The 72,089-nt window shown below is 37.0% G+C and overlaps 4 protein-coding genes and 3 long non-coding RNA genes across 7 annotated transcripts; 5 read left to right on the top strand and 2 right to left on the bottom strand.

The window, feature by feature from the left end:
* Positions 1-1,873: 1,873 nt before the first annotated feature.
* LOC123662883 lies at positions 1,874-2,565 on the bottom strand. Its single transcript, XR_006744560.1, has 3 exons — positions 2,480-2,565; positions 2,338-2,391; positions 1,874-1,902 (listed from the first exon to the last, which is right to left on the bottom strand). It is a non-coding gene; the product is annotated as an uncharacterized LOC123662883 (long non-coding RNA).
* Positions 2,566-30,530: 27,965 nt separating this feature from the next.
* LOC123662581 lies at positions 30,531-31,052 on the bottom strand. Its single transcript, XR_006744510.1, has 2 exons — positions 30,894-31,052; positions 30,531-30,805 (listed from the first exon to the last, which is right to left on the bottom strand). It is a non-coding gene; the product is annotated as an uncharacterized LOC123662581 (long non-coding RNA).
* A 3,748-nt stretch (positions 31,053-34,800) lies between these two features.
* Positions 34,801-36,084, top strand: LOC123663069. The gene has a single exon (XM_045597808.1). The coding sequence runs from the start codon at positions 34,801-34,803 to the stop codon at positions 36,082-36,084; it is 1,284 nt and encodes a 427-aa protein (XP_045453764.1).
* A 5,718-nt stretch (positions 36,085-41,802) lies between these two features.
* LOC123662582 lies at positions 41,803-42,630 on the top strand. Its single transcript, XR_006744511.1, has 2 exons — positions 41,803-41,937; positions 42,025-42,630. It is a non-coding gene; the product is annotated as an uncharacterized LOC123662582 (long non-coding RNA).
* Positions 42,631-46,326: 3,696 nt separating this feature from the next.
* On the top strand, positions 46,327-46,794 carry LOC123663068. The gene has a single exon (XM_045597807.1). It carries the CDS (start codon positions 46,327-46,329, stop codon positions 46,792-46,794), a length of 468 nt encoding a protein of 155 aa, XP_045453763.1.
* A 16,831-nt stretch (positions 46,795-63,625) lies between these two features.
* On the top strand, positions 63,626-64,855 carry LOC123663067 (tigger transposable element-derived protein 4-like). The gene has a single exon (XM_045597806.1). The coding sequence runs from the start codon at positions 63,626-63,628 to the stop codon at positions 64,853-64,855; it is 1,230 nt and encodes a 409-aa protein (XP_045453762.1).
* Positions 64,856-67,309: 2,454 nt separating this feature from the next.
* LOC123663066 (piggyBac transposable element-derived protein 4-like) lies at positions 67,310-68,323 on the top strand. The gene has a single exon (XM_045597805.1). It carries the CDS (start codon positions 67,310-67,312, stop codon positions 68,321-68,323), a length of 1,014 nt encoding a protein of 337 aa, XP_045453761.1.
* Positions 68,324-72,089: the final 3,766 nt, after the last annotated feature.

The raw sequence follows: 72,089 nt of genomic DNA, 5'->3' as shown, positions 1-72,089 counted from the left end.
AAGGTGGAGCACCTTTGCCTAGAAGATGCCTATTCACTCTTGATTTGAAGATACTGAATCTCACGAGGTGAGTTACTGTCAAGGCTTCAAGCAATATATATTGTTTTGAACTGAATAATATTGCTTTGAACATTGATAGTAACCAACCTGTTAGGGTTATAGCAGTCATATTAAACTTTAATTAATTATTTAATATTTAGAATAGTATGTAACTAGGTTTGATTTGCTTAAATAAAAATATGATTACAGCTGTTAAATGCTATTTATTTATTTTTTCTAGAATTTCAGTTTCTAATTTTAATTTCTTTGACAACAGCATGTGTTCTTTTTGGCGAAGTCATATGTCTTGATATATTCGCCTCCTCTCCAAAATAGAATTCTGATATTTTTGTTTAAAATAGGCTGCTTTATAATTCTTTCCCCTTGTCTTGTTCTAGTTATCAGACACCACAGATTGGCCTTGAGTTTCTGAAAAACATGTCAAATATTAAAGTAACAGGTACAAACACTAATTAATTATTACAAATCATCTTATTATTCTTTGGTAATGTCACCTTTTATAGTCTTTATATTATGATCTGAAATAAAGAAAAACATTTAATCCTTTCCAGTCTGGCTTCCGACTGGGCCACAGCACTGTGACGGCACTTGCAAAGGTATTTGACGACATTCGATTTGGAATGGACAATAAACAAGTCACCATATTGGCATTACTAGACTTTAGCAACGCATTTAATACCGTTGATCACGACATCCTTTTAGCTGTGCTAGAATCTATAAATATATCCAGCAATGTTGTAGAGTGGTTTCATTCCTATCTGTTTGGACGTCAACAGCGTATCGCTGTCGGAGATCGTTATTCCTCATATTGCCGTCTCAGTGCTGGTGTTCCCCAAGGTAGTGTGCTCTCCCCACTTTTGTTCTCTATCTTCATAAATACTGTCACCGAACTCCTTACTGTTTCCTTTCACCTTTATGCTGATGACCTGCAGATTTATTTGACAACGCCAGTTGAGAACATTGCAAAAGCCGTAGAGACATTAAACGCTAACCTGAACACTATTATAAACTGGAGTCAGTCTTTTGGTCTGTCAGTCAATGCCAGCAAGTCACAGCTCTCAATCATTGGGACATCTAAGCAGTTGTCTAAAATTACTTTTAGTAACATACCGAACGTTACATTCAACGGGACCATTTTAGGCTATTCCAACGTCGTTAAGGATCTAGGTGTCATTGTTGATAGTTCTCTCTCGTGGCGTCCTCACGTCGCTGAGGTAAGCAAAAGAATTTTTGCTAATTTTTGCTGCACAAGCCCTTAAATTCAATAAGCTCCTTTCTGGTGGGTTGTCTGGAAGAGATCACTATCTAGTGATAAGACCGCCCGTTGCATGCGACGTAATTATTAATTTTTTTTTCCCTTTAAGCTTTATACTTATGTAATTGTTATATGTTACTGTGTGCAATAAAGTTATTTATTATTATTATTATTACTTTTAGTGAGTTACTTTAAGTATGTATAATACATATAATTAAACGTCAAAATAAGTTACCTTTTGGTTTTTCATTTACTTTCTTAAAATTGTTGTCAACATCAATAACTTCACAAACAACTATCTGATTTGGACTGGAAATGGCTCATCCGCTTTATTAGCCCTCTCCTCGACAGATTTCTCGGGTGTAAAGTCATCTGAATAATAATATAATAATTGTAGTTAGGTATTTCAATGTCGAATCTTCAGATTGCATACTCATAATCTTATAATAACCCTTAAAATATGATGCTGCAGAATCGAAAGGGCTGTGAAGAGGTTCCACCTGATCCTTTATTAGTTCCAAAACTTTTAAATCTTTGTTGTGGAGATTGGGGATGAAGCACCCTCCACCAGTTTTTTTACGTGCAATCTGAAAGTCATTAATTTTATTGAAATAAAATATAACATGAGGACTAAATAGTTATTATATACGCTTAAGCCTGTAATATTCCACTGCTGGGCATAGGCCACTTTCTCCGTGTAGGAGAAGCATCAGGGCCTAATCGACCATGCGGCTCCAATGCGGGTTGGCAGATATATTCCCTACCATGAGTAATGATTGCTATCAGGTGTATATGATAACAATCGGGACAGACAGCTTAACATTCTCTCCGAGGCATGGTGAGGAGACCCTCAAGGACTGCACAAACACCCAGACCACGGCAAACGTCTGTATGGCCAACACAAATGTTTATCATGTGCAGGGATCGAACCCGCAACAGCCACAAACCAGTGCTGTAACCGTTTGGCAACGCATCGTAGTTATTATATAATACTAGCTATTAAATATATGAATAATACAAACTTTGTCAGCTTTATCCAGGAACTTCAGTGTTTCCAAATCCGATATGTTTTCTTTCTAATAAAAAAACAAGTTATTAATACTTATAATATTAGAATAAACAATTAATTCATCAAGTATAGATTTATTAAACAAATAAACCTACGTCTGATTTGTCCAGAGATTCAAGAACTGCTTTCGCTTTCTCTTCCTCTAGCTTATGCAGGTAGTCAGCTTTCTAAAAAATATAATTTCAAATTACTATGTATAAAAATATTTTCATTAAAATTTTAATCCTTATACAAATAATATAGAGTATTTATAGTATGTATGTTATTGTATGTATTTAATTCGTAAACTATGAAACTATTGAACAGATTTTAATAAATCTTTCACCATTAGAAAGCTACTTTATCCTGAAGTAATATAGTCTATATATTATTAGGTATGTAATATCAAATTTGATACGGCCAGCAGGCCTATTGCGTATCTCAACTGACAGTTCATAGTGAAGATCACTTGACATAATGCTCAACGATTAACTGTCAAACAGCTAGTTTCGTATTGGCTAACGACAGTGACCAACTGGGATGACGTCATAAGCACCGAGGCTCGTTGATAGTCACCGTAACATCAGATCGGCTAGCAGCAAATTTTTAAGGTAACAATAATTACATTTGATGTAGCCAGAGCTTTTCTAGCGTTTTGCTTCATATTCTCGTACAAATGCTTCAGCTGCTCCGTTGTTCTTATACCAGTAGTAGATGAAGCATTATAGCTCTTGACTAATTGAGCTCACGCGTCTGCTTTTTTTTTGAAAATTGCTGTGCCAGTGGCTTTTGATTCAATGATGTTATTGTACCTGAAATAAGCTATTACAAGGATTCTGTGAAGCAAAACTTATTGCTAAGGAACCAAGCATAGTATACTTACCGTTTAGCCAAAAACATCAAATTTTCTTTTTCTGCCTCTGTATAGTTTGGGCCCCTTTTCCGTGGAATTCTATCGTTCGTTTGATTAGAATTATACATGTTGACATGCCTTGAAGTCCACACTCAAAAAAACCGGTTTAATTTACCAAAAGAAAATACCTTTTTTTCTACTTCGACAGTTCTGTTTCTGTTATTTGACTTTTTTCAGACACACGCGGAGACAACTACGTATTAATTGAAAATTAGCTTTTAAGCTCTGTGACATAAAACTCATTTTTCTGATTATATTAGTATTCAGTGGCGCCAATTTAAATTAGCAAAAACGCAGATAATAAAAAATATCGTTCATTTACTTCATTCAAGGTGAACAATTTTAAACCTTAATAATCTGTCTTCAGATTAAGTATATTTTTTAATGAGGAAACACTTAATCATCATTTAAAAGATGTGAAAATAATTACGAACAATAGCTTTAAAGGAGGCGGGCGAACGTCCATAGAAAGTTGGGCCTGAACGTTACATTGATGATTTTAGTGTTATTCTATAGAAACTATAGTCCTTTATCAAATACAGAACATTTTGCATAAATCTTTCATGGGAGAAAAAAGTTACAAGATGACTTTGTTTAGTAAAAAAAATAACCTCAAATCGTTATAGTCACTTGTGTTATTTAAAGTACAATTACACGATTATGGACACCTACGGTTTAATGATAAAGCATGTTTATTACAATTGAACCTATGTGTTTGTTATTTTTCATTTGTCAATAATAAAGGGGAGAGTTAAAAAAAAAATGGTTAATTATTTTAACATTTATTTATTCATCATCATAAATTATTAGAACGTTATCTAAAAATTGTGCAGGTGGTATTAGATTTTCTTGATGTCTTGCCCAGCCTAGGTACCATATTACGGACATTACATGGCAACAGCAACCTACTGTTCGTCTCCTTACAACACAATTACAATAATAAGCTCGGGTGGCGTCCCTTGCTCTGCGAGAATTGTCAACTAATATGTAAAAAAACGTCGTTATGTTGTTGTTGTGCTGTTGTTGTTAAACGTAGCGAAAGTCGTGAAAGAAAACCAAAAGATCAAACGAAATGCACAAAACACAAAAATATTCACTGCCGCAAGCTGAGAACAAAACGAGTGAATGGCTTTGACACTTGACTTACACCTGACTTAATGTTTTTACGCCTTCGATTGCCACCTTAAAAAATAAAGTTAGTCGTTTTTTTATACTTAGAATCTCTTTTTTTTTGATAAAACCGTTATACCCATTGCAAATCATGATAGCATTGCATACTCTTATTATGCAACATAAGTGCATAAAAAAAAAACCTTAAAATTAAAGACAAATAAAACGAATCGGTAATCCAATAATTCGTTTTTCTCAGCTAGCAACATTTGAAGTGTCTATAGGACAGAAAAATATACTAGGGCACAGGAAAACAAAAGTGTTTCAATTTATTAATCATTTTACTATCCCATGGTAAAATAACGAATTGTTTCGCCATTGGGAATGAAAAAACTTGAAACGAATATTCATAAATATTTCAATGATGTAACAGACCGTAAAGTTCAGGCCCATTTTCGCCCGTCGCCTTTAATCTTGAGATTAGCTAATCTTAAGATTAATTTCTACTTAGTTAACGGAAAATTAGCGAAGGTTTCGTGCAACTTGGCGATAAAGGCGTAACGTTTACTGAAAAAAATAAAATAAAAAATCTATATTAGTGGAAACATTTATTTTTTTTATAAAAATATTATTGTATCGTTTTTGATACAGTATGCGTTAGCTTTACAAATTAATCATGATTTTACAAAGTTGAAGAATTGTGAAAATGGGTGAAACAATCCTTGGATTTCTTACTACATAAGTGAACATTGCACTTAGAACATTTAATTATACTTAATAAATTACATGATGGCATCATACATCGACCACGTGTTTCTGTTCTCATGATGTTATGATCCATTTCGTCGAGTCTAACTTCAAGGGGTGGCAAAACTTGGCAAGGTTTCCCTTTTCGCATTTTAAGTGGGGGTTGATCTTCCCTAATTGCACTGGTGCTTGGGCGCCCTCTGTTGTTAGCGGGACTATATTTGCAAAGAGTTTCTGCCAACTCTGATCGAAAGTCTGCAAGGGTCATGATTTTTTTGTGGTTTCCTTTTTTTTTCTTCAACTTTTTTATATAACACCCACGAATTTATTACAGTCAAATCAAGCAGGTGATAGAAGATTCTCATGTACCACTTTCTGCTCTTCATTCGAATCCTATTTCTTCCTAAATAGGAATCCATGAGGTCTACACCACCCATGTGCATGTTATATTCCCTGATTAGCTTTGGGCACGTGATAAGAATCCTCTTTTTTTCTTTTTTATCGAATCGTTCGATATTCCCTACGGGACATGCTCCAACGTATGTCGACGCTAACACAACTTGCTTATTGTCCTTCCAACTTACTGTTGTCATGTCAATGCCTTCAAAATTTATAACATACTCTTCATAAAACCCTCTTGGAATTGAACTCTTCATAACATTCTGCTTAGTTGGTAACTTGCAAGTTTTTCCCAGTCGGTTTCTTTGAATAGTGCCTAGAGAATGTATACCTTGCTTAGCAAACAACATCAATGGCAAAGATGTGTAGTAATTGTCAAAATAGACAATATGATTTCTTTGCCTGGGTACCACACTCAGCAAATTCATAACTTTTTGTCCCACAACTCCCAGGTTTTGATTGTTTGAGGATCCTTCATTAGCTTCTTTCCCAGAGTAGATTATGAATCTATAAGCAAAACCGCCCAAATTGCATAAAACAAACAATTTAAAACCCATTTGTGGGGTTTTTTGGGGAGATATTGTTTAAGAAAATGCCCAACTTTGGTGGCGCACATCTGTTCATCTATGGATAATCGCTACTCGGTGGTCACGCTAGAGAACTTTTCATTTAAATGGGTGATTATTGGACGTAACTTATGAAGCCTGTCATGCTGCGCGTGGTCTACTGGCAGATGATCATCATTATTATTGAAGTGCAGTAACTTTCGCATTTTCTCAAATTTATTTACTGGCATTGCCTCTTTGATGGGACTGAAGCCAAATTTATTAGATCAATACGACCTTGTGCTTGTGTGATAATGATAAACAGACATAAATATTAAAATACCAAATTATTTGCGAAGTTCACCCACTGTGAATATTTCAGGACTGTCAGGTTGTTTCTGGATAGCATAGCGTGCTGATTCAGTAACAATGTTTTCCATAAACGGATTCGTGAAAAAGTAGGTAAAAAACTGATACGGACTTTGCAGTTCCATTAAAGATGAAGGTAACTCTTCAGACCCACCAAATTTGATGTTATTCTCGTCAAATAGAAAAGACTGTTTTCTCCACAGTAAATTCCTCATATTCATGAGAGATTCAGTCGGTTGTGCTACCACTCGCTCCAACGACTGTGCGCCTTACACAAGCTGCTCATCCTGAATCAATGGAGGGTCCAGAAAATCTTCTAAATTGTCCTGTCCCGTAAGAACGTCTTCATCGTCCTCTAATTCAGTTGCTAAGGATCCTAGAGATGGGTAATAAGGAATATCTTCTCCATCTGACTCTAAACCATCTTCCGAAATGTCACCATTCTCCAACCTCTTAAGCATATCCTCTATTTGTTTCTCTGAAAAGCAAAAATAAGCATTCAGCTATATCTTAACAACGTAAGCGTATAGTTTAGTGTATCTAAAAGCAAGCAAAATCATAAGCAAAACCGTTATGAACAAACAATTGAATTGGGTTTAGGCGGAAATCAAATGCATGCTGTATCGTTTTTGATACAAATATAAAATGCGATATTTGCTCACGTAAACACATAAAAATCATGCAATTTTAAATGTTTTCAAGTAAATGAAGGACTTACCATCCATTTTGTGTTTTTTTTTTTTTTATGGGCAATAAGGCAAAGAAACGTGTAAACATTCAGCCTATGCTGTACTTCAAATAAAAAACCGGTAACGATTAGAATACGATGTATCAATATCGATACAAGATGCATTTAAGGTTTAATGCCTTCTTCAGAGAACACATGTCCAAAATATTTTACTTCTTTAAGTTTATATTGAAATTTATTTTTAACCGACTTCCAAAAAAGGAGGAGGTTCTCAATTCGACTGTATTTTTTTTATGTATGTTACATCAGAACTTTTGAACGGGTGGACCGATTTCGACAAATTTTGTTTTAATCGAAAGGTGGTGTGTGTCAATTGGTCCCATTTAAATTTATTTGAGATCTAACAACTACTTTTCGAGTTATATCTAATAATGTGTTTTTACTTGACGCTTTTTTCGTCGACCTACGTTGTATTATACCGCATAACTTTCTACTAGATGTACCGATTTTGATAATTCTTTTTTTGTTGGAAAGAGGATATCCCTAGTTTGGTACCATGATAAGGAAACCAGGATCTGATGATGGGATCCTAGAGAAATCGAGGGAAACTCTCGAAAATCCGCAATAACTTTTAATTGAGTGTACCGATTTTGATAATTTTTGATTTAATCGAAAGCTGATGTTTATCATGTGGTCACATACAAATTTTATCGAGATCTGATAACTGCTTTTTGAGTAATCTTTGATAACGCGTAGTTACTTGACTATTTTTTCGTCGATCTATGTTGTATTACTCTTCGATGTAATTGAAGTCGGTTTTTTTTCGTTTGCGAACAAACACAATTTTATTATTAAAGTTTACGTTACATTTTCTAGCACGTTCAAAAACCTGAGCCAAAATGGCATCATTTTCTGCTTCTGACTTAGAGGCAATTAACAAATCATCATAATAAACTATCACACCTGGCATATCACCAAATGCTTTCCTATGGCGTTGAAAAACTTTCGGTGCTACTGATACTCTGAATGGTAATCTTAAAAACTTAAATGTTCCTAAAGGTGTACTAAAAGTGCATAAATTCGATGAGGAATCATTTATCTTTATATTATAAAAACCATCGGACAAGTCTAAAACTGAGAACACTGACTGATTTTGTAATAATTTCCTCATATGTAGGTGTCAAATAATGTTCTTTTACATGTACTTTATCAAGGTCTTTAGGATCTAAACATATTCGTAATGAATTATCTTTTTTTTCTATTATTACCAAAATTACTAACAAACTTTTTAGGATGACCTTTTTTAATGATTTGGTAATCTTCCAGAGTTCTCAGGTTGTCTTCTAAACGAGATCTTAGAGCCTGAGGGACAGGTCGAGGTGGCTTCACCACTGGCAATGTGCCAGTTTGTATATGCAGCTCCAAGGCTTCCTCAAATTGACCCACTCCCTGAAAAAAGTCAATATTTTTGCTTATTAACATGTTTTTATTTTAGTTATCAGGTGAAATGATGCTCTTAATATTAGAGATGTGCCGACTACCACTTTGAGCGACTAGCCGACTAGTCGGCTGTAAAGAGGCCGACTAGTCGGCTAGGCCGATCTCGGTTTCGGGGATTTCCGTACGACTTCATTCTCAGCTTTTTCGCGCGCTAGTTGCAACCGCCGCCCGCGAGCAGTTCGAAACCTGTTATTGCGTGTTTTGTTTACTTCGCTAAAGTCGCTTATAAGTTCGCTAATAAAATAAGCTCATCTTTGCTTACGTGCGGGTCATAGTGCTGTTTAGTGTAAAAAATAACGTGTTTTGTGAATAATGTGAATATACTATTGCGTGAATATTGTTGTTGCTCATTGAAGAAAAAGAAATCGAAATTCAACATGTCCAAACGCAAATCCCGCATATGGATGTTTTGTGACGAGGTGAACAATGATTTTCGTAAAATTAAGTGTAACCAATGTCAAACAATTATTTCTCGTGGTGGGCAAGGGAAAGCGGCAAACACTTCAAGCATGTATAACCATATAAAATACCGACATCCAACGCTGGTACCTCAACTAGGTTCTATGATCAAAAGTGTAGGTACAGAGTATTCCTGCGAGTCGCAAACCCAAGCCAAAGAAATACCTACAAGTACTGCATCAACTTCAATGTCATCGGAGGTTAGTTTGCCACAGAAAAGCCAACAAAGTATTGAAGATAGTTTTTCTAATATACTACAATGGTCTCGTGAAGATTCAAGGTCGAGAAACATTAATATTGTAATTGGTGAAATGATTGCACTTGATAACCAACCGTTATCAACTGTAGAAAATATTGGTTTTAAAAATTTGATGCGTAAAGTTAAACCTAAATATATACCAGGCAGAAAGTATTTTACAGAAAACATTATTCCTCAACTTTACGAAAACACAAGATCTGAAATACTGAGAGGAGTGACTAGTGCAACTGCAATTTCAGTTACTACTGACATGTGGACAAACATAAACAACAAAGAAAGTTTTTTGAGTTTTACAGCTCACTGGTTGGACGATAGTTTCAAGTATCATCAAGCAGTATTGCAAATGAAATATTTTCCTGAAACACACACCGCCAATAATATTAACAACTGCTTCGAAGAAATTCCAACTTTGTGGAATATAGATTCGACCAAAATTCTCGCCATTGTACGAGATAACGGCAGAAATGTGACGAAGGCAATTGACGATTCCATTTTTAAGGGAGTTTCTTATTTCATTCATACTCTTCAACTAGCTATCAACGCCGCTTTGAAACAAGATACCATGACAAAAATTCTTTTAAAAGCGAGACGAATTGTGACACACTTTAATCATTCTAATCAAGCTCAATCAAAACTTCGAGAATTGCAACAAGAATTAAATTTATCACATCACTTGTTGTTCTTCAGTATCTGAAGTAATATCTCATCTGAAAACCTCACAAAAGTCTACTTCCTGAAAAACATGTTCTTTGTCTAAATATATGTAAATCAGTTTTTTACAAAAAATTCCTCTACTCTCCTTCTAAGAGACTTCGAATGATGCGCGAACAAACAGACAAAATTACAATTTTATAAATTTAGTATAGATTAATAACTTGAACTATCCAAATACAAATTGAACAGGTTCGTTGGTTGGTTTATTCACATTCGGTACTTATTCTAAACTACATACTTCAAGTACAAGATTGAACTCTAAATCGTGATTCATAATGTATTCACATAGTAGTATCGATCCATAGATATTATTTTTTTGGTTTCTATTTTTAATTGACTCAGTTTATATTTTTGCGTAGCGAAACATTCTATATCTATGCAAATAACAGTCTGCTGGATAGACCTTGCAAACGCATTTGGTTCTGTGCAGCATGAACTGATGATCTTTACCCTGATATGGTATAACTTTCCTACTGTACTTATAGACATAATCAAATCTTATTATTCACAATTACAATTTGCTATAGCAGCAAACAAGGAACAGAACCATTGCATAATAATACAGGTAATCTAGTAAACTGCTAAGCTTACTGCCGTATCTAGACCCCGGTGATGGGTTGCTTAGAGAGATTAAATAATTCCTATCTTAGTCACTGAGCTAAACACCTCGTAACTACCCAGTCATGGCAAACTCACTAAGCTTATTATATGAAACGCTCATTGCACCACGCTTCACGGTAGACCAAGCCTGACTTTGTCTTATATACGAGAAAACTATTGGGTTATCAGTGGGCTTAGAATCGTAAAAAGAGAACTTCGAAAGTGTGTCAAATGTCGACGTTTTAAGGCAGAGAAGATAACGCAGAAACAAAAATATACAGAACAGGGCTGTGGCAAACGTCTCCACGACCTCAGTTCCTGTGGCAACAGATACGAACGAAGACCAGGAGGCCCCTGCACCCCTTTTTTTTTAGGTATGTGATGATGAGTGCGTGGTCGCCCGACGCCAGTACACGCGCTGCAGGAGGCGCATCTTCAGAACGCCCCCCGCTTCGCAGGACAGGACACGGCACGAGGAGGAGGGCGAGCGGCTTTACACCCTCTACACGTCAGCCAAAGCCAGCCTCCGTCGTGCCATCGGCGAGTCGCAGGCCGCGGCCAGGGAGGAAATGCTGGACGGACTGAACAGCGACCCGTGGGGGATGCCCTACAAGCGGGTACGCAACAAGGTCCGTCCCTGGGCTCCTCCACTCACGGAGACCCTGGACGCCGAAGTGGTCCGTGAGATGGTCGCGGCCCTGTTCCCGACGGCGCCGGCCGAGCACGAGCCGCCGTCGATGGCACCGCGAGGAGAAGATGAATGTGATGTCGGAGAGTCCGAACTCGACGAAGCAGTCGCGCGGCTTCGACGAAAGAACGTCGCTCCAGGCCCGGACGGGATTCCGGAGAGGACGTGGGCGGTGGCGCTGAACCACCTGGCGCCGCGAGTCCGAGGACTATTTTCTGCCTGTCTGGCTCAAGCCATAATTCCACAGCGGTGGAAGACAGGCAGGTTAGTCCTCCTCAGGAAGGAAGGCCGGCCGGCGGAGTCACCGTCGGCGTGCCGCCCCATCGTCCTCCTCGACGAGCTCGCCAAGCTCTTCGAGCGCATCGTGGCCGCGCGTCTGGTGGCGCACCTCGGGCGTCGAGGACCCGACCTCTCGGACGTGCAGTTCGGCTTACGCAGTGGCCGTTCTACCGTGGATGCCGTGCTGTGCGTCCGAGCCCAGGTGCAGGAAGCGGTGGCCCAGGGTGACGTCGTCGTGGTGGTGTCTATTGACATCGCCAACGCTTTCAACACGTTGCCCTGAGGCTGCATCAGGGAAGCACTCCGCTACCACGGGGTGCCGACCTACTTGCGTCGCGTGGTCGGTGCCTATCTCTCCGACAGGTGGGTGGTCTTCCCCGAAGGGGATGGTCGTCTCGTAAGGAAGGAAGTCGTGTGCAGTGTTCCGCAGGGTTCGATGCTCGGTCCACTCCTGTGGAACATCGGGTACGACTGGGTGTTGCGTGGCTCGCTGCTGCGCGGCGTCAGCGTCGTCTGCTACGCCGTAGACACGCTGGTGCTGGCCCGCCGACCGACGTATTGGGAGGCGGCAGTGCTGGCGACTGCTGGCGTCGCGCAGGTCGTGGCGCGAATCCGGCGTCTCGACCTCATCGTTGCGCTGGACAAGGCGGAAGGGATCGTCTTCCAAGGCCCGAGGAGGGCGCCTCCCCACGACGCCCATCTTATCGTGGGAGGCACTCGCATCGGCCTGTCGGGCACAATGACGTACCTGGGTCTCGTGCTCGACGGCCGGTGAAAGTTCCGGACGCACTTCGCGCGGCTCGTCCCGCGCTTGCTGAAGGTGCCTCGCTCTCATGGCTTTTGCCGAATATCGGCGGTCCCGGTGTGAGCTGCCGCCGGCTCTACACAGGCGTCGTGAGAGCGATGGCGATGTACGGTGCCCCCGTCTGGACCGCGTAAACATCGCCTGCTGCGGCGCGCGCAGAGGGTGATAGTGATCAGGGTCGTACGCGGGTACCGTAAGATCTCGGGCGAGGCAGCGTGCGTACTGGCTGGAGTCCGGTCCTGGGGACCTGGACGCGGTCGCTCTGGCGTCGTCATACCTGCGGCGTCGGACTCAGGCGTCCGGGAACCTCAGTCCAGCACCACGTCAGGAACTACACTTTAGGCGAGAGCGGGATGCCGCGATCGCGTCCGAGTGCAGGGCACCGGACGATCGACGCGGTTCGGCCGGTTCTTCGGCAGTGGTTGGATAGACGACATGGCGTCCTAACCTTCCGCGCCACGCAGGTTCTCTCGGGGCACGGTTGCTTCGGGAGTACCTGTGTTTGTGAATTGAAGTTCCTGTGAACTCGTAAGTGTTATTATTTTTACTTTTTAGACATGGAAGATCTAAGCAAACCATGCACCAATGCAAGGGGACCGAATAAATAATTTAAGGGCTTGGGAAGAACTAGTCCAATAACTAAACAGCGATGGCACTGGCAATTCCAAAACATTGGATAAATGGAAGAAGGTAAATTACCTAGTAATTAGTTAAAACTTTTAGTTATGCTTAAGCTAACCTATTTCTGTTAATATTTGGTTGTGTTGTGGGCTGTGAAATTCTATGTTTACTGCATAAAATCTTTGCTTTATTTGATTTAAGGCTTGGAGCGACTTCAAGTATAACACCAAAAAAATGCTGCTCGCCTGCATAGGTCTGTAGTTGGCACCGGTTGACCGGCAAATTTAGCGAAGTTGTCGGACTTAGAGCAACAACTACTTCGCTTAATTGGTCTGCAAGTGGTAACAGCGATGCCCAAATAAATTTGACTATAAACTCGACAAGGACACCACAGCGAGACCAGACAAGTCGAAGGATCTGGGTGTTTTATTCGACCGACGGCCTACGTTTCATGAGCACATCACTCACATCATTGGTACTGTAGTCCGAGCAAAATTAGAGGCAAGTGCTTGTGTCTAGAATTCACACGAGAGTACATATGCGTTCATGTTGGAAAAACTACAGAAAGCTTTCCTAAGATATCTGTACAAGCATTTGTTGGGTACTCTTACATGTACCCGACAAAATTGCGTCTGGGTATTCTGGGATATAAATCAAGAGAAGTAAGATGGTGAGACCAATTAGTAATGACGTGCAAAAAATGAGAATATAAGGACGCAGAGACCTAAGTGAAGAGTTGTAAGGGTTGTAAATTGGTTGGTTTGCCAAATCCACCTGCACCTATGAAGCGTCGCGAACTGCCGGAAGTACCTTGGGTGCTTGCTTGCACCGCTTGGTAATGGGCACAGCCCATTTAAAAATTTAAAAATGACTAAAGTAGACTTAAGGAGAGACTGTATTTTGCACAGCTGTTCATCTCTGTTGTCTGTCGTCTGTGTTGATCGCACGACAGCTCTGCGAGCAGTATGTTCTAACACACAAAAATTAATAATTGTGGAATACACAGAGGTTCTAAACTTTTGTAATATAACAATTAGGTACTACTTTAGTACCTGTAAATATAATAATTAAATTTTATGCAAATGACACTGCGAGCAACAAAATAAATAAGTAATAAAAAGTAATTATGTAAGTGTAACAATTTGATAGAACTATAAATGAAATAAGTAAATAACAACAACAATGACTATAGACACAAACACAAAGCAAATAACTATGAAATTAATATTCCATTATTCGATTATTTCCCGATTATTTATACTTGTCTAATGTTTCCAGTGTTATAGAATTGTAACATTTGTAAAAAAATAAAAAAAATAAAACTTGATATTTTTGCATTATTATAAAAGACATTTTCTACGTAATATTGCAAAATGCTGAAAGTCATTCTATTGTTGTCTCTCAGAATACATTAATCCTCTTTAAATACGGGAAGAGTACTTGATTTAAAAAAAAAAGCTTGTTACAAAATAGATGATAGAGATGCTGAGCTAGAGCAAGCTGATGTTTATCATGTGGTCACATATAAATTTTATCGAGATCTGATAACCACTTTTTGAGTAATCTTTGATAACGCGTAGTTACTTGACTATTTTTTCGTCGATCTACGTACGTTGTTTTACTCGTCGATGTAATTGAAGTCGGTTTTTTTCGTTTGCGAGCAAACACAATTATTTATTTAAACATCCACTTAATATTTTTTATTATTATGTCGTTAAGATCGAAAAATATTATTCATATTTTATCATAATGTAATTCGTAATTAAATATGATTTCTAAAAAACACGATTTACTAAAAAAAAAATACCGAGCTAAGCTCGGTCACACATACTTATAAATTACTTGTATATTGTTGAGATTAAAGAAAAATGAGATTATTATATAATTTAAATAAATCGGTGGTAGTTGTACTATTAGAAATGATAATCACATAAAAATTTAATTTCTGAAATGACGATACGAAAGTGCTTTCGAAGCCTTTAAATAAAGCTATTATGATTTAATTTGATTTGCTATTCTTTCTTCAAATTAACGCGTGTGAAGCCGCGGGGCAAAACTAGTTAGAGATATTACTCAAAAATTACTCCTCAGACTCTTAAAATATGTGATCTCTATCATCTAGAATATGTGAGCTGTGATGGGCACGGCAAGCGGTGACTATCTTTTTGTGGTAGTGGATTATTTTAGCAGTCATAAACAGGTGAAAATCATTAAAATTATTACCAGCACTGTTACTATTAGACTATTAAAAGAAATATTTAGCCGATTAGGCTTTCATCATTTACAGCTGACAATGGACGACAGTTTGTTAGTGACGACTTCAAAACATTTTGCAAAGATTGTAACATACTGTTATTTAATACAATTCCCTACTGGCCTCAGAAAAATGGTGAGTGAGGTAGAAAGGCAAAATCATGACATACTAAAAAACCCAGTTTGAAAAACTCAAAAAGAAAAGACCTCCAAGAATGTATAAGTGAATAATACCTCATGATGTGTAATTCGACACCTCATTCTGTGACTATTCTATTATTGTGAATTATTCTTCAAAAGACTAAACAGAGATAAGATTCCAACTATTCAAGACATAAGTAATAAAGTTGATGACACAAAGATAAGGGATAAGGACAAAGAACAAAAAGAAAAAGGAAAAAAATGGTGATAAGATGAGGAGTGCTCGGGATCCAGATTTAAATGTAGGAGACAAGATGTACGTAAAAGAAATTAACAAAACAAATAAGCTTATTTTGAATTATAATCCAATACCACATGTTATGGAAAATACAAAGAACGGAGATATAACAATCAGGAATGAAGAAACTGGACTAATTTTACAGAACATAGTCCATTTTAAAAAAGTAGAAGGGCAATGGAAAGCTGTAGATGAAGATCAAGAAAGTGAAGTTGTTGAACCTCGAGTAAATGGAAGACAGTAAATCACTGAAGTTTTAAACGATTTAACTGTGATTAATAAATCATTCAACTATATGTATACTTACTAAGTTCATATTAAAGTTTTTGATAAGGAAGAGATGAAGTGTTTCTATATTGCTAGATAGCTATATACACTGACTACTATTCGGTAGAAGACGGAACTTAAAACAACAGCAGTTTTCCTTTTATTTAGATAAATTATATAGACTTAACGTAATAAATATTATTTTGTTTACATTCCCCTATATTAAGGGTAACTGCAATGAAAATAAAAGAAGACATAAATTAAATCTTTTGTTATATAATAATATTGGAAATCATGTGACATTGAATAGTAATATTCAAAAGTAATTTAAATTAATTGACATTAATTCAGTATTCAAAAATGACTTCTTTTGGATGAGACAGGATAGATTTATTCTATCTAATTATTTTTATAAGCAGATAGCATATCATTTACTTTGTGACATTAATATTAATTTACCAGCTGCTTCTATTGAGCAGTCAAATACATTGACATATTCTAGTAGTACGTTTAGTACTATTTTTAGTAATAATAATTTAAATTAAATAACCAGACAACAGAGGCAAAAGTCTCTTGCTATCAATTAAATCTAAAGAGTCATATATTAAGCGATTAATATTTATGTAACAAGCATTGTTTAATATTGGTGCATCTAAACATACAGGACCTTTTTGGTAAAGAACTTGAACTAGAATTTTCTTAAATAAATATAATATTAATATAATTTGTATTACTAAACACTGGCTTAAAGAATATCAGGTTGTTTTTAACTTTGATAAACACCTAGTTGCTAGTTCGTTCTGTAGGAAGACAGCCATACATGGTGGCTCATTAATCATATTAAATAAAAATCTAAAATTTAAGGTACGTAGAGATATTATAAGCATTTCCATTGAATGAACTATAGAGATAGCCTGTATCGAGCTAGCGCAATGTATAATAGTCAGTATCTATAGACCACCCAGTGCATGTTACGAAAAATTTGAAGCAGTATTAGAAGGATTATTAACAAAGCTAACTGTTAAACGTAACAAAGACATTATAGTGTGTGCCGACTTTAACCCTTAGCCAGGCCTGGCGCCTATTTTTCTTTTATATAGGAATTATGATAGATTAAAGGGTAATAAAAAAACTAATTTCTTGATTTTTTTTTATTCTTGCAAATTCCTTTAAAAAACCCATGTGGTTTGTATATGTCCACTGCCTATGTAAATAATCATTATGTGGTTTTCATCTGGCCACTGCCTGACAAGGTATGTTCATAACAAATAAAGGTGAAAACTCACTATTGTAATTTTGTTAATTATTTATTTTTTATTAAAAATTTGTATTCAAATTCAAATAAGACATTTTTACCAATAATTATAAATAAAAAGTAATTCACAAAATTATTGAAAACTTGAAATTGTTGAACAATTTAGAAACATAAATCAAAATATTTCTATTTAGAAATTTAAAAAAATATCAGAGCATTTTCATCTTTATGGTTCCTACATTTCACCATAACGATGAAAATTTGCAAAACATGGTGCAGGGCATAGCGGTACTTGACACAAATTGCACATTATTTTAGATCTTTGGGGCTTTTCTCTAGTGCTGCAGTAGCGGCAGCGTCTTCTTGTACCTTCACAAGGCATATGAATACCTACTCTGTTCAGTCTCAACTCGTCCGATACTCCAAAGCCACCTTTTTTATTTTTGTATATTGGGGGTGCTCTAACTCGAGTTGTGAAATTGTCAATCAGGCTCCTTGATAAGCTCAGTCTGAAATCTCGGTGGCTGCTGCTCGTCTTTTTGTGAGTTAAGCTGTAAACAATGTATGCATTAATGCATGCAGCTTCCAGCATAAACCAGAAGAGACGTATCCAATTTTTCTTTGTAGACTTCCTACCGATGGAATATGAAGATCGGTAGTGGTCAAACCTGTCCACGCCGCCCATATACCTGGTGTACTGTTCTATTGCTAGTGGACAGGTCATCGATGCTTTTTGACCATCCTTCTGTGTTCGCTGTATGGTCACTACTGCTTTTGGATCATAAGCGGTTGTACATACATACACATCTTTAGTGTCTTTCCATTTTATCACGGAAACCGGATCAGAATGCTGAAACATGAATTCACCCACTTTTAATTTGTTTTCCTTTTTATCTCCCTTATTAGGTAAAAGGCGAGGTGGCAAGACTTTCCTATTTAGCCTTACAGTGCCGACAGAAAATATGTTTTTGAAATACAGCATCTCCAATAAAGGTAAACTGGTAAAAAAATTGTCAAAAACTATTAACGTATTAGGACCAACTTCTCTACATAATTTCATGACGACTTTATATCCAAGACCACCGTCACCATCTTCAGCAGTTTCACTTTTGCCGCAATATACATCAAACTGGCACAAATACCCAGACTCCGAGTCGCACCGAGCCCATACTTTGTACCCTCTCTTAATGGGCTTTTGAGGCATATATTGCTTCATAACGCTTTTTCCTTTAAATTTAACCATACTCTCGTCTATTGCCTGTGTATGAGATCCAATGCAGTTATTTTGAAAGCTGTTGTTCAAGATATTCATTACAGGTCGAATTTTTGCTAGTTTATCATATCCTGGTTGAGTACGGGGTATTTCAGTGGACTTGTCATTTATATGTAAATTCTCTGTCAGTTTTTTAAACCGTTTGCAAGTCATTACCGCACTGATTATTGGGTTGTGATAGAAGGGGTCTGAAGACCAATAAAGTTCTAATTCTGATAGAGGATGCAAGCCCATCATTATAACTAAACCCAAATACGCTCTTATTTCTGTGGCATCTGTTGGAGACCAGTGAAGAGAGTGCATAAATGAGGCATATGAATTAGTATTTTCTGCTATTATAGTAAAAATTTCATTATCAAACATATTTAGGAAGTAGTCTATAGGAAGACTTCTATTATTATAAAGTTTGGTCGATTTCAACTTCCGTGAAAAATCATGAGCAGGAAATCTTGTTGTATTATTAGACCAGTTTCTGTCTTTGTTTATTAGTTCTTGCAATAAGGCACTTTGGTCTGCTGTTGAAGACGAGGACTGGTGAACAGTCTCTGAACGTGAGAGCCGAGGAGCTTCTGTTGAAGGCGAGGGCTGGTAGGCTGATGTTGAAGGTGAGGGCTGGTGGACTGCTGCTGAAGGTAATGGGTGCTGAGCTGCTGCTGGAGGTGAGGCCTGGTGAACTGTCTCTGAAGGTGAGGGTTTGTGAGCTGCTGCTGGACATGAGGACTGTTGAGCCGCTGCTGGAGATGAGACTTGTTGAGCTGCTGGTGGTGGTGAATGCTGAGCAACTGTTGCTGAAGACAAGGGCTGATGAGCTGCTGCAAAAGATTTAGGTTGCTGGGATACTTCTGGAGACACGAGCTGACAGGCGACTGCTGAAGGCAACGCTTCCACTAATACAGCTGGAGATGAGGATTCGCAAGTAAGTCTTAGCTTCTTAGCTGGTGGTGCAGCTGGCGGAAAGGGCTTAGGCGAAGGTGAGTCATCTTTTTGTAGGATTTCCAAAAGATCAGAGTTAGTTATATTTTCTATGCTATCCAATGCTTGATTGATATCATAAGGCGGGTATAACGGAAAAGAACCCGACAACTCTTCGTCTTCAGACCCTTCATCTTCTGATGACGCGTAAATTTCTGCCAAAGCTTGTTCTATGTCTTTTTCGCGAAGATTTTTCTTCTGAAAAGATAAACAGTAAGTACTAAGAATATTTTCCATACAATAAAAATTGTTTATTTCTTTGAATATTAGTAAACCTTATTTTGTATAAAACCTTATTATGTGTAACACCTTTATTTTGTATGGTGGATACTTGCGAGACAGTGGCTTCATACAAACCACATTGCACAAGATGAGAGATTTTTAGATGGGCAGAGGTCATATACAGACCACAAACTTTCGAAGTGAATATTTCGTATTAAAACAAAGGAGAATGCGACTTTTGGGCCAAAATGTAATGAGTCGAGATATTGTTTAAAAAATTGGTCATATTTTTTTATTTTAAAATATAAAATATCACCTCAATTCTGAATCTAGAAGCGGAGAAATTTGAGAAAGATGGTTTTCATCAAATTATTTGGGTATCGATTCCACTATAATCGATTACAGAATTCAAAAAGAAAATGTTTGCACTAGTTAATTAACTCAAGATATTTAGATGCATAATTAAAGCTGTAAACAATAACGTGTATTTAAATAAAGTTACATTAATATCGAAAATATCAATTAATATTTGATAAACCAAAATGATTATCGATTTCGTATCGATTTAAAATAAATCATATTTTTAATGACAGCTTACTAACAGTAATACTGTGTCCGTCACTCGTTTAGTGTTTACTGTTTTCCGATGCATTCTGAGTCCATTCCTGATATTTATTTATGGTTTCAAGTGTATATCAATATTTGTAATGAGTTTTCAAACAGTCTTTACTAAATATAACAAACATTAATGCTACAAGAACTTAGTGATCGGGTTTTTTATAGACATTGTAACATAACCTCACTTTTACAAAAAGTCTAATAACTCCACTCTCAGATAGCCAAAATAAAGATAATTTTCAGCGAGGGATCAATAAGCCTAAATGCATTAATTTATACCATTTTCATTTCATTACATTTTGGCCCAAGAATGTATGGAATCGCATCATTCTCCTTTCTTGCATAACTGAAACATACTACACATAATTCAATCTATGTTCTATTATAAAAATGACACAAATATTACTTACCGGATTTATTTTTGGCATTATCACAATTTTCCATTCGCTAATTCACAAAAATCCACCGTTTTTGCAAGAACTCGACTTTGACAGCTCAAATGTCAAAAAAATTGCTTCGATACACGCACTTTTTTTTCCGTTCGGAAATCAACTATGCCATAGAAACATGTAAATGACATTTTGTGGTCTCTACTAGGCATCAGCCCTTCAAAAAAAATATATTTTTAATGTGGTCGCTATATGATCACTGCCTCTCTAAGGGTTAATATCAATTTATTGGATGATATTTTACTCAGTAAAAGATTTTTATCGATGTTCAAATGTTGTGATCTTACTAACCTCTTCCTGGAACCTATTCGAATAACTAACTCTACAGCCACATGCATTGATAACATATTTACAGATGGAACTCCACCCTTCTCAGCTATAATAAATTACATTCTGATCACTGTGGCCAATTAATCGGCTTCAATTATAATACGGATAAGCAGGTTGGTAAGAGGAAAGTGATTGTTCCAGTGAATGTTAAACGTATGGAGAGATTTAGAAAAACTTTAAAAAATCAAATAGATAAGCCATCAATAGGTGATAATATTTGCAGTAAACGTATGTCACTGAGGCCACTTTTCTCTTTATCTTACGTCAACGATATGAACAACTTAGTCATTAACAGCACGCGTTACCAGTTCGCGGATGATATATGTCTTGTAATTGCTAACAGAAATCCCGATGCCGCTGTAAACAAGGTTGAAATTATGCCTACACTTCATTAATTTAAATTGGAAATTATGAAAATTTGGCCAAAAATGAAGTACCTATTTTTTAAATCATCATCATCATCATTTCAGCCTATGGCAGTCCACTGTTGGACATAGGCCTCCAAAAGTTCGCGCCAAAAACAGCGTGAGCTCATGTGTGTTGCCCATAGTCATCACGCTGGGCAGGCGGGTTGGTGACCGCAGGGCTGGCTTTGTCGCACCGAAAACGTTGCTGTCCGTCTTCGGCCTGTGTATATCAAAGCCAGCAGTTGGGTGGTTATTCCGCCATCAGTCGGCTTTTTAAGTTCCAAGGTGGTAGTGGAACTGTGTTATCCCTTAGTCGCCTCTTACGACACCCACGGAAAGAGAGAGGGTGGCTATATTCTTTACTAACGTTGCCACAGCAGCAAAAGTCAAGTGGTTTAGGAGTAAAACCCATCAGAGCCATCTTATTCAAGAGAATATCATTGTCAACCAAGTCGAAGGCCTTCTGAAGTCAAAATACCCTGCTTCAACTTGGAGCCTTAAATCAAGTTGAGAACATACATAGTCACTATACCTTATAAAACATAGCTTGATCTCTGCGACATTTGTTAAACTGACATTCCTAGGGTTGTTATGATACAGAAAAAAATATCGATAGTAATTTTCGGCGTTTCTTACTTATCGATGCCATAATTATAATGGGTACTTAATAAAATGAAACAAATATTTTAAAACATACTGTATGTTACACCTGAATTGCTGCTGCTGATTATGGTAGATAAAAGATATAAAAATAAATGTTAAAATAAAAATATATTTGCTAATAATTAATTGCTATTATGAGCTCACGAACGCGCTGTACGATGATGATATGTGAACGTGAACTGATGTATTTAGCTAATGAATCGTGCAACTAACGTAAACTGCTGATCGGGCGATAGGTATGTACGGCTGAACCGTACATGCTCCCGGGCGAGAAGATGAGTGAGGTATGGATGATGTGAGCTAAACTAAAACAAGGATGAAACCGACATAAAATCTTAACGGCTAATTTACAAAATGGACCCGACAATTTTTAGTTAGCGAGTACGTCTAAAATTACATTTTAATAAAACAGGCGAAGTGCTTTTATCAACCGATCGATTAGTCTGATTTGAAATGTCTTGACCGAGAACACTGACACTGTAATCACTTTGCTCTGCTTTTTCACTCACACTTGTACACTTTAGATTTTCCGAACACACACAATGTACAGTAGTGTCCTGCTGATCACTGCTCGGAGGCGGGCGCGCGGCTCGTGCGCGTCTGCAGGTCGCGCGCACCCACGCGCCGCCCGCAACCGCCAGCCCTGCGGCCGCCAGGCAGTAGATGGCGACGTAGTGATGGACGTCATGATAGCTCAGGCTATTGGATTCATTTTCTAGGCTGTCCGAAGCCGACTTTAGCCGCTTTATATTGTTTTCGATGTTATCGATATCTTGTCCGAAACTGTCCGATATATTCATTGTGTGGATAGGGATGGATATATTGATGATGCTATTGACGGGTGCGATCTCTGGTGCAAAGATTACCGGCTCGGTATTTAACTCATTAGTCAATAATTTATGAGGCGTTATCACTAGCGTATTTCCCCGAATGATGCAGTCGGTACCGAGAATTATAATATTAATTCCCGTCACCTGTTCGACGGTAACTCGATCTCGACATATGAAACGAAAAGTACATTGCCCGCAACAATTAATTAGATATGTGTTTAACTTAGTAAGCTTTTTCCATGTAGTTTGACACGCGCTAGTTATGATTTCACAGCTGTTCGTTTGTTTACTTTTTATACAAAGGTTCTCGTCCGTCTGTCTCTCGTAGACGGGCGTTTGAATTTGGCAAAGATAATTTGATAAAATATTATCGTTGTATTCTATACAGTTCTTAAAGTCATTCTCAGTTACCGGTATGAAGGTATCTTTCTTTAAATTTATTGCTATGTGATCAGATATTGGAAGAAGATTAACCATAGTACGTGATGAGTTAGCGATTTGGTGATAGAGAGGTATGGCATTGTAGATTTCGTAGTCGTCTCTACTTGTAAGAGGTATATGGATCTCAAAAATGAAATATTGTTTCGTCATTCTAGCTTTGACCTTTAAAATCCTGTATAGGTTGGATAAATTATTTCGGAGGTTATCTAACGGTAATGACAAATCCTTTGTTATCTGGCTGGATATGATACTTAGCTCGTTTTCCATCTGAATAGGTGACAAAAGATGCACATTAAAATGTTGAAGGTTAGTAATGGTATCCAGAAGAGTATCTTGAATATTACGCAAATTTGCCAGGACATTGTTTGCTATGATGCTGGACATGATGAAGTCATTAGTATTTTCTATGTCCGACATTTTAATCTTAATATCATATGACTCCTTTTCTAAGTTGTTAAGGTGTTGATTAAAAGTCTTGTACTGCCTTTCCATTGTGGATTCTATCCTTTTTAAAACGTTATTTTCCGCTTCTATAATCGATGTTTGATTTTTAAAGAGCTGTGCTAGATGGTTTTGATTGACTCGAATTAAATTAATGTCCTTTTCGTACTGAGCCGCAAAACGCTCGTCTAAGACGCCGAACAATGTATTCGCGATGTAACCGACACCATTGACAAGGCCTCGGCGCTTGCGCTTCCGATTATCGAAGTGCTGACTTAGTAATATGCGGTCGTTGTACTTGAGCTCGTTGATTTCGTGGATCAGCTGTTGTAATATTATGTTACAATGTATACTTTTAGTCGAGTTTTTACATAAACTTTGCAAGTGATTAATATAATTGTTAAGTATCCTTGTGCCGTACAGATAAGGTTCCATATCGTAGTATGCCACTAACTTCCATTGATCTTGTATTACGTGCATATTTCCGATTTTTTCAAAATAAATATATTTGCTATCGCTCAATCTCGTGATGTTGTAGTTGGCTTGCACTGTTGAAGACATAAATAACATAAAGATCATCAGAATCGATAAAAAATGGCTGTAGAATGTTTTCTTTAATGTTTTTTGTTTGTTGTTACGCGATGATATTTCGTTTGTAGTTACGATTATTTCGCTGCTTTTATTATCGCTGCTATTTGACGGTTCGATGTTGACGGGTAGAATAGACAGCTTTAGGACGGGTCTTTTGATAACTGAGCCATTTCTTGTTTTGACTGAGACTACTCGCACCAAGTTGTCGTTACCAGGATGTAATTGGATCACTCGGCCTAGAGCCCACTTACCAGGCGGTAAATTAGCGTCATGTATCAATACTATGTCGTCGATATTAATGTTTTCTCGCGACTCACGCCATTTGCTTCGAGCTGCTAGTTGAACTAAATATTCACTACGCCACCTTTTCCAAATATCGCCGAATATTTTTTGCGTAAGTTGCCATCTTGTTCTGCCGTCTGTTTCAGTCTCTATAACTGAAAGAATGGGTCCGCTGGACAAGAAGTGAGCTGGTGTTAAATAATCAATGTCATTTGGGTCTTCTGACATCGCGCACAGTGGTCTAGAGTTGAGACAGGCTTCGAGCTGCGCTAACAACGTAGAGAATTCCTCATAAGTGAGCTTTTGGTCACCAACCACTCTACGAAGGTGATGCTTTAAGCTTTTCACTGCCGCTTCCCACAGTCCACCGGCACTAGGCCACGAGGGGGCATTAAAATGCCAGTCGATTTTCATTTCGCTGATCTCTGTGAAAAACTCATTTGATAGGGTCGATTTCAAGTCGAAGTGTTCTTTGGCTAAGACTTTATTAGCTCCGATGAAATTGGTCCCATTATCGCTGTATAAATGACGCGGGGTACCTTTTCTTGCTGCTAATCGACGTAGAGCTGCTAAAAACGCCCATGATGATAAATCGGAGACCAATTCAAGGTGTACAGCTTTTGTGACCATACAGATGAACACGGCAACGTATCCTTTAGTGGTTTTAATACCTCTTCCTCTATTCGCTTTAATATCTATGAATCCCGTATAGTCAACCCCGGTATGAAAAAATGGGCGCGTCGAATTTGTCCTTGCTTCAGGCAGGTCACCCATTAGTTGTTCGTTTTTATCTGGATTGTGACGCTTGCATATAACACAAAGACGTAAACGATTCCTCACTACTTTGTTTCCGCTTATGATCCAATACTGCTGTCTAAGCCACGACTGAGTAAGGCGGGCACCTCCGTGAAATGTAGATTTGTGAGCTAGATCGATCAGGAGATTAGTAAGATGACTTCTGTGTGGAATGATGTAGGGATGCTTCATATCGTAAGGGATGTTGCTATTTTTGAGTCTGCCTCCAACGCGCAGTAATCCGTTTTGATCTAAATACGGATTTAGGCAGAGAAGCTTACTCTTAGAATTAATTTTTCCTTGTTTAGAAAGATCATTCATTTCTTGCTCAAATTCAGATTTTTGAACGTACATTATAATTTTCTGTTTTGCGTTGCTTAATTCGGTCGATGTTAAATATTGTAATTTAATGCTTTTGTTTGAAAACGCTCGCAATATCCATGCAAGTACGCGCGTCGCTCGCGTAAAACTGCTTTGCTTGTGAATTATTAAATTAATAATATCATTTTCGTTATTGTTACTGCTGTTTGTTTGTAAAGTATTAATTAATTTTACTTTAGTTTCTAAGTCGGTTTGATAAGTTATTTTATTTTCATGGGAATTAGAAAATGATGACAACCACGTAGGTCCGTTCCACCATAAATTGTGCTGCTGTAATTGCTCGACTTTCATGCCACGGCTAGCACAGTCAGCTGGGTTTTCTGTGCTTTTTACATAACGCCAGCATACGGGGGGCATGACGTCAGTGATTTTTTTAACTCTGTTGGCAACGAAAGGCTTCCACCGGTTGGGATCTCCATGAATCCATCCTAGTGCTGCTGTGGAATCACACCAACCGTAAACCTCTAGAGTTAATGCTGATAGGCTCTGTTTAATTTTACTCATTAGTTTCGAAAGTAAAAGTGCACTGCTTAACTCCAGCCTGGGTAACGAAACATGACTGGAGTTTGAAGTTTTATTAACCGGTACAAGTCTCGTTTTTGCTTCTAATATTGTTACAGTGGCTGCGTTTTGATGTTTAATACAGGCGTATATTACGCATGCGTAAGCTTTAGTTGAAGAGTCGCAAAACCCATGTAATTGAACTATGCTTTCTTTACCGCTACCGATCCATCGAGGAACTTTTACTTCATTAATCTTTTCAATGTCTGCTCTCAATATTAACCATTTTGCATAAATGTTATCGGATATGACATCATCCCATTTCAGATTTTCTAACCAAACACTCTGGAACAATAGCTTAAGCTGGACTACGACTGGCGCCAAGAATCCACAAGGGTCAAATATTTTTGATATTTCTGCTAGTAGAACCCTTTTAGAAGGCTTGACTGTAATTGGTGTTGTCATCTTGCACTGAAACGTAAAATTATCGTCCTTAGCGATCCAGGTAAGTCCGAGTGCTTTCGTTGATTCCTGATGTTTGAAGTCATAGACATTTGGGGAGCTGGGTGCTACATCAACACCCTCGAGCAGCGACTTCTCATTCGATGAAAATTTGCGAAGGTTAAATCCTCCCTCTTTGAGCAATTCGATTAAGTCATGCTGTAATGTTTTGGCTGAGATGACGTCATAACTACCACATAAAGCGTCATCCATGTAGAAATGCTGTTCTAATGCTTTTGCTGCTGTAGGAAAACGATGACGCTCATCAATAGCTAGCTGCTTAAGCGTCATCATTGCTAAAAATGGGGCTGATTTAGTGCCATATGTCACTGTGTTAAGCTGATATCTGTTTAAAGGTTGATTTGAATTATCTCGCCAAACTATGCATTGATAACGTTGGTCATCGGGATGCAAATTAATTTGTCTGAACATTTTTTCCAGGTCAGCTGTAAAGGCGTATTTATATTGTCTCCATTTCAAAACCAAAATCAAAAGTTCTTGTTGTAAATTTGGGCCTCTGTATAAAACGTCGTTCAGACTTACACCCGATGTTGTTTTACCCGATGCATTAAATACAACTCTAAGCGAAGTAGTAATAGAGTCGGGTCTTTCAATAGCGTGGTGCGGCATATAATATAATGGTGTCATATTCGCTTTTGTTATTAAGTGCATGTGACCTAAATTGATATATTCATTAATAAACTGCTTATAATTATAATCTAAATTTTTATTTTTGTCGAATTTACGCTCAAGCTGATAAAATTGTGCGCAGGCTGTGGGTTCCGATAATCCTAACTTCTCACCAGCGTCAGAGTGAAGTGGAAGGCGTACCACATACTTTCCATCGGATTGGCGAAAAGTAGTTTCCTTGTATTTTTGTAGACATTGATAATCTTCGAACGACATTTCCTCATTTTCGTTAATATCTTCAATGGACCAAAATTTGTGAATGCTGTCTAAGTCAACCATGATGACATTACAGTTGTAGGATTTTACACTTCCGCACAAAATCCAGCCTAGCCGCGTCTGTTGCGCAATAGGCATGTTGTCATTTTCTTTGATGATTCCTCCCATAATTATAGAAGAATAAACATCAGCGCCCAGTAATAAATCTATTGTTCTGCTACGATAAAATTCAGGGTCTGCAAGTTGTATATTTTTAATATATTCCCATGATGGTTTTGAGAATGATTTGTTAGGGAGATTGTTTACAGCGTGGCGCATGATAAATACATCTAGATTAAGCTGGTACGAGTCATAACAAGATGATAGGGTGATGTTAATAGTACCTTTGCAATTATTTTCTTTCGCTCCTACTCCTAAGATAACTCCCTTGCAGTGCTTACGAGGTAGTCCCAACCGTTGAGCGCCATTCTCGGTGATAATAGACGTTTGAGATCCCTGGTCGATAAGCGCTCGCATGGTATGAAGAGAGCCATCAACAGCTTGGACGTTGATCAGAGCGGTTGCTAATAAAATCTCCTGAGTGTCATCTAGTGACGCGTTAGATTTCGAAACGGTGCTGTTGGACTTTGTATTCGACATTGCAGTGTTTGCTGATGCGGCAAAGGCTTCATGAACCAAAGTATGATGATTTGATTGGCACTTATGACATCTTTTTCTTGAAAAACATTCATTACCATTATGATTATAAAGGCAATTTTGGCATAACGATAGCTTTTGAATTGTTTGTCGCTTGATATTTGGTTGATACGCTAAAAACTTTTCGCAATATGGAATGGCGTGATCTTTATTGCAAACGGGGCATTTTGTCTTCGCTGTTGACGTTAACCTACTTTTGCTATTAAAATTATTTGATTTAAATAATTGATTTTCATTGCTTACATATGATTTAAATGTATATGGTTTTTTAAAATTTGAGGGCTGAAAGATATGTTGCGGATGCGGGATTGATTTTGAGGGATCTTGTTTTCGTTTAGAGGACTCTAGAGCGGTAAATTTGGCTTCTAAAAATTGTAATAAATCTTTTAAAACTGGTAAATCTCTCGGATACTTGAGTGACTCGATGTAGTCGTTGTGAGTGTCCGCATCTAATTTCTGCGTGATTATATATACGATGATAGGGTCCCAGTTCTCTATGCTGACTCCCAAGTTTTTGATAGCATTAAGGCATTCGTTGGTGGTGTCGTGAATCCTTTTTATTGAAATTGCGGACTGTTGCTGCATAATAGGCTGGTTGAGTAGGACACTCATGTGAGAATTAAAAATAAGTTTTGTGTTACTGTATCGGTTGTTTAACAAATCCCAACATACTTGATAGTTATCTGTAGTTATGTGTAGATGTTGCACTAGCTTCTCTGCTTCGCCCTTTAATTTGCTTTTTAAAAACTGCATTTTTTGACTATTTGATAAGGCTCGATTTGTGTGGATGGTTTCGACAAACAAGTCTTTAAAGGATAACCACTGGTGGTAGCTCCCACTAAACACAGGGATATCCATTTTCGGGGTGGTTTTCTCCCGATACAGATCAGACCACAAATTGCTGTTGATACTTTTTTTAATTTCGTTAAATTTCCGCTCGTAGCTGCTGAACATTTCTTCGTATTCTGAATCGTCCTCGTATAGTTCGCTGTCTATTTCCCAGTGCAATGCGTCAATGATGGTCCAGCGTGATTGTACCGACTTCAAAATATCTTCGTATTCCCATTTTTCTGAGACAATGTCGAGATCGATGCTGCTAATTGTACGCTGAAATGCCTTAAAATTGCTTCTTTGCCTTCTCAACATTTCCTCTAATTTGCTGCTATTACCTTGGGTTCGCGAAGTTTCTTTATCGGATGATGTCACCGTACGTGACACGCTGCCAGACGACGGTATAGCTGTAAAGCCTGGCATTTGCAACGGGGTGGCTGGCTTTAGTACGCTTTTTTCCTTAGAGTCACTGGGTAAAAAGGTGAGTAAATAGCTGCGCGTGTCATTGTAAAAATCGGATGTTTTCTTATAATAATTGTTAGTAAAATATTCGTTTGATTTGTCACCAGAATCGCAAAGCCTCAAATGATTATTTTGAAACTCCTGCCAATAACTCTCTAAAGTGCTGAGACGCTTTTTAATATGAGCCGGTGTCTTGCGTTCGGCACCGTCTTTTTTAAAATTAATTAAAAATTGATTCATAGCCTCCATGATCTGGGTTTGGCTAGCTAGAAGATCTTCCATTTTTGTAAAATGATATAAATACTGATACTGCTGATAAAAGAGAGCTGTAGACTCACCAAAGCTGCTGCTGGTTAACTTACGTGGCGGCCCTTACTGCGCTCGTAAAAAAGTCACTCGCGATATAAGTCCCGCTCACGATAAGCTCGAAGGACCAAAAAGATGTATGTTACACCTGAATTGCTGCTGCTGATTATGGTAGATAAAAGATATAAAAATAAATGTTAAAATAAAAATATATTTGCTAATAATTAATTGCTATTATGAGCTCACGAACGCGCTGTACGATGATGATATGTGAACGTGAACTGATGTATTTAGCTAATGAATCGTGCAACTAACGTAAACTGCTGATCGGGCGATAGGTATGTACGGCTGAACCGTACACATACATTTATTTATTCCAAAGGAGTATACCCCAAATCAATTTCCGAATCACTTTCAAAATCGCTAGAGCAATTTTTTAAATTTATAATGTACTCTTGGTCGCAAATATTATCAAATCGAACGTCCCGCTCCCAATCTTCTTCCATTAATTTTCTGCATTTGGTAACTACCTTTTTCCAATCTTCTGCAGATACATTTTCAACCGCAGTGTTTAGTAACTGCAGCATTTTATTTGCCGTAAAAGGTGGTGTTGTGTTAGATCTAGCAGCGTAACCTTAAAAGAAAAACATATTTTAATATCATAAATTATACAGGAGTTAATACATATAGAACCTGTCTAACTGAAATTCGAGCAAACAAACCTTTTACTTGGGCCCAGATAAGCTCGATCGGATTATACTGGGAGTGATATGGAGGCAGTCTTATGACGTTATGACCCTTTTCTTGGGCTATGTCATCTAAGACATACGTTGGTGTGCTGGGTTTGTGCAGACCAACGAGTCTCAATAATTCGTTTTTAAGCATTATTTCATTGGCCTCTATTCCTTTTTCTTGAAGCCATGCAATTATTTCTAACTTCTTGTTTGCCGAAGTTGGTGGTTTTTACTTTTGGACTGAGTGATATGGGGCGTTATCCATAATTATATAATGTGTGTATGTATGTGTAATCCTTCAAATTATCTAATAATTTTAAAAACCATTCTTTAAATTTTTCAAAATTCATTTCTTCATGGTATTCATTGGTCTTCGTAGATTTGAATGCCAATAGGCAATTAGGCACAAAACCAGATGACGTCTCAGCATGAGTTATTATTAGTCTTTGATCTTTGCCTTCGGGTACTTTGGTGGTCGATTGTGTCGTATCATCGGTCCAAGCTTTGGATACGGTATGATTGGCGTTTAGCCATATCTCGTCTAGAAAGACAACTTTGTCCCAATTTGTAATTTTTTTGACTTTCCGGAGAAAATTCACTCGAGCAAGAGCAATGTCGGTTCGTTCCATTATAATTTTTCTTTTGTCACTTTTTTATAGGAAAAACCAATATTTTTCAAAATCTTCGATAGTGACGGCAAGCTTCCTTTAAACAAGTCTGCGTCTTTTAGGGACACCGTCAGTTTTTTTAATGTAGGTAATTCGCCCCGTGTATAATAAATAACCATATACATGATTGCGAATCGCAACGGCGCACAAAGGAGTATTTGCATTATAAAACCGGTCAAAAGTCAAAAGCAAAAAGTTACTCAAAATATTCTTTAAACCATTTTTTGTTCAAGTTAGATAACCAATCTAACAATTGGCCGCCATAAAACTGGTATTCGTACTTGCTTATTGTTGTAAAGTCAGTCCGAACTCAGTCATTGTGGCAATCGCACGTCTTTGTTCGCGACGCTTTTGTTAGTGGTGTTTAGTTCTCTTGCTATTGTGTTTTCGTGGGGTTGACAACAGATTTTTTTAAAATTTAATATGGAAGTGGAAGGTATGTACTATATTTAAAAATACTTTTTAACTGTTTTCTGTTTTCTATTAAACTTATACGAGCTATGTTTAACGTGTCTTATTTGAGTATTTATTTTTACTTATAATTTTATTATAATAGTGTTTTTGTTTAAGTGTCTGGTCTTGTCGAGCTAAATTTCTTTTATAGGCATGAAATTTAGGCTGTTGCCAATCATGTGTCACAACAAAATTGTCCGCCTCTATCCGCCATTTTGTTTTTTGTCCATTCGAAGTTAATTTACATAAAAGTTATCTAAAATTATCATATGTACTATTATTGTGTATTGTATTACATAGATAGGTATTTAAGTAAGTAGTATGTATGTATGTGTGTATGTATGTATGTATATATGTAAGCATGTATAAAATAGTATATAGCATATATTGTATTGTACATATAACATTTAAGTAACGATTTATTATTATTTGATAAAATGTATTATCATTATATGTATTATATACATCACTCTAACTGCAATAAAGCCTGCTTTATAACACTATTTCTCACAAGCTTAGGTTGGCTGGAAGAGATCTCTTCTAGAGATAAGTCCACCTTTGCAAACTAAAATTGTAACTAAATTACTGTTTGTATTTTTTCTAAGTGCAATAAAGAATATATATAAAGTTAAATTATTTCAATATTGTAATGATTTGTTTTTTTCTCTTGTAGATGCCTCTGAAACTGTCAGGAAGTTTACCAGAAGAGCATTGTATGACATCCTGAAAGAGTTTAAGGGGAAGAAAATGGAAGAAAAATTTTCTTTAATGGAAGAAAAACTTGTGGAAATGACTAAATGTCCAGCTGAGCAAAAAACTGCTTTAAATCGGGCCTTAAGGTGTTTCAAGAGTGATTTTAAGAAGAAATGGACAGCTAGTAGTTATAAGGATCAACGTTTCTTGAAGAACAATGAACAATGGCTCACATCTTCGATCGAATTGCCTTATTGGTCTGCAGAACCTACACAAAAACCAGGACGACCAACTAAAACATTCGAAGAGTCAAGTGACCGCAGCAAACGTCGAAAAACAAAAGAATTACGGGAGCAGGTACCTGTCGAGGAACTGACGTATGCGGCTAGCATGAGTCAGCGCACTTCAGGAAATAGTGACGCGTCAAAATTAATAAAAGAAATAACTTCCTCGCCAACCAGAGCGACTAAATTTCGAAAAGTTATTTCTTCTGCTCACAAGCAAATAGTTGTTAGGAAACATACACCGGAAGAGGCACTGGCAATTTTTGTCGAAGGCGATTTCAGTCGAAGACAGTGGGAAGTAATTCACGGGGCTAACAAGAGTATCTACCCTTGTTATTCACTCATAAAAAAGGCCAAAAACCAATGTTACCCCAATGCGCAATCGATTCGAGTGACTGAAACCTGCTCTGAGGTTGAACTACAAGCTTTACTTGACCACACTGCATTGCGCCTGTATAAATACGTAGCAGAGGTTATAGAAACTTGTTCACACGAAGAGAGGCAAAACATGGTTTTAATTTCAAAATGGGGCTGTGATGGAGCGCAGCAGTCGCAATACAAACAAAAATTTGAAAATAATATTGACAGTGACGCAAATATTTTTCAAAGCTCATTTGTACCTTTAAGACTAGTTATAATGGTCGATGGAGATCAAAAGAAAATCATATGGCAAAACCCAGTCCCATCCTCTGTCAGATTTTGCAGACCCATACGCATACGGTTTATAAATGAATCAAAAGATGTGACTAAAAATGAAATAGCGTACATCAAAAATCAAGCTGCAAATTTAAAAGAAACACAATTGTCTACACCTAATGGATTAGGTAAAATAACGCATAAAATGATGTTAACAATGATTGACGGAAAAGTATGCAATGCTGCAACTGATACTGCATCCACTATGAGATGTTACATTTGCGGACAGACTTCCAAAGATTTTAATAAATTAATTGTAGCAGAGGAAGTCAATGAAGAAGCACTGAAGTTTGGACTGTCAATCCTTCATGCTAGAATTCGTTTCTTCGAGTCACTGTTACATTTAGCTTATAAATTACCACTTAAAAAGTGGCAAGCGCGGACAGTCGAAGAAAAAAATATTGTTAAAGAAACGAAAAAAGTAATTCAAATGAAATTTAAAGAAAAAATGGGTCTACTCGTAGACATTCCCAAGCCAGGATTCGGGACCTCTAATGACGGTAATACGTCTAGAAGATTCTTTGCTGACGCGGAATGTTCTTCTGAAATCACAGGTATAAATGTAGGTTTAATAAAGCGATTTAAAGTAATTTTAGAAGTGATTTCGAGTGGGAACAGCATTGATGTAGATAAATTTGGAGCCTTTGCACATGAAACTGCAAAAATATACACAAATTTGTACGGTTGGCATCCTATGTCACCAACTATTCATAAAATTTTAATGCATGGTGCCAAAGTCATATCGACTGCAATCCTACCTATCGGTCAATTATCGGAAGAGGCAGCCGAGGCCCGCAACAAGCACATACGATATTACCGACTTAATTTTGCCAGAAAATTTTCACGACTTGATTGTAACAGGGATATATTAAACAGACTGTTACTGACTTCAGACCCATATTTAAGCTGTAATAGACCTAAGCAGCACAAAAAGAGTAAGCCGTTTTCAACGGAGGCAATCAATCTAATGGTCGCGAGCACACCAAATTTACCTCCAAATGAAAATGATAGTGACGAAAGTATTGACACGCGCAGAACTGACACGCGCTAGCAGACGGTCGGTAATTGCCGATCTACGTGAAATTTCTTTATTAAATCAAAATGTCAACAACTGTAAAATGTGTGTCGTGTAATATTGTGATCAATGAAGTACTTGCCTTCATTTGTAATAAAATGGACATTATGGATGAGGAGAGTATCAGCCGTATATGTGTCACGGCGTTCTCTCAAAATGATATTGTGACTGCGAAACGGTTACTGTATGAATCGTTATCGAAGCAGATAAAGATCAGAAAACGTGATGGAAAGACTGTAAGAGATATTGATGACATCCTCTGTACGCTGAAAGAAGCTGATCCAGAAGTTCTACCGATCTTCGTCGCACGGGAGTTGCAAAAACTACCCCCAGTTCTTTTCGACCATGTCGATGTTACACAAATTCTCAAGGACTTAGTGAAGATGCGCCAGGATCTCAACAATATTTCTCAGTACTATGCAAGTAAGGAGGATTTAAATATACTGAAACATGACATTGAAACGCTGAAGGGTGCCTCGGTTGCAAATAATCTCTCTAGAAACATAAATCCGAAGAGGGGAGCTTGTATGTTACAAAGTTTCGAATGTAACAGTGGTCCTATGGGGTTGCAGCCTTTCAGCAATGAGAAGGACATTTGTGAGGGTCCCTGCTCATTATCACCGAGCAGAAAAAACCGTTATAAAAATCAACATCCTGAAGAGGGTAGTATTGAAAACAAATCATCGACCGAACAAATGAATAACGGTGTGTCACCGGCTGACTTCGTCGTGTCAGCTGTGAGCGGATCGCTCGAAGAGGTAAACAAATCAAAGCTAACGCCGAGCGAGCGCATGACTCATGCGTTGAATGTTCCTGCGCCTACAATATCGTCAGACGCGCCGTTCTACAATGACTGCAAGCCGCAGGATAGAAAATCTTACTCTAAAGTCTTGGAACAGGGTGAATGGAAGCCTCAAGAAGAAAATAAGCAATGGATATTGGTACAAAAAAAAAGATTGAAAAATCGATTTGTTAGTAACAAAGGGAAAGCCGTTGTCGAATCAAATGTAAATTTTAAAGCGGCGGATATACGAATACCGCTGTATATTTATAACATAGCGAAAGATGTGACGAAAGACGATATTCAAAATTATGTAAAAAATAAGACGGAAGTCTCTGTTGATTTGGAGAAAGTTATTATGAAAATCCCAAAAGATTATGACGCATACAAAGTCTATGTGCCTAAAAGTAAAATAGCATATTTTTTAAAAGATGAATTTTGGCCGGAAGGGGTGGCATTTAGACGCTTTATAGACTTCAAAGGAAGACACCGAAGTGGTCAAATGCCCAGGACTACCTTTAATCAATAATGGATGTTACAACTAAAATAATTAGTTTCAACTGTAAGAATGTACAGCGGTCTGTTACTTGTGTGAGGTCTCTCTGCCGGGATGCTGACATAATTGCTTTACAAGAGACATGGCTTCTACCACATGATCTTCACTTTCTGGGAAATATAGATGAGGACTTCGCGTTTACTGGAAAATCAGCGGTAGACACTTCGCAGGGTATTCTCCGTGGAAGACCGTACGGTGGGGTGGCACTATTGTGGAGGAAGTCTGCGTTCCCGCGTGTGTCGGTAGTTGAGTGTCATAGTGTGCGTTTAGCGGCTGTTAAAATACACCTCGACAGTGGTAAGTCGATGCTAGTGATTACTGTGTATATGCCTACGGACTCGGCGGTAAACCTTGTTGATTTCACGGACTGTATGGGTGAAATAAGTGCCTTAGTGGAGACAAACAGCATCGAATCAGTTTTTATACTTGGGGATTTCAACGCACACCCCGGTGAGCAGTTTTCAGTAGAACTTTTAAATTTTTGTAACGAAAACATGTGGTCGTGTGTAGATATGGAACTATTACCTAGCAATACCTATACATATGTTAGTGACTCACACGGCTCTCGCAGATGGCTCGACCATTGTATTGTTACTAGTGCCGCACGGCATTCTGTACTTAATGCATCTGTTTTGAATCATGATGTTTACTGGTCTGATCACTTTCCCTTATTAATTGAATGTAACATAAGCAAGATTCAGTGTAAAATTGTGCCCCCCACACAATATTTTAATCAAATAAAATGGGGTGAAAGGGACAGTGATCAAATACAGATATATACTGATAGTTGTAATAGTAAATTACGCTTAATAGACCTTCCGGCTGATTTTTGTGGATGCAATGATAAAAAGTGTTCAAATGTCGATCATAAAATTAAAATAACAGCTATGTATAATAAGATTGTATGTATTCTGAGGGAGTCGGCAGCATGTAGCTATATCGATAAAAAAGTGACGAGGCATAAGTGCATAGCGGGCTGGAATATGCACGTTAGTAGCGCTCACAGGGAGGCTCGGTTTTGGTATCAGTCTTGGTTATTGTATGGTAAACCGGACTCTGGTTTTATTTATGATAAGATGCGTGACTCGAAAAAATTATTTAAAGCTAAGTTAAAATATTGTCAAAATAATGAAAAACAAATAAAATTAGATATTATTGCTCAAAATCATGCTGATAAAAATTTCAATAAATTTTGGAAAAATACTAATAAGCTTAATCCAAAATCGAGCCTCCCCGTGAGTATTGATGGTAAGTTTGATCCGTCTGACATAGCCAATGCCTTCCGTAAACACTTTAAAGTGGAGTCTTCCCTCCCTATAGAGTCGCAGGTGTTCGATGTTGGGTGTCGCGACGGGGACTTTACTGTTAGATTTTCTGAAGGTGAGGTCGCATCGGTTATTAAAGGAATGGCCAGAGGTAAGTCTCCCGGTCACGATGATCTCAGTATCGAGCACCTGAAGTACGCGGGGGTGCACTTGCCTCGAGTTCTGGCCACGTTTTTTAATTTATGTATAAGCCATTGTTACCTACCAAATGAACTAATGTATACTGTTGTTGTGCCTATAATAAAAAATAGAACGGGGGATGCCTCCGACTTGTCCAACTACAGGCCTATATCTCTGGCTACGGTCATAGCCAAGGTGCTGGATGGTTTGCTTGACAGAAGACTGGCCGAAAATATTAAAATCCACGATTTACAGTTTGGTTTTAAGCCTGGCTTGTCCACAGAGAGTGCCGTTTTCTGTCTTAAGCAAACTGTGCAGTACTACACGGCTCGAAAAACCCCAGTCTTTGCTTGCTTTTTGGACTTGTCGAAGGCATTCGATTTAGTATCGTACAATTTGTTGTGGAGAAAACTACGGTGTGAAAGCAGTCTACCTCTTGATGTCATATCAATATTTAAATATTGGTATGACAACCAGAGGAATTGCGTCAAGTGGGCTGGCTCGCGATCGGATGAGTACGGGTTGGAATGTGGGATGAGGCAGGGGGGGTTGACCTCACCCAAGCTTTTTAACTTGTATATTAATAAGCTGATCGAGGAGCTCAGCAGCACCTACATAGGATGCCATGTAGGCGGGACTTGCATCAATAACATCAGCTACGCAGACGATATGGTGCTGCTGAGCCCGTCGATCGGCGCCTTGACTAAGTTGCTTCACATATGTGAAGAGTACGCAGTGGCTCATGGACTCAGATATAACGCGTTGAAAAGCGAGTTCATGGTTTTTCGGGCGACGGGCGCGAGGAGACAACGGAGAGTAACTTGTGTTACTCTAGTGGGCTCTCAGCTGAAAAGAGTTGACCGATTCAAATATCTGGGTCACTGGGTCACTGAGAGCTTGACAGACACGGTGGATATTGAAAGAGAGCGTAGGGCGCTGTCTGTTCGCTGTAACATGTTGATTCACAGATTTGCGCGCTGTAGTAAACAAGTCAAAATAACACTTTTCAAAGCCTACTGTCAATCGTTCTACACGTGCGGTCTGTGGGTCGATTTCACGCAGCGAGCATACAGTGCACTCCGTGTCCAGTACAACAACGCGTTCAGGATGTTGTTTGGTTTGCCGCGCTTCTGTAGCGCGTCGTCTATGTTCGCCGAGGCGCGCACCGACTGCTTCCACGCGATCATTAGAAAGCGGTGCGCGTCGTTGTGGGCGCGAGTACGCGGAGCATCGAACACCATCCTGAACGTCTTGGCCGACCGATGGGACTCCCCACTATTTTGTCGCTGGGTACAGCTTCATGCTCCTTCTGCTAACTATAATCTTTAGCACAGGGGTCCCATAGGAAGAAATTATTATATTACATTTATAAGTTTTACTAACTTAGTTGTAAGTTTAGTTTTAAGTTTTGTGTACCTAACACGTAGATTATTATTAAAATGTATTTTTTATAGTTTATACTTTGTAATTGTACTAACACTAGATTATAAGAAAAATTATTACTAACACTTTATGGGCTAGTCCCGAAATAAATATATTATTATTATTATTATTATTAAAGTATAGAAGAAGACGAAGAACATGAAGACGAAGAGTTAGAGTCTGACTATTAATTTTTTTTTTTTAAATATTTTTAGTCAAAACATGTTTTAATCCCAAATATTATGTGAAGTTACTTTAAAATAAATATCTAATATTAATAAACTTTGTCTTTCATTCGATTACATTGCAAAAAACACGCAAAATAATTTTGACCGGTTTTATCACGCAAATACTCCTATGTGCGGCGTCAAAGTCGTCAATTTTTGTGACAGGAGCAGCCTTTCTTCTTTTTTTATTTGGCGTTGAAAGCTTTTTTTCCTCATCTTCAATCAATACTACAGTTGAAGATTCGCCATATTTTTCTTTACTGATGCGAATTACTGTCGCAAGTCCAATGCCAAGAGCATCTGCAACTCTGTCACAAACTTTTGCCATGGGTAATAGCGGTCCACCATTTTGGTTTTCTCGCTCAAAATATTCACGCAAGCGAATCACAAGGTCACGACTTTGTTCAAAACAGTTTTCTTCGTTCTCTTTGGCATTATGCCAACAAACCTCCACAAAAACAAACAATAACAACAAAGAAACTAATGAAAATAACTAAAGTTAACAAATTAACAGCAATAGTATCAAAAACAAAGTGATGAGAACGGAAAACACGTAGCGTATACAAGGCGTTAGCACTCGTACTGAGGAGAATGGCCGAATGGGTCATATCAAACAATATGGCGGTGCGTTGGCGCCATCTTTTTGAAGAAGACACGCCGCGACCAAACTTCTCTCGAACCCCAAAGTTGTCGGAAGGAATATTACGAGTAGGTTAGAATTTAGATTTTATTTACTCACTATTGTAAATAATGTTATTTTTTTTTTAAATATTCAATAATGTTATTTTTTTCAATTAAATGATAAATTAATTTTGAATTAAGTTTTATACAAAATATCGATAGTCTGTTGTCACGATGATTAATCGCTCATCATTGCATGCCCATAAAGTATGACATTGACTGGTACGATTGTCTGCACTGTTAAATTCTGAACTTCATAGGCGCGATTTTACTGACAGCTGTCCCAGAGATCAAGCTATGTTTTATAAGGTATAAGTGCTATTAAGTTTGTAGTGGTATAGTTCGGTTTAACAAACCATGCTGACTATGGTGGAATAAGTCACTAATTTGATGGCTAATGAGACAGTTAAGAATGGATTCAAATATCTTTGCAAACACAGACTGTACCGCAATTGGTCTAAATGTGAACGCACCTGAACCTTTGGGAATCGTTGTTTCTCTCGACAGTTTCCAGCAGTCGGGATACCTCGAATGCTTGATACACAAATTGTATAAGAATAAAAGAGGCTTCTATAGGACAGATATACAATATTTACCTAGGAACACGGGAATGCCATCGGGTCCACTAGATGATTTTGGTTTCAGATAACTTACTGCAGTTTTTAAGTCCCTTGCATCCACTACGTGTATTGAGACAGATCTTGCGTCGACAATGCACCCGCAGCCCGGGCGGCATTAGTAGGGTTTAAATACGGTCCTCAATCATGAAATACAGACCTAAAGTACCTAGCAAAAGGATCAGCAACAAATTGTCCAGTGACTTCTGTATTTTCATATATATACGATTTAGTACGATTCCTGCTCCTTTTCTTGTCTTTTATTATTCCCAAAATTGTGTAGAGTCGTCAATAATTTGATTATTTTAAACGTAATTTAAATGTTCCTGATACGCTTTCGTTTATAGTAGTTTACCACGCCAACTATAATCTTGAAATGACTCTTTGTTAAATAATTGACATTGTTTTTATTTTTTTCTTTTTCTGAGTTATGTTCAAGGAACCTCATGGACTCATTTATTTAAAATCGATATCTTTAAAGGATACAGTTTTTCTTTTAGCTAATTGCTGTACCATTGGTAAGGCGTCGCTAATTAACAAATCATGGAAGAATTCGCACCCTGAACTTCTCACTGATAATGACTAACCAGAAGATAATTTTCCTTTAGACCAGATTTTTAATAGGTTAAGGGGATTGTTGCACACAAAATATTGTTTTTAACTAGCAAGACGGGTCTTTATATGGCAATACTGTGCGCGAACGTGGCTTGTAATTAACAACGCAAAGGGTTTCAATAAATAAGTGAAATTATAATTGTAGACTAATAGTTCTACGGTACGAACCTATCTTCATCAAAATATTCGCAAAAAAGCGAACATGGTCCTTCGAACATCGAGTAAAGCGTGAATCAGGATGTGGATCAACAAAATACTACAATAAAAGCAAAGAAGTTTAAACGCCTAAAGTGTGCAGTAAGAAGTCTTTGTGTAAGATCCGCCAAATTAATTAAGGAGTTCGCGACTTCCAATAAAAGCCGATAATAAGAAGAAAGTGTCATCAATTTGTTATTTTCGTTTCATAGATATCTTCATTCAACGATTTAGATTTTATTGTTGATCGCCATTTTAATCAAATGCAAATTGCAAACACCAAGAAATTTTTGGATGACGCAACCACCACTCACCGCAAAGAACTAGCATAACTTCGGGAAGCAACGGCCAATAAGCGTCGCGCTATGGCTACGAGCCTCGGTGCCGACGTCCGACCGCCAATCGTCGTGACTCGTGTCAAGTTCAAGAGCTGATCCCTTTTGTGCTTAATTTAAACCTATTTATAGTGTGTGTGTGTGTGTGTGTGTGTTTTTGTGTAAGCTTAGTGTTTAGGTAAATCTTTAAAAATGGAAGATGTAAAAGGTTTAGTGTCAGTTCGTGGATATAAAAAACAAACCATAACGCGCATATACAACGATGTGCAGTCATCGGAATTAAAAGAAAGTGAGTCAATTTTATTAGTAAAAAAAGAACGATTAGTCTCAGCGTTCAAAGACTACGAAAATATTAATATAGAATTACGAAAATTAGGGTGCGAAGATGACAATGAATTCGAGAAGTACTAGGATAAATACACCAATGCGTTAACGACTATAAATGACGCATTGGGCAAATATTCCTTTGAAAATGTAGAGGTTAAAAGTAGCCCTCGAGCTCACACTACCGAACTGCCGAACATAGAAATAAGATCGTTCACAGGGAAGTATAGTGAATATATCCAATTTAAAATCGTGTTTATGTCTGTTATAGACAAAAATAAAAATTTAGATAACGTACAAAAACTATACTACTTAAGAAACTTTTTAAGAGTTGAACGATTAGATCTAATTGTTAATTTGCCACTTATTAGTGAAAGTTATGCAGACTCATTGCAAATATTGGAAGGTAGGTATGCAAACGAGTCGCTTATAGTGAGTGATCATATTACACAATTATTAGATATGCCTCAAATAAAAAATAATGCTCCTTCTTTTAGAGAATTTATTTCACAAATTAAACAAAATATAGCAGCGTTAAAAAATTTAAATCCCAATGTCAGTACATGGGATTCCATTTTAATGTGTATGCTTTTAAGAAAGATAGACTCTGTTACTGCAAAAGCCTTTCAGATGGATCGCAATATAAAAAAAAGCCTACCTTGCTAGAATTCTTAGATTTCCTGCAAAAGAGAGCTCTGGCGCTAGAGAATGTCAGCAACAATGGCCACCATCAACAGCAATCATCGGACTACCAGCAGGCCTAGCATGCGTACAACGAGATATCTCTTGACGAGAGAGAGAGAGAGAGATAATGTCTACATCGAGTATTTTCTCGATTACTCTAACATGCGCACTACGAGAGACAAAATTCTCTTCCGAAGACTTCGCCTTGTCGAGTAGAGAAACTTGTGCTGCCCTTACAAAAAAATATAACATTTTTTTATAATGCAACACTGGTATCATTCTAAATTTACACTACGTTTAATTATATTTAATTTTTTATTGAGTACTTTGATTGAGTATTAATTGACATTTGTCAGCATTAGACGTGGGTTATAACAGGTGAAACATGTTACCTGTTATATCTGTTACTTTTATAGAAAAATAACAGATATCAATACCTGTTATAAAATAACAACCTGTTATTTAAATTTATGCGGATAACGAATTTTGTTCTTGTAAATTGTAAACTAAACAATTCCCTTCATCAACCGACTTCCAAAAAAGGAGGAGGTTCTCAATTCGAGTGTATTTTTTTTAATGTATTACCTCAGAACTTTTCACTGGGTAGACCGATTCCGATGTTTCACTCACTTTTTTATTGAAAGACATTTTTATGCCTAAATAGGTAAAAATTGTACACCTAAACCTAAGTCCTAACAAATAATAAGAAAACAAACTAACTATACACTATTTTTAATCGAAATCTAAACTATATACACAATGAATATAAACACTAACTAAATATTACTAACTAACAACACTAACTAACTATTAAACTAATTTAAAAAACAAGAAATACAAGAATCTTAAAATTTCACCTATCACTTCCAAAATTCAAAACACTTTGTGATTCGTTCGATTATGAAATTTTCATACAGAAAGAATTTCAAAAATCAAACATTATCAACCATAATCACAACTGAATATCATTCTTATTTCTTATGTCGTAAAGTTGAATTTACAAGGTTTATAGGAAAGGCGAACAGCGATCCAATGATCCTCAAATAAGTGAGGCAGAAGCTCAAGAATGGGCGGCTGGTGGTGCCGAAAGTGAGTTACAAATATATGAAGTATTAACTAATGAGATTGTACGCGCGGCAATGTGTGAGGACGATGAGCAAGATAAGAACAATAACGTTGAAGTTCTCGCCTCCAAAAAAGTTGGTAATTCATAGGCAGTAGGAGCATTTAATCACTGCTTGGGCTAAATGGGCTGAAGACAACGAATTTGGTAACCACGAACTCATGTTTCCCCGTCGACTGCGGTTTAAAGAATCTTTATTTTTCTTCACTTAAAATGAGAAACATTAAAAAGAATATGAAACGGTATAGTAATGTTCGGTGCGTGTGTCTATATGTTTTGGTGTGTGTGTGTGTGTGCGTGTGTGTGTGTTGTGTTTGTTTGTAGATGTTTGTGTATGTATGTGTGTGTTGTGTTTGTTTGTAGATGTTTGTGTATGTATGTGTGTGTGTGTTGGTGCATGCGGTCGTCTGTTGATGCATGCGTGCGTACGTAGCGTGTATTTGTGTGTGTTTTTTAAGTATGCGTGTGTTAGAAGTGGTGTATAGATATATATAAAAATAATTAAAGCACAATTAATTACAAACAAGATATATTTATTACATTAATCATGTTATTTAAATTTACAATAATTATTATTCATTAACTTATTTCACATATTACGACAAAATAATGAAATCTTTTATTTATTTTCAATTAAATATAAATTTTTAACAATATAATAACAAAATACTTATCTGAAGTAAAAAGTGGATACTCAGAGTCAGGTAGAACCGACAGGAGGCAGAGTGACGTCCTCTCTTCAAGTCTCGTAGGTAAGTCTCTCCGCATTGGTATTTTCGTCCTTTAAACTGAATATTAAACAACCCCACTCTGCCCCACCTCTGACTACCGGATGCGACACTTTATATTAACAACACTTTTTTACAAAAAGAACAATCGAAAACTATATAAAAATATTTCTATAATATGTCTTAATATTTATTATAATTATTAATATATATATTTAAATCATTTTACACTGATTCTTCATTTTTAATTAATTACAGTGAAATTAGTCTCGAGAAATTTTTGCATATGTAGTGGTGTGTATATTACTCAGATCTTAGAGCGCGTTTCCACTATATCGTTCTGGCCTATACAAAAATGTTTCGATATCCTAACATTACTATTTAATTTTATACTTATCCCTAGCAACACTGTGATTTTTGCTATCAATAAAAACAAGTTTTTATTTAAAAAAAAAGGTTTTGACTTCATAAAAAAAAAGGTGTGTGCGCGATTCACACACGATAGAAGTGAAACTTCAACGAGGAGAGACCGATATATAATTTTTTTTTCCTTTCATCTAGGTTTTTAAAACTCCGGGGGGTCTACGGGGGGGTCAAAATTTATTTTTGGCCTAGGACGCACCGTTTCCGAGATATTTCAATCTAAAGCAAAAAATCGTCACTTGATAGTGGAAAGTGGAAACACGCACAAAACCAGAATAAACCAGTTTACGCTGTCCGCAGGTGCCACGTGCAGTCCGGCGTCAGTCGCTTGGTACTGTTAGAACATAAAGCACACATTTCATTCAAAAATTATAATTATTACGTTAATTGTTAAATTTTGTATTTGTTGATTGTTGTTATTGTTTGTTATTATTGTTATAATATTTGTTGAAGTGTTTAATTTGTGTGTAAGTGTTGCAACTTTATATTGTTAATTCAAAATGGCTCCAGTGTTAAAACATGGTCGAGGCAAGCCTTTGACTTCTCAAACTAAAGAAGTTTTGTACTGTTTGTACAAATATTTCGAAAATGAGTGTAATAACAACCCGAGCAGTATTATGACTCCCACTCAATTAGTTGCTAAATCAACAGGAATTTCAATAGCATCCGTCAGAAAGGTAGTATCAGAAAGCAAATGTCGACCTTCAGATCAGGAAGTAACATTTAAATCTCCTAAAAAGAAACCGAATCGTAAACCTACAATAGTAATCGATAACTTTGATCAGCAAGTTAGCAGAAGAACAATTCATGACTTCCACATCACAAATAAAGAAATTCCCACTTTGAAAACTTTGCACGCAAAATTAAAAGAAGATATCGATTATAAAGGTTGTGTCAGCACGTTACGAAAACACGTCATGTCATTAGGTTTTAATTGGAAGCAAACAGAAGATAACCGGAAACTTCTTATGGAAAAACACGAAATTAGATACTTGCGAATTAATTATTTGATGAAAATTGCTGAATATCGTGAACAACGCCGACCAATTGTTTACACCGACGAAACATATATACATACATCACATACCCTCTCGAAATCTTGGTCAGATGGAAGCACTTCAGGTTTGAAGCAACATATATCGAAAGGCAACCGCTTAATCATTGTTCATGCCGGTGGTATGGATGGCTTTATACCAAATGCATTGCTTATGTTTAAAGCCAACCAAAAAAGTGGAGATTACCTCGACAATATGAACTATGACAACTATTCAAGGTGGATTCAAACTCAATTAATACCCAACTTACAACCAAATAGTGTTGTTGTTGTTGACAACGCACCATATCATAACTCAATACAAAATCCTGCACCGAATAATGTAATTCTAGAAAACAGCAAATGATTGACTGGCTGACATTGCGAAACATTGAGCATTCATCCACGTTGCTTAAGCCTCAATTATATGAACTGATTCTGCAAAACAAGGCGAGATTTGTAGAGTACAAGATAGACGAAATATTACGACAGCACGGTCATACTGTGCTGCGTTTACCACCATACCATCCGGAGTTTAATCCTATAGAAAATATATGGGGGATAGTGAAAACATATGTCGCAAAAAAGAATGTCGCAATGAATATGAAGGTTATAATGTCATTAGCTGAAGAAAAAATGAACGCCATAACTGTAGAGGAATGGAGAAAAGTTTGTCTGCATGCTATTGAGGAGGAAAACAAATATCAGAGTAGAGACGCAGCTTTAGACACAATATCAGAACGAATCATAATTAATTTAAATAATTCATCTGATGAAAGCGAGGATGGGGATGATTGTGATATGCCTGGGGTTGATGAATTATTAGAATAAAACATTTATGGCCGGAGAACACCTAATTCATACACGTCTTCACTGAAGTGAAAACCGGCATTCACTGCTTGTAATGTTTGGAACTGGCTTGTCTGCCTCATACAGTTCCATAGATTACAATGCAGTGGATACACATTTTCACGTCCGTATTAGTACGTAGTGCGTATGCGTAGACGTGTACGCATTTGGTGTGCTCCAGCCACAAACGTATATTACCTTTAAAAAAATAAAAACTAAAAATAAAATGTTGTTTTTTTTTTTATTTGCTGACCATACACTACTACAAACGCAAAAATTTCTCCAAGCTAATTTACCTGTAGGTATATTGCATCTCACACGTGCTTGATATAATATTATTAATGAATTTGTGTTTTCTAGTATTTTTTTATTTACTTTTTTTTTAAAGCCTGTTATAATATAGGCATGTTAATATTACGTTTATTCAAAGTTACTAAGAATGTAATTTTTTAGCAATTCTTTAAATTTTGCCACGGACTTTACGTTAGTTATACATTCGGGTAAGTTATTATACATTCTAGCTCCATCATATTTTATGTTTAATTTACCGTAATTTGTCCTGGTTCTGGGTAACTGTATTAAATTGGTATTTTTCCTGCGTTTACTATATTTACTGGGATTTTTGAGATCAAAACGTAACTGTGTTTGTAGTGTTCCTTTGAGTATTTTTCTGACTAATGTAATGGTCTGGTGATCATGACGCACAACGCTGCGGTATGCGTTGCCGGACACTCAATCATATGAAAAACGTCGAGAATGTTCTCTAGTTCCGTCGCAGTATGCGTCAGCGGCGAGGAGCAAGCGCGGTGAAGTGAGGAGGTGTACTGCCGCACAGCGCGGCGTCATTCTCGGTTCAACGCTGCGGTGTGCGTCACGGGTGTGCGTCACTGAGTCAATATGGAATTTTTCGAAGACAATTTAATAGAATTAGTTCGCAACTATCCTTCTTTATATAAAAATAAAGACAAAAAACAGGGAGATAGCTGAGAAGTTGAATAAAACACGTGAGTTGTTTGTATATATTCTATTCAGAAGCAGTAAAAATTCTTCTTCTTCCTCCTCTTCAAGCAAAGCACAAATTACAGAAAAATTGTTCATGTTCACGTCTACCTTGGTAGCTGCGGCAAAATCAACTGACCACCTCTCCGCAGCGACGCTAAATGCTGCGTCGTGACGCTGCGTTGCGGCGCATACCGCAGCGTTGTGCGTCATGATCACCAGACCAAAGCTTAACATGCATGTATTGTAGGTATATATCTGTTTTACATTAAGAAGCTTTGTTATTTTGTAAACATCTTTTGTAGGTGTCAAGAAATTCTTAGAGACCGGACTTTTAAAATGAAGTGCAAAAATTATAAACAGAAGAGTATTACAAACTTTTTCGATAGAAGCAACTAATTATTTTATTTTAACTTATTGTGTGCCTTACATGATTGTAATTTGTAATTTTGAATATGTACATTTTGAATTTATGCTTAATTTTAACCCTTTCGGACCTGTTGGTATGTATATGTCCCATACTTCAGATGACTGTTGGGACATAACATCCCATGGATATGCAACTGAGGACTGAGACTCTAAATTTACTTTATAAATGGGATTATACATCCCATATCGTGAATGGATCTTCACTTTATATATTGACAATGCTAGGTTTTATCTGGCAACATTATTTTTTAGACTGTGGTAATTTATAAAGGTCACGGAAAAGACGTTACATTTTTGATAAAAAATTTAAGTGGTTTTAAAGCTGATTTCAGGTAAGTTTTTTTTTTATTTATTACGTTCTGTAAACCAACTAATTTATGTTAAAGATATTTTCTTTGCAAAATATTGGAATTTTGATAAACAATTTTGATTTTGGAACACTGGATCCCATCAGTCTTTTTTAAACTTACTTAACCTTAGATTGAAGGAGATTTCATTGCATTATGCTGATTTATAGTTTATATGGAAATAATGCTTTTCATTGCTTTCTTTTACTACTTATACTGCTTTTCGCTGCTTTTGCATGATTGTGTACTTGTTTCAGAATGTCTCCAAAACGCAAAATGATAAAAAAAACGCTGAGAGAAGATGAAATCAGTAAATTCTTAGACGATGATGATGAAAGTGAAAATAAGGGAAGTGCAAGAAGATCAACAGATAGAAATGGAAGTTATTAATAAAGTTGTAGGAATAGAAGATTCGTACGAAGTATTACAAAGACCTTCGACTTCAAATACTAATATTATTTGGGGCCCAGTAGAACAATCCTTTACACCGCGAAAATCCGTTAGTTTACCAAGAGTTTGCCGAAGTTCAGATTTATTCTCGAGTGATTCCAAGCCTCTTGACATATTTTTGAAATTTTTCCCTAAAATTTTAATAAACTACTACATTGCCCAAAATACTAACTTGAGAATAGATAAATCAAGATCACAGGTAGGAGATAGAGATGCTAGAGCTCGCAAACGAAGCTATATGACAGCTACAGATGGAGGCGAAATAATGATAGTTCTGGGTTGCACCCTAATTATGGGATATAACCAACTACCTTCATTCTCAGATTATTGGTCTACTAAACCTTCACTCGGTAATACGGGTTATAAAAGCTGCTATTAGTCGCGATAGGTGCAAATTTTTGCTAATAAAACTTTATTTTACCAATCCTGAAAAGCCTCCTAATGTAATAAATAAAATTTATTATACAGGGTGTTTGGTGGTGTGTTGGACAAACGGTCAGGGGGGTAAGGGGGTCATTGCCAATATATCTGGCCACTTAAGTCATTGCCCTTTTAATTGTTAATCAATTGTGTAAAATAATTCTTTTGTTATTATTGTTGTAATTTCTGTTGGTAATCCTAATAAATAAATAAATAAATAATTTTTTTTTTTCATGCAGCATTTAATTGTTTTTTACAAAATCTCCAGAATACTTAATGAATTGTTTAAAAATAACGTTCAAAAAGTACAGAGAAGACAGTTACATACAAAGCATTGATGAGTCAATGACAATGTTCAAAGGCCGATCGTCTCTCAAGCAATATATGCAATTGAAACCCACTAATAGAGGAATAAAAATATGGGTACGAGCTGATGCCACTACGGGATATGCTTATGATATGAAGTTTATCTTGGAAGAGACTCAAATGCGACTATGTTACGACAAACACAAGAAATGACACTCGGAGAAAATGTTATTCGCACTCTAAGTGCTACCATAGAAAATCCAGATAAAACACTTTGTTTTGACAGATTTTTTACTTCAGTGACACTAATGAACACCTTTGAATTTGCTTGTGTGGGTACATGTAATCTCGCAAAAATATGCCTAAGATCTGTCCCGGACAGAAATTCAAGCAAGGTGAAATGGCATTTATTGAGAACGGTCAAGGCACTATTGCGGCTAGATGGCAAGATACGAAAGATGTTGTGATTATGAGTAACTGTCATGATGCCACGAGAACTGAAGTTCAACGAAAGTTGAAGAATGGTATCACAATACCAGTTCCAGCACCAGAAATGGTCGCGTTTTATAGACGTGCAATAGGTGGTGTTGACCGAAATGAAAGAATGTGTGGAGAGCATGAATTTGAACGGAAATCGACGAAATGGTGGAAGAAAGTATTCTACAGGCTTTTGAAAATGGCAGTAGTAAACTCTTGGGTAATATACAGAGAAAAGGTAAATCTAAAATGCTCTATGAAAGATTTTATGATTGATTTGGCTGAGAATATGGTAGAATACGGAAAAGATATAACGGGAAAAAAAGTAACCATGTACCCATCCAAACCGATAATACGAAACGTTGCATTTCATGCACAAAAAATAAAAAAGACACGCGCACTTACACCAAATGTAGTGCGTGTAATAGCTTTTTATGTAAAAACTGTTTTGCATCATTTCACCTTTCTTGATGCCCATTTCTTCTCTAAGTATTTTGCCCTCTGCTTGCGTTTTTATTTTTTCATTTATATAATTTTTTATTGCCTTAAAATACTAAGCAGACATGATGTTTTTTGATAGAATTTTTTAAATAAATAGTAAATATAGCATTATTGTTTTATTTATAAAATTCAATTTATAGTTTTTCCAAAAAATGTATGAAAGACCTACTCAAGTACAACAGGTTTCAAGACTGATGGGACATATTGTCCCATGGTTAAAAGTCTAGATTTCAGCCATTAGAAAAAGTCTAGATAGTTTTTATAGTTATCTTATTTCAGTATAAGTATTTTACAACGTTCTACGCGTGAAGATTCATATTTTAAACTTCAGTCTAAGAACTGTACCCCTAGGCCGAATCGAAAGGGTTAAAGATTGATTAAAAAAACTACGGTTAAACATGTTATAGGATGGCATACTATACTCCGAATGCCTCGATAATCCGGAAAGGGTCTTGTTTTTGCCTCTCCGGATTAACGAGGCTCTACTGCAGTAGCCTGTGAGACGTCATGTCCCTTAAAGTATTATAAATGTGTCATGTCCCATAGTCAAAGGTTAAAAATTACTTTTTCTTTGTTATCATCACAATTAATGACTAGTTGATAATATCCTGTTTGAGATGACCATTTAAAAAAGGTGTCTTCACATCTAGATGTGTGTATTTTTTCTGGTATTTTTTCTGATATTAATTATGTTAAAAAAGAAAGAGCAAAATGGTCTATGAGCGACCAACAACGAAATAGGTATTAAATGAAAGTACTATTACTAAGGACTAACTTTTACTATGAACGTAACATTGCAGCTCATTTAGAAAAAAAAATACATACAGGTTAAATACTTAGATAATAAATGTAAGAAAATGTGCAGTCATTTTTATAAAATACATTAATAAGTATTTCAAAACGTTGTCAGCATACCGGTTACAAGACTCAACCCAAAAACGGGTTTACTACATGGACTACCTGAGTTCGAACCTACCAATCAGCTTTGAGTGCAAACAAAAGAGCCAAGGCGTGGGGTGCGCGTCACTCCGCGCAGTCCTTCGCTTACCCTTATGACGTTGTGTACTGTGCGATCATCTACGGATTCTTTTTCAAACATTTTGACCTTGGCTACCCTGTGGACACTGTTTCTTCCTAACCTGATAACGTGGCTATTAACTCTGAACTTCTGTACGTTTGTGCTTGTGTACTTGGATTCTGGACTTGTGTAAGCCAACGGAACATTGATTGAAAATGGTAGAAAATCGACCTATATGTGTTTTGTGCAATCGATCAGTGGTTGTTAACAGAAGAAGATTAGAAATAACCCATGCACTTTTTGAGGAAAACGCTGCCAATGCTCAATATATTATTGAAGCAATAACTCCACAGCAAGTAAGTATTTTTAGACTTTTTTTGGTTGTTTTTACCCTATAGGGGCGATGGTCTCATCATCTGTCACGATGGGCACATGGGTTCTTTTCTAAGAATAGTTAAGTCATATTCAATACAGATCTTCTCTCTCTTTCTCACACATGGCGCTTATGAAAACAAAGCCAGCGTTATCTTGACTTCCCTTCCGGACACCGTTGCTATCGGTCGTGCTAAGCAAGCTCCGTGTTAAAATTATTTTTAACTAATATTTCATAAAAATTAATCGTAATATATTCCGAGAAGTACTAGGATAACATAAACACGTAATAGTGGTGAACTGTGAGTGAGCGAGCCCTGTGAAGTAAAATAAGGACAACTAGCTTGGCTATTGTTGCTCCTGCGCAACTACCGCTGCCCTACCAAGTGAGTGAAGTGTCCAAGCTCCGCCCCTTTTGTTGTTGTAGTGGGTGCTAGCTCCACCTCTTATTCACTTAAACTGCCGTCGGCTTGAAACTCATTTAGGCCTAAAGCATATTTTAAGATGTCCTTACAACACACCCCGCCAAGAAATATTCCCTCCAAATCTACTCGTCAACGAGACTCGCGTTGGTTAGCTATGGATCGGACCCTCAGCTTCAATTTACAAATGAATTAACAGGACAAAACACGCCGCCTAATTGTTTATCTCTCCGTAGTAAAAGGCCTAGGGAAACTGAAACATCGCCATCAGATTTTTCTCGATTTAAGGATGAAATTAAAGACCTAGTTACATCATTGATTGGTGAGCAAAGGATAGATATTAGGGAAATTTCTAGCAGTTTGAAGAATTTAGCTCAGATTAACACAGGCATTGAATCAGCTGTCTCCTTACTTACTCAACAAAATGAAGAATTTCGCAAAAAGATCGAACAACTTGAGCTACAATCGAAAAAGGACAGAGAGTATATTTCCATACTGGAAGACAAAATTGAAGACCTTCAAAGATTGAGTCGTAAGTCGAGTATAGAAATAAAAAATGTGCCACGGAAACAACAAGAAAATCGGAATGACTTAATGAATATTGTTATGAGCTTATCTAAAACTGTTAATCTCGAATTATGCCCGAGGGACATTAAAGATGTATTTAGATTGAAAGCAAAGAAGGATTCGGAGAAAAACCCCCCGATTATAGTTGAATTACCAAGTACTATAATAAAGACAGAATTAATAAATAAAATTAAAGAGTTTAATTATAAAAATAAGTCAAAATTACAAGCAAAGCATTTAGGGCTTACTATCAACGAAGACACTCCAGTATTTGTATCTGAACAACTGACTGCTAAGGGCTCCCGACTACATTTTCTGTCACGCGATTTAGTCAAAACAAAGAAGTTTAAATACTGTTGGACATTGTACGGTAAAGTTTTTGTGAGGAAAGACGACACTTCAAAAATTATTCATATTCAAAGTGAAGCCCAAATACATCACCTTTTGCTGGAAAAGTGACTATCAAATCCATTTAGTATTTATGCCATATCACTATTTTGTATTTTAATATTGTTAATTTTTTGTAAACTTATACTTGGAATGGTTAAATTACTTTTATATTATTATCTAACTAACCCTAGTGTAAGTAAGCTCAACTCTTACTCATTTACAGACAAACATAAACACAAACTTGACTCAACAAATATATTATTTATTTACTTTACCCATTTAAATATTTTCTACATAGCTAAATTACATATACAAAAACATACTCTAATACTCACAATACATAGTTTAAATAAATTACTTAGATGCATATTTAAAGTTGCATTAGGCTCAATTATAATATATTTCAATTCTTTTATACACGTATATATATGTTTGCATGGTCGACACGTAAACATTTTTACATATTATATTACTTTCGTAAATATGCAAAATTACATCATTATAGGTATTATTAAATTATGTGTCAAGTACCATACGTGCATGAATGAAATTTTTCGTATGTACTTATTGATATTTACCCACCATATGTTGATTAAAAGTGTTTTAACATGTTGGACGGCTTAAACTTGATTCAAGAATTAGACGATAAACAGCCTACTTTTTCAGTAAAATGTAGTATAGAATCTTATGAAAAGTATATTGGCTGTTCATATATTAACTCATTAAAGATCCTCACTCAAAATATAAGAAGTATATACAAGAATCTTGACGATTTACAAATAACGTTATCGCAGTTACCTTATGAAGTAGATGTTTTAATACTCACAGAATGTTGGTTAAACTTAGAAAAACCAGTACCACAACTTACCAACTATACTTCTGCTTACACAACTAAATTGCTGAATCAAAGTGATGGGGTAGTCGTCTACATAAAAAAGAATCTACATTCTAAAATTGAAGAGCTTAACCTATCTGATGCTACAGGTCTTCAAATAAGTATCTCGAAATATGTGATATTAGGTATTTATCGTTCTCCGTCACATACTTGTGCGGAGAACTTCATATATTCATTGCATAATCACCTTGATTCTATTTCTAACTCTAAAAACGTTATGATATTAGGAGATATAAACATAAATTTAATTGCCACATCCACCGAAAAGTCTCAGGAACGTTATAACAGATTAAAATATTTGGATATATTGTCTTCACATGGTTTCTTACCTGGTCATACTCTCCCTACACGTGAAAATAGTTGCCTTGATCATGTTCTGGTGAAGCACGATTGTACCCCTAGTTCAATTTTTGTAGCCGTTTTAAATACTACAGTAACGGATCATGATATGGTTATTCTTAATATCAATAAAGTAAAAATTAAAGATACACATAAAAAGTACAAAAAGGTAGTGGATTATGATAAGGTATATCAAAAACTTATAACCGCAGATGTGTCTAATCTTAACTCATATAATAATCCTAATTTATTTGCGATGCGACTTATTGAAATGGTTAGGTCAGCTATAGCTGAAAATTCACAAACTGTACCCATTTCGAATAAATCTAGAATACTTAAGCCATGGATAACGCAGGGGGCTGTACGTTGCATTAAGCTTAGAAACTGTATGCATAATAAGCTGAGATCCAATCCGTATAATGTAATCTTAAAAATTACTTATATTCGTTATCGTAACTTTTGTACTAACCTAATCAGAAAACTCAAACGAAATTATAATAAAAGTAAAATTGAAGAAAATATTAAAAACCCAAAAAAGTTATGGTCTACCGTGAATGACATTGTTCAATACAAAGCTAATAAAGCTTCGAATCTAGAATTGTTAAACATAACTGCATTACCCCAAACTTCAGTCAATTACATTAATACCTACTTCATTAATATTGGTAAAAACTTAGCTGAGTCTATAAATAAACGGGTTGGGAACTCATTAAATAATATTACCATTGCTGGTGCACAATCAGCTAGTTTATCCTCTTTCGTCTTGCTTGATACCGATCCGGGTGAGGTTTTCCGCATTCTTATGGGTCTGGATTCGAATAGTGCACCTGGGTGGGACGGTATCACAACAAAATTTATAAAGAACGCTAGAGACTTTTTTGTCCCACACATAACAACTTTGACTAATCTCTGCTTCCGTGCTGGTATTTTTCCTACAATACTTAAACGATCGATAGTGACTCCCGTGTACAAGGGTGGGGACAGATCTGACGTAAACAACTATAGGCCAATTTCTGTACTAAATGTCATTTCAAAAATAGTAGAAAAAATACTAAATGAAAGACTTCTAAATTATTTAAATAAATTTAATGTGTTATCCGACGCCCAGTTTGGCTTCAGGAGACACCTATCAACCGAAGATGCTATTATAACCCTTACAACGATGATCGTCAAGGAAGTAGATAAAGGCAATAAGTGTCTTTCCGTATTTTTAGACCTAAGAAAAGCATTTGACACCATATCTGTCCCAATCCTTGTACAGAGGCTAGAGAATATAGGAATACGTGGTGTCGCTTTGTCTCTTTTTAGAAGTTATTTATCTGATAGAACTCAAATGGTAAAAATTGATAATTTCATAAGTGATGAAGAAACCGTTCTATATGGGGTACCGCAGGGAAGTGTTCTTGGTCCGACGCTCTTCCTGGTGTATATAAATGACCTCTGTAACTTACGGGACGTCGGGGGAACGATCATCTCCTATGCCGATGATACCGCTATCGTCTTTACTGGCAAGTCGTGGAAGGATGTTGGAATTAGTAGTGACAGAGGTTTAACCAAAGTATTCAAATGGCTAGATGATAATCTTATGACATTAAATATAACAAAAACAAAATATATTTGCTTTGCTCCTAATAATGCTTCTCAACCAGGAGCGGACTTCCGCGTTAGAATTCACAGTTGTTCAAATGTCGATACAATGCCAATAGATTGCAACTGCCCGGATATTGAGAAAGTGATGTCTATGAAATATTTAGGTATAATAGTGGATCAGAGATTAAGTTGGCAGCCCCACATTGAAGCAACTGTGAGCAGGATTAGGAAGCTTGTTTGGATGTTTAGAGCATTGAGGGATGTAATGGCGGTTGAACTATTAAATAAGATTTACATTGCCATGGCCCAATCAGTTTTAGGCTATTGTATCACGGTCTGGGGAGGCGCCAATAAGTCCAGCTTCCTAAATATTGAACGAGCCCAAAGATCAATTGTTAAGGTGATGTACTGTAAACCACTTAGATTTCCTACTGATACTCTGTTCAAGATTAGTGGCTTGTTGTCAGTAAGAAAGCTTTACATACTAAACATTACACTAAAATGTCACAAAAATTTGCCTTATGACCATCGCAAGGTATTAAAACGTAGGAAAGACTTAGTTGCACCGTCATATTCTTGTCGAACGGTCTTTGCCAAACGTCAGTACGATAGCCAATCCGCTTACGTATACAATTCTATTAATTATAAACTAAAAATTTATCCAATGACATTACGAAAGTGTAAACAAGCTATAACGGAGTGGTTAAGGGATCTAACATATGAGGATGTTGAAAAATTGTTAGTTAGAATAGCATAAAAAAGTAAAGTAAATAACTAGATGAGTATATGTATTTGCATGTATGTACACACACGTACACACACACACACACACACACACACACACGCACACACACACACACACTCACACGCACACACTCACACGCACACACACACACACACACACACACACACAAGCACGCACGCACTCACAAACACATTCTTGATCACATTCACTCACTTATAAAGCGCACTTTAATTTCTAACAAAATTCTGTTTTTTATAAAATCGTGTCATATTGTTGCCGTTTGTATGAAATCTTAGTTAAAGACTTGGGAAGTTGAGAGTCATTCCCACAACAAGTATCTACGATAACTTATTGGGAAGACTCAGTGTAACTTATATTGTAAACAGATTTCATGAATAAAGATATTATTATTATTATTATTATCTAGCTTCGAGACATAATAGAGGCCAAACTCACTAACAATGCGTATGAGCATGACTCATTCGCCACGTGAAAAAAGAGCTCGGCATTTTATTCACTATACAAAACATGATTAGACCGAAACTGCTGCAAGTTTAAAATACTATGTTATAAAACTATTTTCCTTTTCAGGTTGAATACAACGGCCGAGAATACATTTGTCGACCATGTTGGCAACGAGCTCAACGGGCTGTGCAGCCAAACAATAACCCTGCCCCGCACGAATATGTTCTTCAAGTGGAAGAATATTCACGAGTGCCTAGCACCTCAGCGAATTGTGTGTTTGACAGATGCCGTAGTGTGTCACGTCGTCGAATGCCTGAGAATGTAAGGATTACTGTTCTGTTACATTCTAACTTATTCATACCAGACAGTGCCAGAATATGCCACATTTAACAACATGATTGGGAGGAGCTCATTGATAGTCCAAATCTCAGACATGATTTTAACAACACTCATTTTGTGCAAATACTAGAGCTTTTGAAAACAGCTGTTTTTAAAAAAATATTCTGGACTTTGCAGCACTTGAGCAGAGATCAATTCAATCTTGGAACAAACGCCTTGTTTGTCTGAGTCAAACGCCAAAACGAAACTAGCCATTTATTTAATGAAGTTGCGAACTGTTGATAGCAACGAGAGATTAGCCACGCTCTTTAACATAATGCGTGATGCTATATCTCTGGATTTTAAGCCAAGACACCTGGGACTCGACCATTTAAATAGAAGAATGGTCGCTGACCGCAATCTTATTGTACCAAACGCGTTATTTGGAAATACCGAGTCATCTCCAGAAGAAAGGAAGGCAATAGCGATCATGGATGGTACATATATTTATATACAGAAGAGCTCCAACTTTTCATTCCAGCGAGAGACCTACAGTCTACACAAATACGAAAATCTATTAAAACCGTTCTTAATGGTGTGTTCCGATGGACATATAATTGATGTTTGTGGGCCCTATGCTGCTACCGACTCAGATGCCAGTATTTTGGAAAGAATAACAAATGACGAAGAAGGCCCATTTCACTGGTTTTACCGGGCTGGCGATATATTCATTTTAGATCGTGGGTTCAGAGACGTCTGTGGCGATTTGTAGCGATTCAACTACAGTGCCTATATGCCCGAAACCAAAGACCGCGGAGCAGACCAGCTTACTACTGAACAGGCCAATAGAACTAGGCTGGTCACTCTATGCCACTGGGTAGTTGAAGTTATAAATGGCAAGTTCAAGCGAGAGTTTAAATTGTTTAGGCAAGAATATTTTAATCGCGCCTTAAGTCACATGTTCGAGGACTTCCAAAACGCAGCGGCACTCATCAATGCATTTCAAACACCAATACAAAATAGTATTTATGCATCGTCGTTCGTGAATATAATTAATGAACGCATTGAAATACCAAACCTCTTAGCGGACTATGTTATCCGTCATAAAATTAATAGACAGAGGGCGTCATTTGAAAGACTCAGCAATGATCAACTTATTTTTGAAGACTTCCCGGTTTTTTCTGAAGAAGACCTAATTCTGTTTGCACTTGGCACATACCAAATCAAGTTGGCTCGCAGCTACTACGCTGAACACTTAGTTAAAGGCTTGTACAATATTGAAGTATACCGGGAGCGTCAAATAAGTCAGCTCAGAGATTTTATTGAAGAAGAAGACTTTTGGTTATTACGTGTGCGTATACAATCTAGACATGTGAGGTCCAGAATATATTATTCTTATATTGTAATTAACCGAGAAAGACAAAATAGAGAAGCAATTGCGCATTATTATTGCAGTTGTATAAGTGGAAGGCGCACAATCGGTTGCTGTGCACACGTTATATGTGTAGTGTGGTATCTGGCGTGGGCTAGACATCAAGACGAGGATATTTTATTACCAGCATCAGAACTCAGTGCTATTATTGTACATTAAATGTATTAATGTACAATAATGTACAGTGTGTCCTGATGACGGCAATAAAATATCCTTGTCTTGATGTCTAGCTCATGTACATTAAATCTATTAATGTACAATAATAGCACTGAGTTCTGATGACGTTATCATTATTATTATTGGCGATGTTTTGTCATAGTAGTAAATGTATTTTTAATGAAGTCTACAAGTCATTTTATTTTATTTCCTTATTTTTAAAGCTAAACCTTAGTTATAATACGCTAAATGACAGAGTGACATATCTAAAATAAAAATGTATTTAATTCTATTTATAATTACACCACAGATATAAAACATCTTGTAACGTGATTGTAGGGTGATAATACACCAAAAAAAAAAATTAAAATTGTTCCTGGCCGCTGATAGACCAAGCGCCATACGATTTTGCCTATTCTCTTTTGTTTATATAATTAAGTTTAAAAGTAACATTTATGAAAAGGTTGAGAAACGCCGACTTGCTCGCAAACCGGTATTATTTTTATTTATTTTATTATACCTACATAGTCGCTTAGCGCACGCGCATCTCTTTCCACCTATAGCCTTACGCTATCGCCTTATCTCGCTCGGTCAACTGCTTATATCTCGCCTATTGCTGCTTTTGCCAACGCTTTTTTTACCTTACTGCCGTCTTTTATTATTGTTTTGTTTTTATTTTTTGCTGCTGGTCCATTGCGTTTGTGTGGCGTTAGTCCTCGTTAGATAACTGATGAAACGTAGATATTTTGAAACACATCTGCCGAACAACTGCCATAATATATTTTTAGATATCCCTTAAAGAAAAATAAACTTTATAATATTTTTTTTAATTTCTTAACTTTCACTTGTCTACTCGGCCTATTCAATTAACTTATGCACTATTTTAATGATTGACGTCGTAAAGCATCTTATTAGAGATGTAAAAATGCAATAATAATAATAATAATAATAATAATAAGACACAAAATAAAATTAGTAGCCTAAAAATCGGCAATTTTCAATAAAAAAATTAAAAGTCGAATATCTCGAAAAGGGTTAAGTTTAGGGTAGGGTATTTCATAGTGAAATAAGTCAGAAATGATGGGTACTCCACGCCCTTAACGGATCTAACACGACTTTTTCTGTAACCCTGTATATCATACTGCTGATTATAACGCTATTACATCAGAAATAAATGCGATTAATTGGAAAAACGAATTGTTTAGTAGAACCTTAGAAAACGCGGTAACCTTCTTCTATGATACATTGAATGAACTTCGTAACAAATATATTCCATCAAAACTAATATTTCCTTCGAATAAATATCCACCTTGGTACAATAAACTTCTTATAAAAGTAATAAAAGAAAAATATAAATACCACAAAAAATATAAAATATATAGTAATTATTCGGATTTCCAATCTTTTATAGTTCTTAGAGACCGCGCGAAATTGTTAGAATCGAGTCTATTTACTGATTATATTACAAACATTGAGAGGAACATACCCAAAAATCCGAAAGCGTTTTTGTCCTATATAAAATCGAGGAATCGGAATAACGCAATTTCAGCTGTACTGCGATTCGGACAGCGTTCCTCGTGTAGTGGTGTAATCGTATATAAGATAGTATTCTAATACAATAAAGACAGTCTAATATCGTACGTCATTCGTTTCACTTGCCCCTCGTACCTCCGACACTACATGGCGACCCTGCCAGTGCAAGTGCCCGGCACGCGCTTGTTTTTCTGAGAAACTCTGACAAATATGGGGCGCGCGCGCATATTTCAATATAGCCGTATTAAAATAAAATAATAAAAAAAACCGCGGTCTGTGTGTCTACAAAAAAAATGCAATATGGGTAAGACTTATTCAAAAGAGGAAACAATCATCGCGCAGACAGCTGCTGGAGACGGGAAAAATAGTGCATCTGCTGAAACCAGCTACGCCACTGTTAGCACAACGAACATTTTGCTAACAATTATAGTCGTTGTCTTATTAGCAGCAACGGGCTATGCGTTTTGCCGTTATTATAAGAAAATGCACAACGAATGGATGGAGAGGCAAATGAACCTGCGTTCTCTGCGACGCAGGGAGGCATCGACTTACTTTACCAAAGTGGCATCACCCAGGAAAGAACAAGTGTGAGGTGAAAAAAAAATTTTTTTTTTTACTAAATCGCATAGCGACTAGTGAAAAGTTCGTAAATAAAATAGTGCGTCGTAAGTCGTATCTAAAAATGTGCGTGTGCGTCGTAAAATGTGCGAGTGCCTTGTCGTTATTAAAAATAATTAGACGCTTAAAATAATAATTTCATTACATTTTAGTGAAGAGACAATTTATAGACTTTAGTACCTATGTTGAAAGTAATTTACTATTTTAATATCTTTAGATTTAATTATATAAAAAAAATGTAAAATGTTTAATCTAAAAAAAATGTAAAAGATTTAATCTAAAAATAGCATAAGAATTCATACTGTGTAGAATGTCAATAAGCTTTATTCATGACGTTTATAAAGAATACTTGCATAAATCGGGCTCTACGACTCACCGAACATGATAGCTCTCGACGGATATGGTGTTGAGGAAAGGACAATGTTCCACTTCCAAAAGGTTTTTATATATACTCTATGAATTTAGGATGGTTTTTAGTCTATGGTAGTTTGTTATAAAAAAAAAAGGTAAGATTTGTAAGTGGTATTGTAACTGAAGAATATAAGAAATAAAAGAAAGAGTGTTTAAAAGGTGAAAAGCTTTATTATTATTCCTCGATCGTGCCAAAATAACTAACAGTGGTTGCGAAGCGTGGTTTTCTGCAGTTTCCGGCAATCTATGAAAAGAAAAATATCGTCGAACGCAACGTGAATAGAACAAAATGGCGTCAGGACAATACGAGTTTGGTAAAATGAAACAGTTTGAAGGAGAAAATTTCGATACGTAGAAATACAGATTGAAAACTATATTAAGAGAGCAGGAATGCTTAGATGCTATAGAAAGTGAGTATTTTGCGATCAAAACAGAAAACATAAAAAAGGAAACAAGAGCAGTAAGCATTTTAGTAAGCTCCATAGTAGACAGTCATATTGAATATATAAAAGACGAGAAAACGGCATATGGGATGCTTAAGATATTAGAAGAAAACTTCATGAAGAAAAATACCAGAAGTAAAATTTTTATAAGAAGACAATTAATGGAAATTAAGTTTAATGAAAATGAAAAATTGCAATCACACTTTACACAAATGGAGGAATTGTTTACACAACTCAAAAACGGAGGGTCCACCCTGTCAGAGGAAGAAAAGGTGAATTACATCTTACTCAGTATGCCGAAATCATATGAAGTAATAATAACAACTTTGGAAACTATGACTGATCTTAGTGTCAACTTTGTCAAAGAGAGATTGCTGGGGGAAGAGGAGAAAAGAAAGAAAACAAAATCAGAGGCGACAACAGCTGTCAACAATGCTTTCCTGTGCTACAACTGTGGATTGCCGGGCCATAAGAAGTTTCAATGCCATAATAGAGGGAGAGGACGTTACGGACCAGCCCGAGGAGGTAATGGAGGATGCGGACAAACAGGTCAAGAAGGACAATACCTGAATGCAGGACGAGGACGTGGATATGGCAGAGGACTTGGACATGGCAGAGGACGTGGACATGGCAGAAGACGAGGACAATATAGGGGACACTACCATGAAAAGAACCATCACACATTCCTGTCAACATTTGAAGAAGACGAGGCACCGCTGTGTATTAGTGAGGTGAATGTAAATGAAAGTAACTACACTACATGGTGTGTGGACTCAGGTTGCTCTGATCACTTAACTAATAATAAAAGTTTCTTTATAGATTACATACAATTAAGTACTGTAGAATCCGTTTATTATGACTCCGCCTATATTGACCAACCGGTTATTATGACGTAACTATACTACGAAGTTTGGTTTTCATATGAAATTCTTTATAAATAGTCGGATATAATGACTTCCCTTACAGTGACATGTCGCTTATTATGACCCATTTTTAATAAATTATGTCCGGTTATAATGACCGACATGATTCTGTACACCTTCGGTAATGTTCGTTGATTCCCGACGACGTTCGGCACATGGCTCGTTTTTGTTTTGAATCTCAGTGGGTAATTGACGCTTGAAGGTCACACGTTGTTTTTCGTTTGTTACTGTGAAAAAAATGTCAAAAATGTCTCAACGACGGAAAGCATTTACAATTGAGGAGAAAGGTGCAATAATATGCAGATTAGAAAATGGAGAATCTAACTCATGTCTCGCAAAGGAATTTGGCGTGGGTCATTCGACAATTTCAATGATTTTTAAAAACAAGAACCGCATTAAGCAGTCGTTCAATTCAAATGTTTTGAAACCGAAGAGGCTTCGAAAATCACGACAAGAAAATGTTGATCAAGCATTAATTCAGTGGTTTAAAAACATGAGAAACAAAGGAATACCTGTCAGCGGCCCTATGCTACAGGAAAAGGCAAATGGTTTTGCCGCGCGTTTTGGTATTCTCGACTTCAATTGTTCTGCAAGCTGGATCAGTCGTTTTAAAGTTCGACATAACATTGTGGCGGGAAAAATTGTCGGTGAATCTTCGTCTGTTGATCAAAATTCAACAAAAAACTGGTTGATATCTGTGTGGCCAAATTTACGAAGAAAATTTTCTGATGATGAGATATTTAATGCTGATGAAACTGGACTTTTTTACGAATTAATGCCGGATAAAACTTTAAAATTTAAAGGTGACAATTGTAGTGGAGGTAAGTTGTCGAAAGATAGAATAACTGTCATGGTAGCAGCTAATATGAGTGGCACAGAGAAAAAGAAATTGCTCATTATTGGAAAGTCACAAAAACCAAGATGTTTTAAAAGTGTCAAATCATTACCTGTCGATTATGCTAACAATCGTAAAGCTTGGATGACGTCAGAACTTTTTGAAAAGTGGCTTCGTGATTGGGATCGTGATTTGGTGAAGAAGAAGAAAAAGATTCTATTGCTGGTTGATAATTGCCTGGCCCATCCAAATGTTACTGATTTAAAGTCTATAACACTTGCTTTCCTTCCGCCGAATACAACATCAGTACTACAGCCAATGGATCAGGGAATAATACGATCACTCAAAACGAATTTCAGGAAGAACCTTGTGCTCAAAATGATTAATTGTCTTGACGCTAATGAAGACAACTCTTCTACAAAAATAACGGTGCTAGATGCAATTCTGATGGTTAATGATGCCTGGAATAAAATGTCACAAAGTACCATTCATAACCGTTTCAAACATGCAGGATTCATTGAAAACCACGACGGTTTACCTATTCAAATATCAGACCATGAATTCGATGAAGGAGATGACATTCCTTTATCTTTGTGGTCACGAAACCTACATTCAGATTCTTTAGTAGCACCGGAAATGTAGGAAGATTATGTTGACATCGATAGTGCTCTCCTCACATCCGAAGAACCCACCGATGAAAATATCGTACAGAACATTTGTGCTAAGGAACAACTCGAAAGTGATGGGGAAGAAGAAGTCGAGGAAGAACCATTACCTACCGCAGAAGAGGCATTAAAAGCTGCAGAATTATTATCCCGATTTTGTTTCTCATCGCGACAACAAAGGAATTACTGTTGATGATGATTTAGAAAAACGCAATTTTCAGCACGCTGGCGAGACACTTGCTAAGATGTGGAGTGAAATGAAAATTGACAACTGCGATGTTTCGGCGGAATATAAAAAGCCCGAAGATAGCTTGCAGGATCCAGCCGAAACTAATCTAGCGTGGTATAGCGCTCACGTCCGTGAATCGCAATATTTCTTGCAAGTGATTAAATGCGCAGATGAATCCTGCTGTTCCCGCTCGAGGAGTGCATTGAAATCTATTTTTCTCGATTTCCTGCTGCCACCCTGTCCAATCCTTCAAACTGCAAGCAAGCTCGTGGTACCCACTCAGCTGGACAAAGGATCATGCAAGTTTTCACCACTTCTTGTGAGGTTGTCCGTTGATCTGTTGCCTCCTCTAGAAGGGTTTCAGCAGATTGATACAGATAAAGACAGAACCAAATAGCATATTGGCTTTATTCAACAATAAAATAAGACATAGTAAATAATTAGGTATTGATATTTTGACAGAATGACACTGATGATAATGTCATAGTATTATCTAATATTATAAAGAAAGTAATTAAATAACATGTAACCTTCATGCTTAACAAGGAGATCACATCACAGATGCCATATGATTTCTATTGCCCATCAGTACAATCCGAACTCAAGAACATGCACTCAATATGTGCAACCTGTGGGATCTATTTCACATCCCACAAGAGTGTGCAACTACACAGTCGTTATGTGCATGGCAAGACTGCCCAAGACCCTCGTGAAAGTAGAATACGGCACAGTGACTTGCTGCCAGGAGGGCAAATGAGTTTCTCTGCATTGTGCGCTGCTGTGAAACATTGTCTGAGGATGGCGATTGGCTCAACGAAGACGAAGTTGATGCAAGTGGCTTAATAATTCCCGAACCCTCTTTGTCTTTTCTCCGGATACCAGTAATGAAAGTCTGAGTGGCTGGCAAACCCGTTGTCAGAGGAGCAATAATTCCAATTGATTAGTTTTTTTTTACATACAGTACCTGCTTATTAAAATAATATAGACGATTTTTTTTTTGTTTTTGTTAAGTATACTATTAAATTTCACTTAAGTTTCTGATTCTAATTGCATTGCCAAAGTTTAAATTAAACATGATATTTTATTGAAAAAGATTATAAGTTAAAAAGAGCTAAAATAGAAAAATGCATGAAAAGTACATTGGTGGATGAAACCAAAAAATTACAGGGCAAAGTCAGAAAAACGACGTGATTTATCATTACAACCTATACAGTCCACTGTTGGACATGGGCCTCCACAAGTTCACGCCAAAAACAACGTTAACTCACGTGTTTTGCCCATAGTCACCACGCTGGGCAGGCGGGTTGGTGACCGCAGGGCTGGCTTTGTCACAACGAAGACCCCGCTGCCCATCTTTGGCCTGTGTATTTCAAAGCCAGCAGTTGGATGGTTATCCCGGCACCGGTCGGCTTTTTAAGTTCCAAGGTGGTAGCGGAACTGTGTTATCCCTTAGTGGCCTCTTACGACACCCACGGGAAGAGAGGGGGTGGCTATATTCTTTAGTACCGTAGCCACACAGTACTCACACACAGTACACGGCGTGATTAAATGTTAGATTTCACAAATCTTAAGTTTATTAGGACTTTGAGTCAATTTAATATATTTGAAACTTAAGTAAATGTTTATTAAATTATATGCGATTATTTATTAAATAAATATATGAATAAATGAAATACACATCTATTGCGAATTAGAAATCTAATGTTTTATTCATTAATTACTACCGCAAGCACGATTAGAACAATAACAAAAGTAATTTAGCAACTTTCTGATAATTTTTTCAAAAAAGTTGTGACATTTGGATAAAAATGGTCAGTTGGGTGTTACGTAACGTTTATGGGGGGGAGGGGGGTACAGGAAAACGTTACGGCGCGTTACATGGGGGGGGGGGGGGGGGGTCAAAAATCTTCAAAATTTGCATTACGTAATACTTGAACGCCCCCTTATTAACCCTTAACCACTGACGTACGTCTGAGAGACGTGAGTGCGCAATTAAAGCGGTCATATCTTTTTACACCAAACGCGCACGGACTTGTCATTTCCTGTACCTTCCTAAGACCCAGTGACGCGCGCGCAGGGGGTGTGAGCAGTCGTGCGGTGCGCCTTGATTAAGTAAGTATAGCCGTCCTAACGTCTGTGGGACGTAGCGTCAGAGTAAATGTAAGTTTATTCTTTTTTTATTATTTTTGTTTTAGTGTTAAAATGGCTTCAAATAAACGTCATTTGGATACTCAACGCCCGACTTCGAGTAAACAGCCTCGAATCAACGTGACTGATCAACAGTTTGAGAGTTTGGTCATGGAAACCCTTGCCTTTTCGGAGTCTGATGATTCTTCAGCTGATGAGGATGACATCCTGCCACAGGAGGCTGAAGTAGACTCCTCATCGGATAGCGATGACAATATCCCCTTAGCAGAACTACAGAGTGAAACGGGTATAGAAGAAGCCGTTCCTTACTCAGACTCTGATGAACCTACGACATCACAGGAATCCACAAGAAAATATTATTACGGAAAACGAAGATGTATGAAGTGGGCAAAAGACCCTCCGTCTAGAAATCGGCGTACTCCCGCTCATAACATCGTAATACCAATGGCTAGTGTGAACGTCCCGGCAGAAAGTGAACCAGTAAGTTTATTCAATTTGTTTCTTAGTCCAAATATAAAGAACAAAATTATACTCCACACAAACGAAAGACTCGAGATATTGAGGCAGAAATACAAAAGGACAAACAAACCTGAAGTGAGAGATATAGATGAGATTGAATTTGATGCTTTTTTAGGTATGTTGTTGTTCAGTGCAGCTTTCAAATCAAATGATGAAGATGTGAATGCCATATTTGCAACTGATGGTACAGGAAGAGACATTTTTAGAGCAGTAATGTCTAAGGATAGATTTCAAATGATTTTGATCGCTCTTCGGTTTGATGACTTTTCAACTAGAGATGAAAGAAAATTGGCTAACGTAGCTGCTGCTGTATCCGAAATATTTGAAATATTCGTTTCCAACTGTCAAAAATATTATAGGTTGGGTGATAATACAACAATTGACGAAATGCTTGTATCATTTAGAGGACGTTGTCGTTGGAAGAAATATATGCCAAACAAACCATGCAAGTACGGGTTAGAGATAAAATGTTTGACTGACGGAAGAACAGGATATTTGTATAATGCTTACTTATATACTGGAATGAACAGTGATGGCTTGGGTCTCTGAAACGGAAAAGAAATTGCTTTTACCGAGTCAATGTGTTGTGCGTTTGTCGAAACCGATCCAGAATACCAATCGTAACATTACTGCAGATAACTATTTCTCATCTATTGAGATTTGTTGTGAACTGAAAAAAGTCGGGCTTACTTACGTGGGTACTGTAAAAAAAAACAAACGAGAAATCCCGTTAGAGTTTCTCCAAAAGAATCGCACTGTCAAGTCAACTATGTACGGCTTTACTAAGGACATAACTTTACTGTCGTATGTACCTAAAAGAAATAAAACAGTAATCATGGTGTCTACTATGCATCATGATCAGGCCATGGATGTTCAAAAAGAAATTCCGGAGATCATTTCATTTTACAACACTTCAAAAGGCGGCGTAGATTCGTTGGATGAAAAATGCGCTAAATATTCTTGCTCCAGGCGCACCAGACGTTGGCCAATGGTTATTTTCTACAGAATAGTAGACATTGCTGCAGTAAATGCCTTCATTCTGTCAAACTACAAAGCAGAAGACCGACTAATTTTCATGAAAAATGCTGCAAAAAGTTTAGTTCGTGGGCAACTAGAAAGGCGCATAATAATTCCACAACTTTCCTTGGAACTCAAAGGGTTACTCACACGCATTTTGGGTACAGCTGCGATACCTCGAACAGAGGAAGAATCTGAAAATTGTCGGCTGAACGTTCGTAAGAACTGTCATTTATGTTATAAACAAAAACATAGAAAAACCTCGGTCGTATGTCATGTTTGTAAGAAACCCGCATGTTTGCAGTGCTCAAAACCGGCTTGTAACACATGTCGTTAAAAAGTGTTAAGTTCCTAATAATATGCCATTTATTTGTTTTCTAATTATTAAATACTATCTAGATGATAAAATACTATCAGCTCTGTGATCATTTTAGACTGATAAGTTAAGTTTTTATGCCGTTAAGAAAGAAGGCGTTTTTTGTTTCCGTTGATTTTTCAAAGTTTTGTATTTTGAGTTAAAGTAAATATTTTTATATAAATAATGTGTTTTTTTTTAATTAATTTGGTACCCTTTAAGCTAAAGTAACGATAAATAGAAAAACAAATTAATAAATATTAATATATTAATAATAAAGGCTATTTCAAAAAACCATACGTCAGAGTGACGTACGTCAGTGTTAATGAAAGTAAATAATGGTCAGTGGTTAAGGGTTAATATTCTGCGACATAATATGAGAATATTCTCTTACGGCACAATAAAATCGAATCGACTATGTGGTGCAGAACAGAAACTGCTATCAGATAAAGCCCTCAAGAAAAAAGGCCGAGGGTCTTATTCATGAGTAGTATGCAATAAAAACAAAGTGTGTATTGTGAAATGGCACGACACCAAAGTGGTCCCTGTGGCAAGCAGTTATGTCTAACAGTAAAACAGAGCTGCTGTCCCCTGTCCCAATGTAATAAAGCACTACAACGCGCATATGGGCAGGGTCGACCTTGTAGATATGTTAGTAGCTTTGTACAGAACTGAGATGAAAGGCCACCGATGGTACTTACCTATATTTTCCCAAATTTTAGATATGTGCGTGAACAATAGCTGGATTTGGAAAAACTTTGATTCTGAACAACCAGCACCAAAAACAATAATAAAAACATTCTGTAGTGTAAGGCCACAGAATTCCCAGCCATTATCTATTCAGAGTGATTTTATTTTCTTACTGTGTTTTTCTACCTAATTTAAAACCTTTATGGATTGGATGGATCATGCTTGGATTATGCTGAGTGGTTCATTGCTTCGAGTCCCTACATAGGCAAATGGTTAGCAGGACTGTTGACCATCACAGCATATTTTACAATTGTATTTATTTTTCACAGTCACTGCACACAGTCATTGCACAGTCTTTAAATGAATATGCCTGTCACTGCTCCATTTTACATTTTGTGTAAATCATATATATTTAAATGCCCCATCCTCCTCTACCATCACTCACTGCTGGTATGATAATATAAATAAGCGTTGAGGTTTTTCATAATTCAATTTGTAAACCATTTATTTGGTTAGCTACAGCCACAAATTCATTTTTATGGTTAGATACGTAGCAAAACCTCTTTTTAAATTCAATTTTATTTCGATTTTTTTATAAGTTGAAAGGTCTTTAGTTATTTCGTATTTGCAACTTGGAGTTATTAATCACAAGAGCACAGCATTGACATTTTATTTTAATCATCAGCCATCCTTTTTTTCTTTTTTCGGTGTGTAATTTGCATTTTTTTGCATCAAGTTCACATCTGCTGACACGTGAACGCTTACGCCGCTATCCAAATATAAATAAGTTTGCTGTATATTCTTAGTATATTCTGTTTATAAAGAAATACTGCGGAAATGCATCTTTTCTTTGTGTGATTTTACATTTGTGCCGCCACAAGCCGCGTTCCCCTAAGCGTCCGCAACGTCCGCAACGCCCTTTCTATCGTTCCACCAACAGATTAGTATATATGTAGCTAGCTAGTTCCACCTAAGGCCCGTGGTCGTCGCGAGCGATGTCTCGACGTCATAGGTGACGTGACTGTTTGTGACCACATCGCATTCACTTCGCCCACAAAATATAGGTAGGTCAGAGTTGGCTTTCATCAAAATGTGGCGAGAATTAAAAAAAAACTGTCAATTTCAAATTGTATATGAAAATGTTATCGTATAATTCGATTCTCCAAAAACGCAACGACTTTACATTAGTGGAACGGAAATTTAAGCGGTCGTGTGGCGTTGTGGTCCGTAGGTGGAACGTGTCCATTATGTGCTAAATCAAAGATATCTTCGAACTACAACAGTAGAGCGACACTTCATTTACTATGCATTTTATAACAAAATGGAATTTTTGTATAAATTAGTAAAATTACGTATTCGTCAAAATGAAAAATTTTAAACGTTGGAAACGTCGCAAACGTCGGCTATAATCACGGTTTTATTACACAGGTCAGAACACTAAGCCCAATTTCAGTGGTGAGAGATTAGTACAATAACGTCTAACTTTTGCCCCGGGCGTTACTCAAAAAGGAGCGCCAAATGGTCCGCAAAACAAAACATCGCTAGACATATTATATGGTTTTCGATTGGACGGTGGCGGGGGGGCGCTAAAAAGGTATTGTGCCCTGGGCGCGAGTAAAGCTCGCTACGCCTCTGGTCTAAGTAAGTAGGCTTTCATCAAAACGTGGCTGGAATTTAAAAGGCATCGCTGTCAATTTCAAATTGTGAATGTTATCTCTCATTCGATTCGGCAAAAACGCAACAACAAATTCCCGGGAATCCATGCTCAATTCAGTTTTATTACAATCCATGCGAAATAATTACTCACAACACACCTGACAGCGCTCAAATATGCGTTCTACTTATAAAATGTGCTTACAATGCCAGCGGCGTTTTTTACGTTAGTGGAACAGCAATTTCAGCGATCGTGGTCGACGACGTTGTGGGCTTTTAGTACAGTTGTTCAGATTTTTTTTGGGTGGACGACCTTTTTTTAGCCGACTGACATTTGAAAACAGTTGTTCAATGTAATTTGTACTTAAAAACTTGAGTTCCAAAAGTGCGATAATTTCACGACACTTTGTCGATTAGGCGGGCAAAAATTTTTGGTAGCACTGTTCCCAGATCCTACCACATATTGATGTAAGCCAACTTTGAGCCACTTATATTTTGTGGGCGATATAATTGTGGTCGTGAACAGTGACGTTATCTATGACATCGAGCGATCGCTCTCGACGACCCAGTGGTCCTATGTGGAACCGTTCCACTGGAACG

This window comes from Melitaea cinxia, chromosome 19 (assembly GCF_905220565.1).
Source record: "Melitaea cinxia chromosome 19, ilMelCinx1.1, whole genome shotgun sequence".
NCBI classification, from domain to species: Eukaryota; Metazoa; Arthropoda; class Insecta; order Lepidoptera; family Nymphalidae; genus Melitaea; species Melitaea cinxia.
This window is presented reverse-complemented; position numbering and strand designations above follow the sequence as displayed.

Excerpts from the sequence above, each read along its gene's own strand:
- LOC123663066 (XM_045597805.1), top strand. The coding sequence starts at position 67,310 with ATGGCTTCAAATAAACGTCATTTGGATACTCAACGCCCGACTTCGAGT.
- LOC123663067 (XM_045597806.1), top strand. The coding sequence starts at position 63,626 with ATGTCTCAACGACGGAAAGCATTTACAATTGAGGAGAAAGGTGCAATA.
- LOC123663069 (XM_045597808.1), top strand. The coding sequence starts at position 34,801 with ATGTCAACAACTGTAAAATGTGTGTCGTGTAATATTGTGATCAATGAA.
- LOC123663068 (XM_045597807.1), top strand. The coding sequence starts at position 46,327 with ATGATTGACTGGCTGACATTGCGAAACATTGAGCATTCATCCACGTTG.